The sequence below is a fragment of the Anticarsia gemmatalis genome, chromosome W, assembly GCF_050436995.1.
Source record: "Anticarsia gemmatalis isolate Benzon Research Colony breed Stoneville strain chromosome W, ilAntGemm2 primary, whole genome shotgun sequence".
In the NCBI taxonomy this organism is placed as follows: Eukaryota; Metazoa; Arthropoda; class Insecta; order Lepidoptera; family Erebidae; genus Anticarsia; species Anticarsia gemmatalis.
The window spans coordinates 1,419,493-1,491,581 of record NC_134775.1 but is presented as its reverse complement, the minus strand read 5'-3'; the positions used below and the strand labels follow the sequence as shown (position 1 = coordinate 1,491,581).

General features: G+C 39.2%; 1 protein-coding gene, 1 long non-coding RNA gene and 1 pseudogene across 2 annotated transcripts; 1 reads left to right on the top strand and 2 right to left on the bottom strand.

The window, feature by feature from the left end:
* Nucleotides 1-18,164: 18,164 nt before the first annotated feature.
* On the bottom strand, nucleotides 18,165-19,325 carry LOC142985777 (uncharacterized). The gene has a single exon (XM_076134022.1). The coding sequence runs from the start codon at nucleotides 19,323-19,325 to the stop codon at nucleotides 18,165-18,167; it is 1,161 nt and encodes a 386-aa protein (XP_075990137.1).
* A 17,319-nt stretch (nucleotides 19,326-36,644) lies between these two features.
* On the top strand, nucleotides 36,645-37,869 carry LOC142986018 (uncharacterized). Its single transcript, XR_012960278.1, has 3 exons — nucleotides 36,645-36,781; nucleotides 37,352-37,438; nucleotides 37,774-37,869. It is a non-coding gene; the product is annotated as an uncharacterized LOC142986018 (long non-coding RNA).
* Nucleotides 37,870-61,287: 23,418 nt separating this feature from the next.
* LOC142985776 (uncharacterized) lies at nucleotides 61,288-63,322 on the bottom strand (annotated as a pseudogene).
* Nucleotides 63,323-72,089: the final 8,767 nt, after the last annotated feature.

The window sequence follows — 72,089 nt, the reverse complement described above, 5'->3', positions numbered from 1 at the left end:
TGGGCTCAGTTTTACATCCGTTTTTAAACAGAGGAATTATCTTACTGTGCTTCATTAAATTAGGAAACACACCTACATCTACACATCGATTAAAAGTTGCAGCTAAATGAGGTGCTATTTCAGCGATAATACTCTCAAGTAACTTTACAGAAATACCCCACAAGTCCGCAGTATTTTTGGAATTAAGCGACTTGAATACTCTGATTACGTCAGAGGGTTTTATATACTTAAAATAAAATGAGACATTGCACTGACTCACATTGCTCCTAAGTAATGATCCTGCTTTAGCGGTAGAGGAATTTAAGGAACTAGTCGTAATGACTGGTATGTCAGAAAAATAATTATTAAATGTTTGAGCTACGCCTAGGCTATCTGTAATAACCCGATTGTTAACATTTAACTCGAAGTCGTGATCGGGTGGTGTTGATCGTCCTGTTTCATTATTGATAATATTCCAAGTTGTTTTTATTGTGTTGTTGGAATTTTTAATCTTGTTGCTTAAATACAAAGACTTAGCAGCGGCACAAGATTTTTTAAAGATTTTTGAATAATTCCTAACATATTCAAGAAAACCTGGATTTAAATTGTATTGTTTCATGGCATACAGCTCATACATCCTAGCTCTACTTTTCCTACAGTCGCCCAATCGCAAAATTTCAGTTTTGTATTTTCCTTAGCGATCGTTTTTTCTTTAAAAATCGTATTAAACTGAGATTCAATAATGCTAAACAAAGATTTATAGAGATCATCTGGGTCATTCTGAGTAATATCAATGTTGGAAATCTTGGCGGCTACCTCATGATTAAACAATGTCAAGCGGTTGTGTGTAATAGGTCTAAAAGTTATCGTGTTAGATTTGATAACGTTCTTCCTAGAGAAGACGGCGTTCAGCCCACAGTGGTCTGACGTTAAATCGTTAACTATGACCCTGTCTAGACAAACGCAGTTGCTAAACATATTATCCAAGCATGTGGCCGAATGTTCGGTAATTCTAGTTGGATTATTAAAAAGATGTTTAAGATCAAATGATTTAAAAAGAGTAATCAGTCTGGTGGTAGTGATGGACTGCTCCAATATGTTAACATTAAAATCACCACAGACAACCACATACTTGCTACTAACACTTAAACGCTTTAATATATCTTCCACTATAGTTTCAAACAAACTGAAGTCACTCATTGGTGGACGGTATATGCATACTATAACATGCTGCTCGAGTTCTACACAAGATACTTCGGCAATGCGTTCTACTGACAAGCTAACTATATCCTTACGTTCTTTGCATAGTGTTGTAAAAAAGCTCGAGTCGGCGCTTAAACGCTTGAGTCGACGCTTAAGCAGATTGCTAATGCTCAAGTCGGGACTCGACTGAAGCGCTCGACGCTCAAGCAGTGGCTTGAGCGTTATAGCTCGGGTTTGAGCGCGCGCTTAGATTACATAGCTAGGTAAAATGTAAGAAAAATAGTATAATTGAAATAATATAATTTTTTGTGATATTTTCTATATTAATAGAAAAATATTTAAACAATACCATGAAGAAAGACCCATACTGGTCCGTATATTTTTGTTACTAAGTCTGTTCCTTCTTTTAGTTATGATAAGGCCAGTTTTCGAAAATGCCACTTCGCTTGGCACACTCGTGCTTGGAACAGATAAAATTTCGAATGCCAGGATAGTTAAGTTTAGCAATGTAGATTGCTTATTTTTCCACCACAACATCACATCTGTGTTGTTGGATTGTTGTTTATACATTGAAGAAAATAATGAATTTCTGGTCTGAATTTCAGGTTCTTGATTTTCTATCCTATCTTCATCTATCAATATTTATTTTGATACATTTGTTTTAATTTTCTTAATGGTATCGCATTGCTTTTATTCATAAAATTATTATTATTAAAACGTGGATCTAATATAGTAGCTATTTCTGTAAGATCCGTTTTTATCAGTGAAGAGTATTCATTTAATTTCGTAATTATACATCATTTACGGATTTGTTTAATTTATTTACAATTCGAAAATGTTGCATGTGATCCAACAACGAGTCCATGAAGGGAATAACATTACCGTGACTTCATAGAATTATGAATTTAAACATTACAACGCTTGAACGCTTGAGCGCATAACTCGAGCCTGAAAGTCTAAACTCTCAACGCTCGCAAGCCTTAAGCGCTCAAGCGTTTAACGCTCAAGTCTAAAACGCTCAACAGCGTCGACTCAGCGCTTAACGCTCGACGCTCAGCGCTCATTTTTACAACACTATCTTTGCATTTTATGTCGTTGCTAACTAAGATCATTGACCCTCCATGTATTGCCTTCTTCCTACTGAATGCACTTGTCATAGAATAACATGTTTTAATAAATAGTAATTTCCAATGTTATGATGATAATAAGAGAAAAATCGAACCAAGTTTATTAATACCGATAACTCTACATTTATTAATCTATGCTGCAATTTAAAAGGGTAAATGAAGTCCAACGCTGCTTCCATTACAAATTTTAGACATTTAAAAAAAAACATTCTGAAAAAGCTATTTTTCGTAATAATTTTTAGTAAGTTATGCAAGTGTGCGTTCGCGCAGCGGAATGTTGTTGAATTTAAAGATATTAATTATGCAGATATTTAGTGTATGACGTCGTATAATTGTGTATGGTAAAAAAAAAATTGTGTACGCAGCCATTGTGGAGAAATTCACCAAAAACTGATTCCGCTGGGCGAACGTTGTCCTGGCGGAACTTATTTTAATCCATAGACTTTAGAAGAAAAGAGGTGTGTCCAAAAATTAGTGTGTATTTGTGTGTAATTGTGTATGTATGAATAAATGAGTGCATGCATAAACTTCGGAGAAATTCAAGTTTCCGCCACGCGAACGTTTGGCCATTAGCTAGTTTTCATATAAAGCGCTTACATAGAGAGCTGTAGATTTTTACATACGTTGTTTTGAATTTGTTTATATTTGTTTAAAAAACAGATTTAGAAAAAATCGTAGGGCTTAAAAGATAAAAATATAAACGTAAAATACACTTAATAGGTCTTAGTTCTTAAAGTATGCACTTTGGGGTCTAGATTTTCACGTTTATACAAACCTTGTAAGTATCTGAAACATGTTGCCAAGTATCAATGATGTTCCGTTAGTAATTGAAGAGTTAAAGGACAATTTTACCATGAATAGATCACTGTTTACAAAACAGTCTAATATCACGACGTTCTAAAGGAATTGCATGGTAAAATGTATGCCAAAAATTAGTTTATTCATTCAACTATTCACATGCAAAATTTCATGTCATTAAATTTAGTAATTAAAGAAATCAATTAAAATACTGACGAAGCATCGAAAACCTACATAACCCGACCAAGTTCGGATAGCTACAAAAAAGCGTCCATGCAATATATTTAGGTAACATCCCAAAATTTACCGTATAATACCGGTATTGAATTGGTATAGGTGATAACACAATTGTTGTTTCGATATAATTTAAAGGTCATTTTTTTTGTCCACAAAATTTTTGTTCAATTGTTCTGATTTTTCAGCTCCAGAATTGACTGGAATAATTCCGGAGTTCCGATAGGTATTCACATTTTTTAAAAGTTAATATTTTGATTTAATTATATTCTTGTGAACGCACGTAATTTAACGTCTGTGGAATATTCCACAAACTGCTAGTCGAACAGGACGCGCGCGGCTTCCCGCTTGAAACGGTACTTCCATCCTTGAAGAAAAGAGAGGGCAATAATATGTTTTCATTGGCCGCGGCCCGCGCGTATTCGTTTTTGCTGTTGAACTTGAACCTGATTTTGTTTTTTATCCCCAGTCACAAACAAATGTGCAGTCAAGGACAATGTGCGTATGCGCTGTTGTTTTGCTATGCATCGCCAATTCTCGATAATAATAATATTGACAAAGTGTGTTATTAATGTTATAGTGTAACAGTGAAGCTTAACATAATTATGTAGTAGGAATATTGAGTCAGTGATAGTGAGAAGCTGATCACAGATATAAGGTAAGATTTTATAATAAATTAATAACTATACACTTATTCATTTACGTAGTTTATGAGGCATATAAATTATAATAATTGTGTTACGTTAACATTGGACAGACACCATAAACCCAAGTTAATATCTACAGATTGATCTAATTCTATTTAGAATTTAAATTCATAATAATAAATTATACTAGACATATTATAATGGCTTTTTCACTGTTCGTGCTGTGCGTCTGTGGAACTCACTCATTCGTTACGCGATAGCCCTTCGTTGGTAGTTTTGGAACATTTTTTGTCAATATAAACTGTAGTTTAAGTATATATTTATAAGTATGTATCATTTGAGTATATATTATGTTTATGTATTTGTTATTTGTTTAGTTTCTATCTGTAGTTTATTTTATGTAGGTACCTATAATATTATAATTAGAGTAGTTTATCTTCCCCCCCCCCCCCCCCTTTCTTACTATGTACACTTGTTTTCTGTCCTGTTAAGAACTATCTCTTTTTCGCTCTAGGTTTGCTGTCAGAGAACTCATTAATGAGTTAAGCTCGCCTTTGTACATTATATTTTTTTATTGTAAAATTTATGTATTATTTTGGTGTGTACCTTAAAGTATAATAGTAATAGTAGTAATATATTATAATAAAATCGTAACCAAGTAGATGTTTTTCCTGGTTAAAGACAAACTACTGAATAGAAAATTACAGAATAACTACTGAATTAACTAAACGACCGACTAGATTGTAACGAAATGTTGAAAATAAATATTGTTATTGAATAATCACCTTATATTTATTACCAATATGCAAAATACATATACGTATAAGGCAGATGTTTATTATTGACTTTCTTTTTGTGGGGTTATGTGTAGAGATGGCAATAACGGCTGTTTTTCAATAATTAATTATGCATATGATTCTATATCACTAAGACATACTCCCCTTAAAAGGAAAGCAACTAATAAAGTATCACAATTTTTCATTATCTTTATGTAGTAATCCATGTACCTATGTAAATGTATACTTTTTATTAATGTTTCAGATTATAATGGCGTCTTCATCTCACTAGAAGCGAACACCTCAACGACCTAATTCTACAAACCAAACCAATTGATCCAACGCATCGCGCGGCGCTACCGACGCCGACGGGAGGAAAAATTTAAAATGGCCGGCAGAAAAAGTACTATACCGTTAAATAATATGAAAGTAGTAGTACGAATACATAAAGACACGTTTGTTAAATCTGTTCCTCCTGTTAGCCATGAAGTGTATGACAGTATACAAAAGCAGTTAGCTGAATTATTTAATTACCACATGAAGAAACCTGCCATACAATTGTCAATTAAACGCCATTATAATTATTTTTTTGACCACTGTGAAAACATACCCACCAGTAAACATTATTTTGATGATTCTGATGAAAATATTACAGACGAATCTGATGAAGTTCAAGTAAAATTTCTAATGGATTATTATGAGTACAGAAATATAGAACCAACAAATCACAAGTTGTTAAAAAATAATTGGACGAATGAGCTACAAGACCACATATGGGCAAAAACGGATATTCAATGCACTTTTTCATTTAAAAGCAATTACGTTCCTTCAAATTTAAAGCTAAATAATATCAAATGTGATGGCAAATGTACCCAATGTGGAGCAAATATTTTAGTCACTATTGATCCAATAACTAGTAATTTCATAGATGTTACTTGTTTGCTAAGCCGATATAAAAAAGATTTTGTCCATGATTCGACTATAAAGAATAAACTTAATTCTGTAAGAAAACAAAAATTAGCAGTAATGTTAAAACATAATAAGGCATTAGCAGTTAGAGCCAAGATGGCAGACAAAATTATAGGCATAAATGATCCATGTGAACCTCCAACATTTCCGAAATTAAGTACTTTGAGGCGTATACGACACGAAGTTAAAAGGGCACTCCAATTCGATAAGAATACAATTCTCTCCATTTATGCTATGTCACAAAGTCCACCTTTTGATTCTTTTGTTCAAAAATTTAGTTTAGTCCCGTTTTTTTTATATTTTTGGACCCAAGAACAAGGTAAATATTATGATGAAGTATTAAAAATACACATATCGTTTTATCCATCGATGCAACCGGTTCGATTTTTCAAGTAATTGCACCGCCAAATGTTAACGATAATTTAAGAACTAAAGAACCCAAACATACCTTTTTGTATGCCGTTGTGGCATACACTGCAAACACAAGTATACCTTTATGTTATATGGCGTCCCAGTCCCATACTACTGAAACCATAGCCACGTGGTTAAGCACATGGGCGCGTAACCGTAATACGCCGAATGAAATTATCAGTGATGATTCGTCTGCCCTATTAGGAGCAATATGTCGCAGTTTTTTAAACACCGACACAAACAAATATTTAGCGCAGTGCTTTTCGATATTAGAAGGTGAACATAATTCTATACCAGCATGTTACATTAGATTGGATAAGTCTCATTTTTTCAAAAAATTATACAAACAAAGCTGTTTCGATAAAGCGACAGAAAAATGTAAATACTTCCATATAAATTGTATAAAAAAAAATCACTTGCTTAAGTCCTATGACGAAGTCAAATCAGTAATCAAAGATATCGTTACTGTATCTTTACATGAATATGTAACCCTAGATTTAGATGGGCATTCATGCAAGAAATATGATCAAGCTGTAGCGTGTTTAGCGAATATAAGCGAGTATAAGGTTGACATCCAAGATTTAGATAACTGTAACGATGATGAGGCATTATGTTCTGTATTAGCCGATGAAAAGAATGACACCAACAATGCAGGTACAAACCCACTCATTCAATATTACGACAATATTCTAGAAACCGAAAAATTGTATTTAATGTTAATTGACTCGAACGAACATAAAAACGAATATTATCTACCAGAAATAAATGATACATTAAAAAGACTATTGAGAAAGTTGCCAATGTGGAGTGGCGTTATGGATAAGTATTTTCGTAATATTAGAAATGTTGGGAGTAGCTCAAATGTTGAAAATCATTTCAAAGATATAAAGACCATATATTTCAATACAAAGCAGGAGCGAATACGTTTAGACGAATTTTTAATACAACATTACACTTACATTAATGGAATGATCAAATTAAATAAAGCTAAATATTCTGAAACTGCTACTAAGATAATTAAGAATAAGAATGAACATATGATTTTAAATCAAGTTAAACAGACGAAAATTATAGGTGATTTCGAGGAGCAATCTATTTTTCAAGACAATCCTGTTGAAATAGAAAACTGGAGAGGTCTAGTTATTCCCAACACAAAAACTATCTCGTCGAAGCCTCTTTACATCTTACAAAATGGTAACGTATCAATATCGAAAGACATCAAAAATGTAGTGACTAATACCTGTGCATTTGACGCAGTGGCTCAAGCTTTCGCAGTCGCATACACTGACCGTATCTCTTTCCGTAATTTTATAGATTCCTTGATTAGCAAAGATTCATTCACTCGTTTTTTTATCCTATTATCTAATACGAAAAAGGATTGCAAAACGTTATACGCAAAACGAGAAATTTTACTAAATCCATTGTTTAATGTTAATGACAATACACTTGATGCAAGACAGTGCCAAATTATAGATTGTGCATGCAATGTAACAAAAATAATTGAAGACATCTTTTTGCCATACTTTTCTGGAAACAGAAAGAAATGTTGTTCAAATAAAGAATGCCTTGTTTCCATAAATGACAGCAATTTTAAATGTAAATACCTACCTTTAAACATTGATATCATTAAGTGTAAAGGCATTGCCAAATTGCAAGAGTCTGTAGAATCTGGTATAAGGAGTGACAATCCTCCTATTTGTAATTTTTGTGGAATAGGCACTGTCGATTTTAAATATGATTTAAATGATTTAATTATCTTTGAACTACATAATTTGTACATAAATCTAGAGGACATACCTCGTAATATTGAAATAAATAATAAGCTATTTTTAATATTGGCTATTATTGAATATGTTCCACCTTTACAAATGCCAGGTATTGGTCATTACAAGGCGCATGGCGCATTGTTCGAGACCCCCGTACACTAATAAATCATTTCAGTGTTACGACGATTTATGTAGCAAAATTCAAAATAGTTCCAAAAACATAATGCCTCATGCAATAATTTATACAACTGAATAGTCTAGTTATGTGATCTGTGATTTTATTATTGAAACTAGAAAATATGAGGTACACTTAGAAATGTTGAGGTTATTTACTGTATTTGCTACTCATTTAAGAATATTTTCTTGAAAATACCTTTTTTATACCAATGTTTTAGTTTATAAGCACTTTCTTAATGTTGATCAAATCTAAACAACTGAATAGTCTAGTTATGTGATCTGTGATTGTTAATCTGTGATTTTTTTTTAAGCTAGTGTACATTATACTTAGAAATGTTGAGGTTATTTACTGTATTTGCTACTCATTTAAGAATATTTTCTTGAAAATACCTTTTTTATACCAATGTTTTAGTTTATAAGCACTTTCTTAATGTTGATCAAATCTAAACAACTGAATAGTCTAGTTATGTGATCTGTGATTGTTAATCAGTGATTTTTTTTTAAGCTAGTGTACATTATACTTAAAAATGTTGAGGTCTTTTTCTGTATTTGCTACTCATTTAATAATTGGTATTGAGTTGTAAATACCTTTTTTATTTTATAAGTACTTTTTAAATGTTGATTTATTTTTATATTAGGCAGACTCTCAAACCTAAACAACTGAATAGTCTAGTTATGTGATCTGAGATTGTTAATCTGTGATTTTATTATTGAAGCTCTAAATATTTTACTTACCCTTATATTCATAATCGTTTATTAAACCTATGTTAGTTAAAACAAATTTAAGTTTATTGCTGTCGTTGCAAGCGTTTGTTAACGTTATTATAATTACTTATTTAAGTGTGTAATGAAACATAATTAAGTATGTACTTAATAAAAAAAATTTTTGTACACGGATATTTAAATAGAAAAGTACTTGTTAATTGAAGATTTGTTTTTATCGTAGATAGTTGGGTTATTATTAAAAAAATATTTTTAATTCAAGAAATGCAATTGTTTTATTTTTTCCTAACGCTTGTGTACGGAACTGTACCATATTAGTAAATACTATATTGGAAGGTTAAGAACGTCTCTTAGATATATGGCTGGGCCGCTTTTTTGTAGCTATCCGAACTTGGTCGGGTTATGTAGGTTTTCGATGCTTCGTCAGTATTTTAATTGATTTCTTTAATTACTAAATTTAATGACATTAAATTTTGCATGTGAATAGTTGAATGAATAAACTAATTTTTGGCATACATTTTACCATGCAATTCCTTTAGAACGTCGTGATATTTGACTGTTTTGTAAACAGTGATCTATTCATGGTAAAATTGTCCTTTAACTCTTTAATTACTAACGGAACATCATTGATACTTGGCAACATGTTTCAGATACTTACAAGGTTTGTATAAACGTGAAAATCTAGACCCCAAAGTGCATACTTTAAGAACTAAGACCTATTAAGTGTATTTTACGTTTATATTTTTATCTTTTAAGCCCTACGATTTTTTCTAAATCTGTTTTTTAAACAAATATAAACAAATTCAAAACAACGTATGTAAAAATCTACAGCTCTCTATGTAAGCGCTTTATATGAAAACTAGGTAATGGCCAAACGTTCGCGTAGCGGAAACTTGAATTTCTCCGAAGTTTATGCATGCACTCATTTTATTCATACATACACAATTACACACAAATACACACTAATTTTTGGACACACCTCTTTTCTTCTAAAGTCTATGGATTAAAATAAGTTCCGCCAGGACAACGTTCGCCCAGCGGAATCAGTTTTTGGTGAATTTCTCCACAATGGCTGCGTACACAATTTTTTTTTTACCATACACAATTATACGACGTCATACACTAAATATCTGCATAATTAATATCTTCAAATTCAACAACATTCCGCTGCGCGAACGCACACAAACATTCATCAGATTGCTGCTTTTGATTCAACATGAAACTTTCTAGTCAAAATAAAACACTGTAAATCCTTCTGGCTTGCTAAAGTGTCTTTGTAAAAAATCAAATCTGGTAAATTCTCCCATTATTTTCCAAAATGTTTGATTAGTAATTTATTTACGTCATTCAATTTTACCTTATTAACTGCAACTGTATTCGGTATAGCGACTTGGCTGATCATTTTAATATTTTTTCTTTGTTTACAAATATTTTGAGGCTTGGCAATATCACTCTTGTAAAAAACTTCTCCCCTCACTAAAACGTTATCTCGCTGCTTAGAGCGACGTAAAATAAATCGTTTACATTGATTGAACTGTATGCTCCAACTTGTAGTTGGTTTCAAGACATCTTTGACTGCCGTTTTCCAGTCATGTCCTGGGCAATCAGTGCCAATTTTTGTTAATGTTGCGTTTTCACCTAAAATGTCTGTAATTTCTTTTGGTTCCAGTATTACTTCCTTCCGGCGCAACTTTTTTTCAATTATTCCAAAAAAACGGTCGGCAGGCATAAACGAATGCCCAATGACGGGAAATATAATTTCCATAACCTTGATGTTAATATTTTCCAGCAGCCATTTGCAGGACATGCCAATGAGAATACTGTTCTTATTTTGCCCGCCGCAGCCGTCGGCAACTAAACGTATTCTACTAACACCTTCTTTGTCAGTTTTACAAAGTCGGTCATACACGCAAGATGCTACCAAGTTCGCATTTTTAGCGAATTCATTTTCTGTACAATAGTACGCAAAAACACGATCTTTATTTAAAGGTAAATCAGAAGATCCTTCCACAATGGCTAAATTGTAGAAGTAGAGCTGACGACTGTAATAACAGGATTGATCAGGTACCTTAGGCAATGGAAGGTTTTTCTGAAAGTCGAATGATAAAATTTTTAAACCTGGTGTAATTTCTCACAAATTTTCAAAAAATTATTTAGCCCGTAATGTGTGGACTCTCTTCTCTGCTATTAATGTTGATTTTTTAGACTCGTCTTGCTCTCTTTTTGGTTTTTCTGTTAATTTCAAACATTTCGAGCATACGTCTGTCTGCGGTGTGCCAAATCCTATATTATATTCCGTATTGAATATGTATCGAAAATATGACAGCTTTACCCGCAATTGTGAATGTTGCTGATCCATATTATACATAAGAAAAAAACTTTTTTAAATTTCAATTCTGAAGGTAGATATTTTCTTTCAGCATGTTTGGTTTTTCTGCAATAATGTGCCTCAACGCATTTGAGACTTTCAATGAAACGGTGAATCGAGTCTTTTTTATCAGCAAATTTCATAGCCTTGCGATCTCCTCCGCGACCTTCGCGAGGAAACTCACCGGTTTCAAAATATTTTGTCGTTAAATACTGTACTCTATACTTCTTTATGCCAAATATACTAAGAATTTTTTTTTGACAAATTGGCACTTTAGTTTTGTTGACAAATACAGAGTAAAGAGTTGTAAATTTTTGTAGAACATAATTTGAACAGTATAATATCTTGATCAAGCTTTGTAGTCTTTTTGTAAAATTTCTGTTGTATTGATTGTATATCACGCATTGTGAGAGTTGCACATTTTAGAGCATTTGTGTTATGTTCACATACACGCTCTGGCAAACCTTTCAATGAATACCTGGAAAAAATGAATTGTTAGACCAATGAAAATAACCTTAAAATAAATAATCTTTTTCCTGCAAAAAAACTGCTTAACCGACTTCAAAATCACTATAACTTTGGAACACATCATCAGATGATGATGAATATTAAATGACACCATTCAACAACCATTACCTTTCAAAAAAAAATTATCAAAATCGGTTGGTTCACCCAGTAAAAAGTTCTGAGGTAACAAACAGAAAAAACATAAAGTCGACTTGAGACCTCCTTTTATTGAAGTCGGTTAAAAACCACTATTCTAAGAAGTGGGGTTTTACCCCACTTTTAGGATAACACTTACAATGAGATCTCAATTTTGTTAAAGTCGGCCCAGTAGTTAAGGAGATACCTACAAAAGAACATCGGAATTTCGTCGAAGAACGAAGATCAATAATATCATTATTAAACACTACATACGTTGTAAATTAAATTGGACGTAATAGAACGTAATAACTCAATACAGTTTAAGATTTTTTATTTAGGATAACCTAATTTTATATATAAATTTAAACATCAGAATTGACACTACTGTGAGACAGCCCTAGGGCAGGCCCCCGTCACTCGGCCGTACCTACAGCTGTAAGTGCCTACAAATTCGCGTGGAGTCGGCGCCACTCCAAGAGTCGAGTGTCGACGCTCACGCGTAGAGATCGTGCGTGCGTTTATTACAAGTTTTATGAGTAATATTATTATAAAAACGTTTAAAATAGAATGGCAGGTTTAAAGCATTGCTTATTTGATGGATGTTTGTCGAAAAAGAAGGACGAGGGATAGTCATTTTTTTCATTACCTACAGATGAGGAAAGAGAAGTTCAAATTCATTTAAAAACTATAAAACTTTACAGTAGGTACCTACCTACCACAAAATAATAGTACTAACTATAATTAGTTACTTTGTTGATACTAACAATAATATGGACTCATGTCTGAATTATTAAGGAATTTGATACTTTATAATTACGAGAGCAACTTGCAAATGTGACTTTTTGTTTATGGAGATATTTCAACGAATTTGGTATCAAATGAAAGGTCTAAGACTAAAACTATTTTATCCGTTTGAATGATATAAATCGGTTCACAGGTTTAGGACATATGAAGAATATAAAATAGTAAAAATGTAAACAAACCAAAACAGGTAGCAACGATGCGGCGAGCCGACAACCCTAGCGTCATAGGTAACGCGTTACTCTACGCCAGACAGTGACAGAGTTACGCGTTAAAAGAGAGCGGGAATACTTAGGTGAATATGTCGTTAGGTACGGAGCGCTTATACGAGCTGAATTAGACTTTATTGCTTAGCAGCAAGAGTCGTTATTTCTATAAATTGTTACGGGGAGTGCGTGTTCTGTACTATAGTACTTATTATTCTGTGCCTAGGGTCAAAAACGGCATAAACTTACCTTGCACGTTTGGCAACATTAACTTTCCATTTTTCGGGATCTCTTTTCTTTTTTCTTGCATATCTATTGTTTACACGTGTGGGATGTACATCCATGTTTTGTTTTTTTACTTCCAAACTAATTATTTAACACTATTTTAATAATAAAACAATGAAATTACGCACACAGATCTGTATGACAACATCAACATTGACGCCATCTTGTCATTATCAAATGAACGCCTGTGATTGGTCGAGACTAACAGATGGCTGTTTTTGAAACTCATTGAATGCAGATTGCTGGATTTGATCCTAACATGGGGTTTGAGTTTGGTTTTTATGTGGAATATTGCTGTTTTTGATACCATGTGACTAAATAGTATAAAACTATTTTAAAGGCACAGTGTTACCACATACATAACTTGATTTGTGTAAAAATGCCAGATTGCTATTTTGATTCTATACGACTCATATAGCCTATAGCCTTCCTCAATAAATGGGATAACTAACACTGAAATAATTTTTCAAATCGGACCAGTAGTTACTGAGATTAGCGCGTTCAAACAAACAAACTCTTCAGCTTTATAATATTGGTATATAAGTATATAATATAATCTCTTTATTGTACACAATGTACCAGGAATATATAAAAATAAATAAAAGCAGTATAAACTTAAACTAAATACAATTTCAATGCACAATCGGCGGCCTTATCGCACAAGGCAATCTCTTACAGGCAACCATAGGATGGAAAGAGATGTTTAGATAAAAAGAGGTAGTACTGCGTACATGTCACATTAACCTAGGGTTGCCGTCTCTAAAATTTGGAAAACCGGACAAGACGCGTGAAAACCCCGGATTTTAAAGTCCGAAAGCCGGACATGTCAACATTAAGAGCAACCGCGACGGGGGGAGTGGAGGAGCGGTGAATATATTTGGTTCGTCGGTTGATCGTGGTGTGCGAGCGTAGTGCGTGTCTCGCGGGCGGCCCAATTTTTTTTTATTTATTAATTTTTTAAAACCCGGTCTACAAATTAAACCTTCCCCGGACGCTCCTCGGATGCCTTCTAAACTAGGACAAATCCGGGGAAACCCGGACGGATGGCAACCCTACATTAACCTAATTATATGAGTTATATAAAATAAAGAATAAATAAAAATGTGTTTTTTGACAGCTGTCAAATGGGAAACAAGTGCTCTCCGTATAATAATTCTTTAAAAATATATTTCTACCTATTTTAACTGTAAATAGTGATCAAAAACAAAGTAAAAGTGATAATTAACCACAATTAGTGTTAGTTTTGCGTTAGGTTTAAAATTTTGTGGAAAATCTAAGCGCTAAACCATCAACAGTGATAAACAAAAATAAAGATATTTATGAAGGACAAGCAGCATAAAAACTATAAATAGTCTAAAGAAAACAGTTCTTACTTAAGTGAAATACTAATCTACAGTGTAAAAAACGAAGTGTAGTCTTTGTAAAATTGAAAAGTGCTAAAACAGAACGTTCATCAAAATTTGAATAAACATCAAAACAATAATCTGTCAGTCACAACAGCGACATCTATTATTTTAAACAGTGTGTCGATAAAACAGTGTGTAAAAGTGTCACAGATTAAATAACATACTAGAGACAACTCTATGTGTCAACATTAAATTACAAGATTACAACGCCATCTAGTGAGGAATATCTGAACTTTTCTACGGATGTCGATCAGACTCGCAACTTTTGGAAATAGCCAATAGATGATAAGTAATGGATCTTGAAAATAACATTACGCATCTTGACGTTAACATTACGCAACGTAAAAAAATGCATAAGCAGTCCAACTCGCTTGATGAGTCACTTGCAGATACTTCCCTATTTGACACGACAATGATGAGCGTGACCTCAATATGTGATGATCAAACATTACTAGACCTCCACGCTAAAATACAGGCACTCTCTGAAGAATTAGCGAGTGCCCATCAAGAAATTGAAAATTTTAACAGCGAAAAACACGATCTTGAAAAAAGCATAAAAACCAATGAAGCATATAAAAAAGTAACATCAGACAGCATTATCCGCGTGACCCCGAGAAGTACCAGGAAGCCTAAAAGACACCATCATACACCCTCCAGAACAACTACCACACAAGATAATCGCGGAATACTGGATACAAATCAATTTCCGATAAACAAAAGCCCCTCAAAAATGGAGCAAACAACTTACAGTAGCCAAATAACTAAAAAATGCTCAACTGCAAATCAGGAACCCCAAGACGACACTGAACCTACACACATTAAGGAAAATACCTCTAATACTATGCCCACACGGTACAACGAAACAAGAAATAAAGTTTTTGTCATCGCTGATGACCAAGGACGCCACATACAACACACGTTGCAACACATGCTTAGAGAAAAGTACCAAGTAACTTGCTTTTGGAAGCCGGGAGCACCCTACAAGACGTCCTTCCTGAGCACTGAACGGACACAGATAAGTTCCTTGACAAAAAAGGATTATGTTATTGTTATGGGAGGTACGCATGATAGATCTCCTTCTATCTATACTTCTATACAAACAAACAAACAAACAAACTCTTCAGCTTTATAATATTAGTATAGATTATATATTATATTATATATTTATATTTATATTAATTATTAATAATATCATAAAGCTGAAGAGTTTGTTTGTTTGTTTGTACGACCATTAGGAGCGGAGTAGTAACGAAAAATGTTACAAAAACGGGGAAAATTATGACTCATTCTCTCTTACGTGACGCAAGCGAAGTTGCGCGGGTCATTTTTAATATCTGTCTTAGTAATTTTTTGTACTTAACCAGAAATACTAATGTCCTCATAAGTGAAATACCTTATCTATACTAATCTATACTATCTATACTAATATTATAAAGCTAAAGAGTTTGTTTGTTTGAACGCGCTAATCTCGGAAACTACTGGTCCGATTTGAAAAATTCTTTCAGTGTTAGATAGCCCATTTATCGAGGAAGGCTATAGGCTATATATCATCACGCTACGACCAATAGGAGCAGATTACCAGTGAAAAATGTTACAAAAACGGGAAAAATTATGATTCTCTTATGTGACGCAAGCGAAGTTGCGCGGGTCAGCTAGTACCTTATAATAAGTCTCTAAGAGAGAAAAAATTAAATTATGAAATGAGATTAATATGCTCTAAATTTGCAAATGTCAAATATCTATACTTAATATTATATCTATACTTAATTAATATTATAAAGCTGAAGAGTTTGTTTGTTTGTTTGAACGCGCTAATCTCAGGAACTACCGGTACGATTTGAAAAATTCTTTCACTGTTAGATAGCCCATTTATCGAGGAAGGTTATAGGCTATATATCATCATGCTACGACCAATAGGAGCAGAGTACCAGTAAAAAATGTTACAAAAACGGGGAACATTTTTGACCCATTCTCTCTTATGTGACGCAAGCGAAGTTGCGCGGGTCAGCTATCTATACTAATATTATAAAGCTGAAGAGTTTGTTTGTTTGTTTGATTGTTTGTTTGTTTGTTTGAACGCGCTAATCTCAGGAACTACTGGTCCGATTTGAAAAATTATTTTTGTGTTAGATAGCCCATTTATCGAGGAAGGCTTTAAGCTATATATCATCACGCTACGACCAATAGGAGCAGAGTAACAGTAAAAAGTGTTACAAAAACGGGGAAAATTCTGATCCATTCTCTCTTATGTGACGCAAGCGAAGTTGCGCGGGTCAGCTAGTGTCAGATAAAGCCACCCAAACCAATTTCATAGCCACTCCATGTAATAGAGATACGGTAATAAATAAAAATACGCACACCTCACCCGACAATAACACTAGCGAGGCACCTGAAGAGGACTCGCTTTTTCGTCACTAAACATCTAAGTATATATATTGCACCAAAACATTGCTGGCCTATTAAGTAAAGCCGACTTGCTCTCGGTTTCTTTGGCCTCACTAGCTGATGAGAAGAAAAAAGTAGGTATACTCTGTATAACGGAACACTTTATGATGTTAGGTCAAGAAACCCATCTTAATATCCCAAATTACTGCTTAGCTGCTTGCTATAGCAGAGCAAATAGTAAAAGAGGTGGTTCTTGCATACTGGTCAAAAAGGGCTATGCATGGAAAGAGCTGCTAGACATTTCACATATGTCTGTTAGTGGAACGTTTGAATGTTGTGCCATTGAACTAGTAGACTATAAATTAGCTGTAATATGCCTATATAGGGTACCAAAATCACAACAAATAAATATATTCCTACAGAAATTGGAAAAGGTTCTGACTAAAATAAACAAATGTAAATACTCGAATATAATTGTAGCCGGTGACTTTAACATTGACGTAATGAAAAATAACAATATAACTCTTGAACTTAAATGCCTATTACTTAATTTTAACTTACATTTAGCATTAGACAAACCTACGCGACTTCTAAGCCAGACGTGTATTGACAACTTTGCTCATAACTTTAGAAAAAAAAGCACAGCTGAGATTGTAGACTTGGCTCTATCTGACCATACCGCACAGATATTAGAATGTTCCCTTAAAAAGACATGCATATTAAAGCTTTGGCGCAAAGAGCAACGGGACTATTCACCATAGAACATCATACAATTTAATGAATGTATAAAAAACTTGACATTCTCTGATATTTATAACACATCTGACCCCAATGAAGCCAGCAATTCATTCTTTAATACATTTAGATTATTCTATGACCTATTCTTCCCAATAAAACATCAAACAATCAGAGCTGCTAAAAGGGTGGTATGGATATCAAAGGCATAAAAAAGTGTAGCAAAAGAAAAAGAGACCTCTTATGGGCTTATCGAAAAAAACCCTCGAGTGCCTCTAAAACAATGTATTTAAACTATTCCAAACTATTAAAAAAAAAACATTAATCAAACAAAGAGAGCCCAAAACGTTTACAAAATCAATACATCAGAAATAAAACAGAAATTAGAGTGCTACGGTATTTATTTTTTTTATTTTTTTATTTATTTATTCCTTTATTTCAGGCAACTGTGGCCCATAGTAATACAATAAACAAAATACAACTTATAAATAGACTAATACATACAAAATACATATAACTTATTCTAAGTGACACGTGATCCAGGTGTCGCCTGACGCGTGGTGTCGGGTAGCCGTCCTCTGTACCGCCGGAACACAACACCTCTCGGCCAAAATTCCTCCTTCATGAAGGTCGACAGATGCTCAGTCGGCACTCTCACCACAAATGAGTTGAAATTCACATTGTGACAAGACTGCAACTGGTCGACCCTCAGTTTGAAATTGCTTTTCAGTTGGACGTACTCTACAATGTTTTCGGCCTTTGTTGAGTAGTGCAGGCGGGACACGTACAACAGCGTCGCAGGCACGGCTGGACGCAGCAGATGGTTCGGTCCGGTCGGTGCAGTACCGCACTGATTGCGACGAGCTGGCTTCCTCTTTTTCTTCTCCACCTTGATGAAGCCATCCTTTTCGCACGTAGCCTCGTTCTTTTTACCCTGATGCGGATTGACGTCTGATCTCATAGTGATCTTCTTATCCCCTTTCTGTCGCCACTGTGGTGGTTGTCCAGCTGGTTGGTTGGCGGCAACTACCGCGCAGGCACGTGTCGGTGTTGACGTAGCGGCACGTGTCACTACCGATGTTGTTGGGGGGACGAGGCCGGCGGCGGGGCGCGGTGCGACGCAAGCAGTTTCGGCAGCTAGCGACGACTTAGGACTCGCCGCTTCCAAATTGCCGACGGATGCGTTTTGCGCCCCGCGACGTGTGTTGACGTTGGAGGTGTCGGGTGACTTACATGACGAAACAGCGCCACGTAACTGCGCCACCTCCTCACGCAATTCACCGATGGTGTTATTGGACACCTCCAGCATCGACTGCATCTCAGCCAGACTCGACTTTAAGAACGTGATGTCTTTTAACAGCCTGGTAACGTCGACGTGGTCGAATGTGACAGGTGGGAGTTTATGCAGCTCCTTCGCCACAAAGGTCGGCACGTCGTCCGGATCCATTACCTTCAGCAAAGCGATGATGTCTTGCACGCTCTTCTCCGTCCTATCTCTTCTGCGGGACGGCATCTGGTCCAGCTTGCCAAGGGACTGGTATAACAATCTCTTACCGCTGCTGATGTCCTCTTCTTTGAAATTGGACTTGCAGATCTGCATCACGCTGACCTCGTCCATAGTGTCAATGGCATTTTGAATAAATGCCAACAGCTCATTAGCTATAAGTTGAGTACTCATAGCCATGATCACGTGCAACGGCTACGGCCGCGCAACACCGAAAGTAAATAATATTCAGAGCCTACTAATGCACGTCCGTATTTGAGCGCGCATCGAACAAGAGGTAACGTCCTTTAACTAATATCATCCTACCTCACGAAAAGAAAACAGATCATGTCAATAACCAAAGTAAACATACAAACAAAAAGAGAAATAAACTACTTATCTAACGAACGTATAGTAACGTACGGGGTGCCCCAAGGTGGGGTGTTAGCTCCGTTGTTATTTATTGTTTACATTAATGACTTGCCTAAAGCAATTAATCAACCCATGACTCTCTTTGCTGACGATAGCACAATTATAATTCCATGCACAAATACACAATTATACGAAATTGAAATAAACAAATATATTAGGCAGATTATAAATTGGTTAAATAATAATAATCTTAAAATAAACATTAGCAAAACCCAAATTATGATTTTTTCACAACGAACACATCCAAAAATAGAATTTGATATCAAATATGACGACTACCAAATAGTAAAAACAGCTGATACAAAGTTTCTTGGTTTACACATAGATATATAGATAGGCTTAATTGGAAAACTCACTCAGAACTACACAGTTACAACTCTTCTACACAGTTGGTGTAGAAGAGTTAGCAGCAGCTCATTTGCCCTCTACAAACTAGCACCTACAGTAAACACAGCTACACTTCTTACGGCTTACTATGGCTTAGTGGCATCTGTGTTAAGATATGGAATAATCTTTTGGGGAAACTCAGTCAATAAAGAAGCTGTTTTCAAACAACAAAAACAAACAAACTGATAGTTGCGTACTATATTTTAAAAAACATAAAATATTAACCTTACCGTCTCTATATATACTGGAATTAGCTCTCTTTGTAAAAAACAATCCTGATCTCTTCCCACGACTATCAGACAGAACTGTAAGAAATAGACGGGACGAAACAAGATTATGTATGCATACAGCAAAAACAGCTCTACTGTCGAAAAGTATGATTTGTATGGCGCCTAGGATTTTTAATAAAATCCCTAGCACATTGAAAAACCTAGACATTAAATTATTTAAAACTCAACTTGTAAGGGCTTTTTGTGTGAAATAATACCAAACTCACAATCAGCAAATAAACAAAGATTTTTATTTGGTTTGCAAAAAATTATATAAACAATAAGTATGATCTTACTAACAAAATAACAATAAATATCTTAGGAAAAAACGATCTGGTATAACGGCTAGATATATTAACCCTGCGGGTGTCGTATACTGCAAATATGTTGTGAGGACCGCTAGCGATACCAACACACCATACCTACAATACCCGACTGGAGTCTCAAACACGGCAAGAAGCGGAGTAGGCTTGACCGACCTAAGTCGATGCAGAGCGTACAACCGGAGCGTGCCGTCCCTGAGTCCGGCACTCCTCAGTCGAAGTCTTCACAGTAGTCACATTTGCAAGTTGCTCTCGTAATTATAAAGTATCAAATTCCTTAATAATTCAGACATGAGTCCATATTATTGTTAGTATCAACAAAGTAACTAATTATAGTTAGTACTATTATTTTGTGGTAGGTAGGTACCTACTGTAAAGTTTTATAGTTTTTAAATGAATTTGAACTTCTCTTTCCTCATCTGTAGGTAATGAAAAAAATTACAATTCCTCGTCCTTCTTTTTCGACAAACATCCATCAAATGAGTAATGCTTTAAACCTGCCATTCTATTTTAAACGTTTTTATAATAATATTACTCATAAAACTTGTAATAAACGCACGCACGAGCTCTACGCGTGAGCGTCGACACTCGACTCCCGGAGTGGCTGTCGAAGTCTTCACAGTGCCCCTTACGGGACACGTGGAGCCAACATCGGGACCTGGTAGGTCCCCTTGTTGGGGTGTTTTGTTCGCCGCCCCTAAACTTAGGGGCGGGTGTTTGGGTGTGGGGGGAATTTCCCCCATGGCGGACGAGTGCCTACGGCCCTGGTCGCAAGGTTTGGGGATCGAGCTTCACTCCTCCCGGCGGTCGCCCCCGTGTCGGGTGAGACCTATGGTTGCCCCATAGGAGGCCCAACGAGGGGGCGCCAGCCAGGGGGGAGGCTTTATCGATCCTTACTCCCTGCGTTTAGGGCCGAGGCGGTGATGTGCGGCTGCGTACGGGATGCGGGGCGAGATCGCCCCGACGTGATGAGAGCTCCCGTCTCCTGCGAACGAGGCGTGTATCGCAGCATATACGCGGTCGTCTTCGCAGGCGGAGAGGGGCAACTGCGGCGAGGCGTGGCTTCCGCATCGCGCAGCGAGGGCGCCGGGCTTGCCGCCTTGATGGCGGAGGGCCCAGCGCAGGTCGTTATGTGGGCGCCGCGCTCGACCTGAAGGGAGCGCGGCGCGTCCTGTCGGTGTTGCACCGGGCTCTACCGCCGAGGCAGGCGGCGGGAGCCCGGTGCGCGGTGAGTCAGTCCGGTGGGGCTGTCGCGCTCGACCCAACGGGAGCGCGACGAGCGGGTGGTGATGGCTCCGCTGCGTGCGACGCACTCGGTCGTGAGTGCGGCGCAGCGGAAGCGGCGGGCGTTGTGTTGTCCGGGGTGCGGGCCACCTGGGCCGCACCTGGGGCTTGGCCGCCGGCCTCTGGTCGCGGAGGGACGTCCTCCGCCTGCGTGGTCGCGAGCAGGTCGCGTGGTAGCCTCTTGCGGTCGGGTGGCCGCGCGTGCCATGGCGCTATGTCCCGGATATGGGCCAGGTTTGACGCGTCGGCACGCGCGAACATGGAGGCGGCGAGGCGGCGCACGAAGTCGTCCAGGCTCTCGACGCGGAGATCGCGTGAGATGGTGGTATTCCTCACGTACCTTGGGGCGCCGGCGATGGTGCGCAGCGCAAGAGATTGTTGCACGCGCAAAGCTCGCCGGCTCTTCTCGTACGTGAGGGCATACCACGCAGGTGCTGCGTAGGTGAGCCGGAGCCAGTACCGCTGCGTAGGTGAGCCATCTTTAAACGAAGAAGCAGCAGAAGAAAAGGTGCCTGAGCAAACTAGGAAGAGAAGAACAACAACGACAAATAGTTTCTTATCACTAGCAATATCGTTCATTTTATTTATGTCTCTAATTGGTAACTCGTTTTCTTCATATAACATAACAAAACTAAACATTTCTCAGGGATTATATTTCGATAAAATTGGCAATATGAAACTAACGCGTGATCAATGGAAATTAGTAGTTTATTACAACATGAACCCATATTGGGAAGGCATGACAGCATTACAAAAATATCAATCATATCTTGAAACTATGTGTACGTCTATAAGTACGACGTCACATTGTGACGTTGTTTTATCGCAACTACGTCACAGTTTCTCAGAAGTAGAGTTCACTAACCGTATTCTACTTGGTCATCAAAATACCACAAGTACTCGCGAACGGCGCGGCATTGTTAATGGAATAGGATACCTTGCTAATACATTGTTCGGAGTACTAGACGATCGCTTTGCCGAACAATATCAAAAAGATATATCACTTATACGAACTAACCAGCAGCATTTAGTTAATTTGTATAAAAATCAAACATCTGTAATTGAAGGAAAATACAATGTTCTTCAAAGAATTGAAAATACTATAAATAAACAGCACAAAGTAATCAATCAACGTTTAAATGAATTAAACAAGGCTACGAACACATTGACTCAAGAAGTTAAAAGCATTGGTGTCATGAACGAATTTACTTTATCGGCCATGACAGCAAATAATTTAATCTCGAACATACAAAATGTTCAAGAAAAACTAGTGGATATGCTCACGGATATTCATTTTGCCGATGGTCCGGCAAGGAGATGTAGTGAAACACTTGATGGTTTTTAAGTAATTTATTTTACATATACTGAGTGCTTATATACTAATAAAGGACGTGCGTTTTTGCTATCTAACTTAATCTCTACTTTATCTTATGGTGTGCCTTATCTGGTTACGTCGATTATATTATGTACGATGATGTCGCTACATATACTCCCCCCTTAATTAAAAAATATATAATTAAAAAAATGTTTGTTGTCACCCGTTGCACTTATGTTGATTACTTCCTGTTATTGATCGTATTCTTTTGTCCACCGTCTTCATTATTCCGTATAAGAGGGCAATTCCTAAGGAGACTATGATTTGTCCGATGGCGATGTTCCTCGTCCATCGTAGTTCTTCTAAGACGAGGTTCTTGAGCTGGTCTGCCTCGTTTTGGTTGAGGCAGTTGTCCATGTTGTAAGTGATCTGGTCCTTGGAACTTTGGTTGCCCATTCTTGAGATTTTGACGGTGAATGATGTTTTCCTTCTAATTGCCGTGGGTATTTATACAGGTGATTGGCTTGAATCAGCTATATTTAAATCGTACCACTGGCTTGACGGCTCGTCCTGTTCTCGTGATGTACGTGCTTGAATTGCTTTGTGTGTTCTCTGAGATTGGCACGTACATAGTTTCACTATTCATCGTAAATGCAGGATTTAATCGGTCTATGGATATTGTATTGTCTTTATTTCCTCTTTTAATGATAAATGCTTTGTCTGTTCTGCTAATCACTGGGAATGGCCCTTCATAGGGCGGAGTCAGACTTTTTCTTAACCTATCGCATCGCACAAATACGTGCGAGCATTTGTTCAATTCAGGGTGAATAAAAATGGTTGCACTATGTTTTTTGCGTTTTGGAATTGACGTCATGTGTGTAATGTCCCGTTGGATACTTTTGATGAATTCTTCGTACGTTGAATTTTGGTGTGATGGTTCAAAAAATTCTCCAGGGAGAGTGATGGGTGTTCCGTAAATCATTTCCGCCGCACTGTATCCTGTGTCTTCTCGTACACAGCTGCGCAAACCGAGTAAGACGGATGGAATTTCATTCACCCAGTTAGCGTTGGATTCCCTGGTTGTGAGTGCTGCTTTTAAAGTTCTATGGAACCTTTCTATCATTCCATTAGATTGTGGGTGATAAGGCGTTGTCCTAATTCTATGTACTCCCAAAAATTGTGAAAGTGATTCGAATATTCTTGATTCGAATTGTCGTCCTTGGTCTATAGTGATACGTACGGGACATCCGAATCTTGAAATCCATCCCTCATATAGTGTGCGAGCCACCGTTTCGGCTGTAATGTCTTCCACGGGAAATACTTCCGGCCATGAGGTACAGCGATCTATAATTGTGATTAGATATCGTTTTCCTTGAGAAATAGGTAACGGTCCGACGATATCTATGTGTAAATGTTCGAAACGCTGCGATGGCATGAAATTTCCGACCGGTGATATTGTGTGGCGTTGCACTTTTGACTTTTGACAAGCTATGCATGATCTACACCAGTTGTTAATGTCTTTGTTCATAGATGGCCATAAATATCTTTGCGTTATCATCTTTCTTGTAGTTTTTTTCCCAGGATGGCTTAGTCCGTGGATGACGTCAAAAACTTGTCTTCGGAATTTTTCCGGTAAATAAGGGCGATTTTTTCCAGTAGATACGTCGCAACTGATGTTTTTTGTAGAACCCGGAAGTTTGATGTTTCTGAATAACAATTTCTTATTGTCACGAAGTCTTATTAATTCTTGGTCGCTGAGTTGACATTTTGCTAATTCAGCGTAATTGATTGGTGATGGCATATCTATTTTTTCTATACGTGATAGTGCGTCTGCGACAATATTGTCACGTCCGCTTATGTGTTGAATATTGGTAGAATATTGTGAAATAAAATCTAATTGACGTATTCTTCGTGGTGTATCGTTGGGTGACGATTTTTGAGAAAATACGTAAGTCAAAGGTCGATGATCCGTAAAAATCGTGAATTCTCTTCCTTCGATTAATCTTTGAAAATGTTTGACTGCCATATATATCCCGAGTAATTCTCTATCGAATGTTGAGTATTTCTGTTGTGTATCACTTAGTTTTCTTGAAAAAAATCCTAATGGTTCCCAAATGCGTCCATTTTTTTGTTGTAGAACTGCGCCAACACAGGTAGAGCTGGCGTCCGTCATGAGTGCCAGTGTGGCCGTGCGTGAAGGGTGCACTGTCAATGCTGCGTTCATAATGTTTTCCTTGCATTTTTCAAAAGCTTTTTCGGCGTCTGTTGTCCAAGGAATAGGAGAGTTATCGTTCTTTTTTGAGATATGCAGGTAGTCGTTTAGGATGTTTTGATATTGAGCGGCGTGTGGAAGGTTGTTTCTGTAGAAATTAATCATGCCTAAAAATGTTCTTAATTCTTTGATTGTCTTCGGTTTAGGGAATTCCACTATTGCCTTGTATTTCTCTTCTGTTGGACGTATTCCTTGGCTAGTTATGTGATAGCCTAAAAAGTCCATTTCGTTTTTGAGAAAATCACATTTTTCGAGATTAATAGTAATACCGTTTTCCTGTAAACGCCTGAAAACTGTATCCAGTTGCTGAATATGTGTTATTTCATTTTCCGAGGCGATTAAACAATCGTCGATAAAAACGAATACAAAATCCAAATCTCTAAATAGCGAATCCATGAATCGTTGGAAAGTTTGAGCTGCATTGCGTAAACCAAAGGGCATTCTAGGGAATTCAAAAAGTCCAAAAGGAGTGATTATAGCGGTTTTCTCCACGTCTTCTACGGGAATACAATGGTAAGCCTTCCGGATATCGATTTTGATGAATATTTTCTTATTTTCTAATATGTAAGTGAAATCTGTTAATCGTGAAAGGGGGTATTTATCCGGTACTGTCGTGCTATTGAGCCTTCGATAATCTCCACATGGTCTCCATTCACCATTCTTGGCTGTCCGAGGGGCGACAAATTCCCAGCTCCATCATATTTTGAAATTCCTTTTTTGCTATGTGGTATTTATCCGGGGGTAGTGGTCTTGCGCGTGCTGATACTGGCGGTCCTTTTGTTACAATGTGATGCTTAATCTTGTGTTTTGGAGTAGAGCTGGGTGAGGACGGTTTCGTAATATCTTCGTATTTTTTTAATATTTGGGTGATGCGTGTGTCGATTCCAACGTCAATAGTGCGTATTGTTTGCTGCGTCGATGTGATTAGGGTTGCCGGCGTTGTCAGCTCAGTTACCCTATCTATTAGTTTCCGACCAGCTATGTCGACTAATAATTTAAAATGCTCTAAAAAGTCGGCTCCGATAATTGATTGTGTTACGTCGGCAATAACGAAGTTCCATTTAAAACTTCTTCGTAGTCCCAAGTTCAATGTAAGTGTTTTTTCGCCGTATGTCTTGATTTTTGTTCCGTTTGCGGCATAGAGTGTATAACGTTCGTTTTGTGCGATTATGCGACTCTGTGGCTTGCTTATAACTGATATGTTTGCTCCCGTGGCAATCAAATATCTAATACCACTTTTTCGGTCGGTAATAGTGAGGCGGTTGGACGGGTGGATAGCACAGAGTTCCGCCGTAGTCTGTGCTTGGATTAGTTTCCCTGATTTCCTGAGTTTGTTTCCTGTTTCCAATCACAAGGTTTTACGCATTTCTTCGCGTATTTTCTGAATTTATCGTGATAAAAACAAAGGTGTCTTCTTTCCCGGCTGTTTGCTCTTGATCTTGACCTTAATGGATAATGCTGACGATTGTAATAATCTTGACCGCTGCGTCGATAGTCTTTGTGACCTTTCTGAATTGCATTTAGTTCCACTCGCATATTTGCTAACTGCGCTAATATGCACGTCATTGTGTCGTCATTTGTTTTGTTTTGATTCACAGCTGACACTTCTGTAAGTTTTGAGTTTGCTAATATTTTGTCGGCGATTTCGCTCATTTTGTTGACGTCCATATTTTCTGTGACAGCCAGGACCGTGGTTACGGATGGAGGTAAAAGCCTCAACCATAGGAGTTTGATGGTGTCGTCGCCGATTTTTTCCTTACTCAGCACTCGCATTTTGCGTAGAAGGTGTGAAGGTTTTTGATCGCCGAGCTCCATTTCTGATAGTAATTTCTGGAGTTGACGGTCGTCTGATTCTTCGTAGCAACCGATTAGACGTTCCTTGATGGCCTTGTATTTTTCGGTTGCCGGTGGGCTGGTGATGATATCGCTAACCTGTATTATTTTGAAAGCTTGGCTGTCACAGTGTAGTATTTGTAGTCATCTCCTTGTGGTGCTACTATTGCTTCAAACTTTCAATCTTGCTGTGCACCACATTCATGGCAAACCGGTGATGGTTCCCGGCCCGCAATCTGGTGCAGGTACTTACCGAAACAACCGTGTCCGGTAAGTACCTGCACCAGCCGGAAGGACAGAACCCCCCACTTCCTATTCAACCAACGGGACAGGTGTGGCTGAATCGCCTCCACCGTGTCCCGGCCAGCGACTGGGGACCGCAGTTGTTCGTCCCATCTTCTGACCAGGTCCGTTTGCGCCTCTGACCTGATCCTCCGTACTTCATCATAGTCTGGGCGTTCGCCCCGCGTACGCGCCTCCGCTCTGCAGGAATATACCCGCGACAAGACCCCTGCCTGTAGTTCCCAGGGGGGATCGCCCGCCAGTAGGGTGGCCGCCGTCCACGAGATGGTACGGTACCCCCTGATCGTTCTCACCGCTATCACCCTCTGGGGTCTCCTCAACAATACTAAGTTTTTAGCGGTGAGAGCATCCGCCCACACGGGGGCACCGTACAGCGCCATGCTCCGGACAATTCCGGTGTAAAGGCGCCGGCAGGCCGAGCCCGGGCCCCCCAGGTTTGGTAGCAGCCGGCCTAGAGCGGCCGCTGCGGCAATTAGCTTCGGGGCCATTTGTGTGAAGTGGGCCCCGAAGTTCCACCTTCCGTCCAAGGTGAGGCCCAGATATTTCAGTTGGGCCTTCACCGGCACTTCCACTCCTTGGACAACTATGCGCGCGTTCTGTGGGGGTCCCCTCCGCGGTCCGTGAAATAGGAGGGCCTCCGTTTTCGTCAAGGAGACCCTCAGACCTAAGAGCGCGAGCCGGTCCACCACCAGTGACACGGCGATTGTGGCCAGTCGCGCCGCCTCCTCATAAGTCCCACCCCGGGCTGCTACGAAGGTGTCGTCCGCATATCCGATTATTTTTGCACCGGGGGGGACTGGCCCCCGAAGGAGCCAATCATATCCGATGTTCCACAGGGTCGGACCCAGAACCGACCCCTGTGGAACACCGCACGTCATTTGCCGCGCATACCGCCTTCCGTCTCGGCCTTCCCATACAATTTGTCTGTCCTGGAGGTACGCCCCCAACAGCTTCCGGAGGTAGGGGGGCACCCCATGGTACCGGAGTGCCTCCATTATGGTCTCAAACGGAATGCTGTTGAAGGCATTCGCCACATCCAGCGATACCCCCAGGACGACGTCTCCATCCGCAACCGCTCCTTTGCTGATCTCTTTCAGGGTGGTCAGGGCGTCTATAGTGGACCGCCCTGCCCTGAATCCGTACTGGGCCTCTAAGAGTTGGGGCCCAACCACATCCAAGTGCTGGACGAGACGAGATGCGATTATTTTCTCCAGCATCTTGCCCGTCTCATCCAGCAAAACAATCGGCCTGTATGCCGAGGGGGAGTCAGGGGACCGATCTCCCCCTTTCGGGAGCAAGCACAACCGCCCGACCTTCCACTGCTTCGGGAACTCTCCTCTGCTAATGCATGCATTGAAGAGTCCCCGAAGCTGTTCTTCAAGATGTTTTAGCGCTACCGCCAGCACTCGTCCCGGAACGCCGTCAGGCCCCGGAGCCGTTTTCCTGCCACGAAGTCGGTCCAGGGCCAGCTCCATCTCTTCCTCCGAAATTGAGGGGGGAGCCTCTTCCTCTGCGGGCTCCAGCGCAGGAGGAGCCATCACCGGGGGCATGTGTCCCGGCGAATTGGGGAACAGTTCGCCCACCACCCTGCCGAGAAGATCCGGCTGAAGGGTCTCCGTTAACGGGGCGCCGAGATTCCGTAATTTCTTCCGGGCTGTACGGTAGGGACGCCCCCACGGGTCCCTATCTAGGTCCGCCAGGATCTCTTCAAAGGCGGCCGATTTGGCCTGACTTATGGCCAGTTGTAAGGTTCGCTTGGCAGCTCCGTACTGTTCCCACAATTCCGCAAGTTCAATATCGGCTCCCTCCCGGTCCGGAGCTCGCCGGTTGCGCGTCCGACATCGTGCGTGCGCTCTTCGGGCTCTGTTGGCCGATTGTCTCAGCTCGGCTATCTCTGGAGTCCACCAGTAGACGGACTTGCGTGGTGGTCGACGTCGCGCCCTCGGCATGGCCGAATCACACACCTCAGTGAGGATGGTGTGCATCCGACCGGCCAACACCTCCGTGCCGGCTCCCTCCTCCGGCCTGGGGGCGAACCATCGGTGAACGATGGCCGCCTCCTCCGCCAGCTCCTTGTCGAGCCGGCTTAAGTTCGGGACAGCCCGGAGAGGAGTCCCCATACCTGGACCGCCTCCCCCCTCCCGTCCGTGGCGGGGCAGCCCCACGCCCGGGACTTCGCGTTGAAGTCGCCGAGAACCAAGATAGACCCCGGCGACCTACGAAATACGGCTGCCCTGACAGAGTCCAGGAATGTCTCGAACTCTGCCAGGGAGCGGTTGGGGGAGAAGTACACCCCAACGATGGTGTACTCCCCCCAGCTCACCACGACGTAACCTGCCCCCCTTTCGATGACAACAAGAGGGGGGCCAACACCCATCCGGGCCACCACCGCCACTGAACCGTCGAGGTCCCCGGCCCAGTTAGAATGGGGGGGGATGAAATACGGCTCGCAAGCTACCGCCACATGTACCTGCCACTGCGCGAGGGATTGAAGGAGGAGATCCTGTGCCCTCGCACAGTGGTTGAGATTCGCCTGTAGGAAGCTAGCATGTCGACTACAATCCATTATTATTCTGACATGCTAGCCTCCCTGTCTGCCCTCGCTGGTCGAGTCGAGGCGGTGGGAGCTCTCCACGCCCCCACGCCCGACCTTCCTTTTACCGTGGGGGGAGCGCAGAGCCTCCCCCCCATTAAATGTCCGGCCGGCTTTCCGGCCGCAGCGCAAACGCTGCACCGCATGGTTGCGGATTTGCAGGCCGCAGTTTTATGGCCCTCCTCGCCGCACCGGAAGCATATTTTGCTGCGGTCGACTGGGGAGGGACATGTCGGCCTTGTATGGCCAACGCCCAAACACTTGTAGCAGCGGAGAGGCCGCTGCTCTAGTAATCGGACCGTTGCGGAGGTCCATCCCACTATTAATTTGGCCGCCTTAGATATAGTCTTGGTGGCCGCCACCGGGCACTCGACAATGCACGAGCCCATTCCATCGGGGCCTGTGGTGATTGGGTGGACCTTGACCTGGTCCACCAGACACCCCCCGGCACGAGACACCGCGATGGCCACCTTTTCAACGGTGGCCGTATCCCCAAGCCCCAGCACCCGCAGATCGGCGCATTTGACGGGGACCGCTACCTCGGCAACCCCGTCGAGGGCAACCTTCAACTTGTCCTGGCTTTGGGCGCCTGGGATCTCTATGATCCGGGCCCCTGTGGCGGATCGGCGGAAGTGGACAGACTCAATGCCCAGGTCCGCCGGGTTCACCGCCTCTTCCGCCCCCTCCATAAGCTGAGCATAGGTGACTCCCTTGGTGGCAGCCTCCGTGTTGAGGGTGACCAGTACCGCGGCCGTCTTTGGGGCGGTCAGTTTAGGCTTGGCCCGCTGGTTCTTTTTAGCCGCCTGGGAGGCCGATTTCTGTGCCGCCGTGGAGGGGGAAGACTTTTTCCCCTTACCCTTTCCCTTCTTGACCACCTCCGTCCAAGTTGTAGCTGGGTTCGAGGGACCCGCAACAGGTGTGGTCTCCATCGCCTCCGGAGTTGGAGGAACCGCCGGCAGTTCGGGGACCGGGGGATGGTTTACCCCCTTTTTATTTCCCTTTTTCCCCGACTTTTTCCCCGCCTTTTTCGCAGCGGGAGTAGACTCCGCCGCAACAGGAGCCGAGACCGGCACCGGCACCGACGCCGGGGTGCCAACTGGCCCCACCGGAGCCCTGTCCGCCCTTAGAGGTGGGCGAATCCTCGTCTCCGGGAGGAGGCGCTCTTCGATGCCCTCGAAGCGGGCATTAATCATTGTCCCCACCGAGGCTATAATTGATCGCCTAAACTCCTCCAGCAGCTCCCCCATCTGAGGCATAGCACTCGAGACTGCTGGGGCAGGCGGTGGGCAAACCGACTAAAAACCTGACGGTGTTCCTTCTACAGTCACCATAACGTGGCCAGGACGCGGTACCTCCAACCGGATACTCCGCGTCCCAGCCGGTGACGGCCCGCTTTGGATGCGGGCCCTACTTCGAGCGGGGGCGGGCATGATGGTTGCCCCCCCCTAACTCTCCACTTCACGGGGGTGCGCCAGGAACACACAGCGCACTCCCCACCTCTCGGACCTGTTCCCTGTCCAGGCGACGGAGCGTTCCGCCTCCGCCGCCCACAGGTCCGCGTCACGGGGGCCGGAGATCGTCCCGGCGCCTACGACGCCCAGTGCGTCTTGCGCGGGAAGGGAGGGGAGCGTTGACTTCTCGCTCCCGTTCCGCCGCCTCTTTGAGGGAAATGACCTCTTCACAGAATGAGGCGACGGCCGACCACGCTGCCTCGCTCCCGACCATGGACAGAACCACAGCCGAGAGCGAGAGGTCGCTCCCGACCACCCCGGTCAATTGACGGCGCTGCGACGACCACGCCTGGCAGTGTGCCAGCGTATGCAGCGCCGTGTCGGGGCAGTCACCACAATGATGGCACGGCGTCTGCTCACGGCCTATACGACACAGGTACTTGCCGAAACAACCATGTCCGGTCAAGACCTGTGTCAGCCGATATGTGAGCGCGCCGTGCCCTCTCTTCAGCCACTCCGTGACCGCCGGCCGCACGGCCTCGATAGTGACGAGGCCGGCGCTGGGGTCTTCTAGTCGCCGCTTCCACGCCGCCAGGACATCTTGGCGGAGCTCTGCTCTCCGCGCCTCGATTTCTTGAGGCGCTGGCAGTGAGCCTCCGCCTCGGGCCTCCTCACGCCATGTATAGAGTGACGCAAGGGCCTTCGCGTCCAAGTCCCACGGCGGCGTTCCGGCCAGTAGGCACGCCACTTCGAAGGAGATCGTGCGGTAGCCTCTCACGGCCCTGACGGCCATCACGCGCTGCGGACGTCGCAGGGCGGCGATGTTTTTGGCCGACAGGGCATTGGCCCAGATGGGAGAGCCATATAGGGCCATTGACCGCACGATCCCGGCGTACAGCCGTCGGCAGGTGTTGTTTGGCCCCCCGAGGTTCGGCAGCAGGCGAGATAGTGCGCCCGCTGCACCTACGAGTTTGGGGGCCAGCCGACTGAAATGGGCTGTGAAGTCCCATCGGCCGTCGAGAGTCAATCCAAGGTACTTCATCGGTGTTGAAGGCGTTGGCGATGTCGAGTGACACCGCCAAGACGACCTCTCCCTGGGCTACTGCGTCCTCCGCCAGGGCCCTGACGCGTGCGATCGCATCAATCGTGGAGCGCCCTTTGCGGAACCCAAATTGTTGTTCCGCTAGGTCTGGCCCAACACAACTTAGGTGTGCGACGAGGCGGTCTGCAAGAATGCGGTCGAAGAGCTTGCCCACCTCGTCCAGCAACACGATGGGCCGGTACGCGGACGGCGAGTCCGCGGGGCGCCCCTCCTTCTTCAACAGGACGAGCTTCCCGGTCTTCCACGGTGCCGGGAACTCGCCCCTCTCGATGCACGCGTTGTAGAGCCCCAGTAGTCGGGGCTCGAGGGCCACTCGAGCCAGGACCCACGCTCGGCCTGGAATGCCGTCGGGCCCTGGGGCGGTGTTCTTAGCCGCGAGGCGTTGCACCGCCACCCTCAGGTCTACCCGGGTCACCGGGGGGATTTCCTCCTCCTCCTCTTCCGTCGTCGTCGGCGTCTCGCCCGGCGGAGCCATGGGCGGCGGGATGTGTGCCGTCCTGAGAGGGAACAGAGCGGACACCACGTTCTCGACCACCTGGGGCTGGAGACTCTGCGTAAGTGGGGGGGCCCAGGGGCGAAGTTTGCCCCTGACCCAGCGATACGGGCGTCCCCATGGATCCGTATCCAGTGTCTCCAGAAGAGTGCCCCAGGCGGCGGTTTTGGCCCTGCAGATTTCTGTGGACAGGGCCTTCTTCGCCGCTCTGTACCTCTCGTACAGCTCCGCCTCTTGTGACTCCGCGTCTGGGGGTCGGCGACGCCTCCTGCGGAGGCGTTGGTAGCGGCGGCGTGCCGCAGTACAATTTTTGCGCAACTGCGCGATTTCCGCCGACCACCAATATACCCTCCGCCGTCCGGGACAGAACCGGACGCGGGGCATCGCAATATCGCAGACGCGGGTCATGTCTGCCCGGAGCCTGTCCGCTTCCGCCTCCACGTCGACGGGTCGATCTTCTGACGCCTGTGAAATCCAGGCGTCGACGATGGAGGCTTCGACTAGCGCCTCTTTGTCGAGGCGTTTCAGGGACCAGCGCGGTCCGACTTCGACCGGGGCATCCTGGTTAGGCAAGGCCCTCGAGGTGACCGGGGAGATGCTGAACCGAATGTATCTGTGGTCAGATAGTGTCTCAACCCCCTCGAGGACTCTCCAGGACTGGACACGGGGCGCAAGTGCGGGGGTGGCAAATGTAAGGTCCACTATGGACCCACCCCGCTGGCGCACGCACGTGTCCACGGCACCCCGGTTCAAGACAACAAGGCCCGTGGCCGCCAACCAATCTTCGACTTCCTCGCCCCGCGCGTCCGTAGAGGGGGAACCCCAAGCCGTGGATTTGGCATTGAAGTCCCCCAGGACCAAGGCGGGGCGAGACCTATCACGGCCGACCACGGTGCCGATCCGCGCGAGAAACGCCTCGAATTCGGCCAGGCTCCGGTTTGGCGAGAAATATATGCCGACGACGACTATGTCTCCCCATGTGACCGCCACATAACCATGGCCCCTCGCTGTGGGCACGAGGGGCGGAACTCCGACGGCGGCCGGGGAGACTACGGCTACTGAGCCGTCTAAATCACCCGCCCAGTCATCCCTGGGCGGAACAAAGTACGGCTCTGCCGCCACTGCCAACTTTATCGACCACTGTGCCAGGCTTTGGGAGAAGAGATCCTGGGCCCTGGCACAGTGGTTCAAGTTCGTTTGGAGGAGATGGAGAGCCATTACTGTTGGGTCTCCATCTCCACCACGTCTGCCGGCACTTCGGCGGCGTCAGAAGCCGCGGGCCGGTCTGACGACTGCGAAGCGGCCTTGGCCTTCTTCGCAGTCTTCTTGCTCTTCTTCTTCTTATTTTTCTTTTTGGGGTTTTCCCCCATATTCCCCTTCTTCTTTGCCTTTGGTGGGGCGCAGGCTTTGCTCCCCACCACGTGCGCCGCCGGCTTGCCTGCCGCGGCGCAGACGGCACAGTTCGGAAATCGGAAGCACGTGCCGCTCCTATCGACCTCAGATGTGCACCGCGCACAGACGTGGCCGCCTTCAAGGCAGCGATAGCAACGGCGCTCGCGTGGGGGGAGAAGTTCCACCCGCGCCGACACCCAACCGATCAAAAGGCGGCGGCCATCTACGATCTTCTTGGCCGCCGCGACTGGGCAGCAGGCCCAAATAGATCCGCCGCCGTGAGGGCCGAGGCGGATCTGGCCCAGCCGGACTGAGTCCGCTGGGCACTCGCCGGCCCTAGAGAGGGCGGCTTTTACTTCCTCCGGGGATGCAGAGTCGTCCAGGCCCGTAATCCTTAGTTCGGCGGTTTTAGTGGGCTTGGACACGCGGACGATGTCCTCCCCGAGGACCGCGCGCAGTTTTAGCGCGAAGGCGTCCGCCTTCTCGGCTCCGGACGCTCCTGGGAGCTCAAACATGCGAGCCCCCGTGGCGGCAACCTTGAACCGGACGTCATTGGGGCCAATGCCCAAGTCGGCCAGGTTGATTTTGGCCTTTGCGTCCCCAATGACGTCCTTGTAGGAGGCGCCGTTCTTCACCGCCTCCGGCTGCAGTGTTATGACGACTGCAGCCGACTTAGGAGTCCGGAGCTTCGCCGCCTTCTTCTTGGACGCCTTCTTTGCGGTCTTAGGCGCCTTCTCCTTGGGCGCCTTGGCCACTTTCCCGTTCTTCCCGACGAGCTGCCACTCGTTGGCAGTCGCCGGGATTGCGGGAGCCTCTTTGGCGGGCATGGCCGCCACTGCGCTGTATGACGGCTTGCCCTTTTTGCCCCCCTTTCCATTTTTGGTCGAGGGAGCCGGTGGATTTGGCGCAGTGGCGGGTTCTGCTGCCGGCGCTGGTGGCGCTGTCGCCTTGCCCTTTCTGGCGGCGGGAGTAGGTGCCACCGTCTTTGTCGCTCTAGCGGCGGGCACAGGAGGTGCCCCTGCCGCTTTCTTGTCCGCCGCCAGGGGCGGACGGATGCGGGGCTCCGGCGGAAGCCGGGCCTCTATGGCCCCAAAACGGGCGTCCACCATGAGGCGGAGGTCGGCGATGGCGGATTCCACGGATGGAGACGCCTGCCCAATTATAACGGGCTGGGCGCCGGTGGTGGTGGTGTGGATGTTCTCCACGACGGATTTCAGCGCCGCCATCTCCTTTTTCAGGTGGTCGACCTCCGCCTTTAGCCGACTATTTTGCGCTTGTAGCGCCAAGTTTTCATTGGTCGCGGACCGCCGACTTAACTCGGACACCGCCAACCTGATGTTCCGGGCGGCGTCCTTCAGGGACTTGACAAAGGTCCCTTTGAGGTGCCCGGACTTGTCGGCGACCGCGACAACTGCCTCCAAATTATTTTGGATAGTGTCTGCCAATTGCTTGGCAGACTTGTCCTCCGGGTCCTCCGACTCTGGCGCCCTTGTCGCCGGCGCCTTCTTCTTCTTCCGCGCCCCATCCGACTCCTCGGACTCAGGGCGCGGACGTCTCTTTCGCCAAAGGCGACCACTCACTGACGGCTGAGTGCCGTCAGAAATAACGCTCATGTCGGAGCCAGTGTCAGAGTCGACACTGGACTCCTGAGCAACGCGGGACCTCGTCCTTCCGCTGGGGCTCCCAAGATGAATGGGGAGCCGCTCCAGCACTACAACGGGGGACAGGGGCCTAGAACCCCCTCCTCCTCCGACCACCGACGAGGGGCGCACAAAACTGGGCGTGCGCCGCCCCTCCTCCACTGCGCAGTTAACGCTGCCGGGCTTTTTGCCCCCGATCTCCTCACTGTTGGGCTTCTCGCCCCTCCCACTGTTTTCTTCAATTTGGTTTGGTTTAGTATAAGAGAATTCCATTAGAGTCCCACGAGTATGGGGGAAATAAACCGTCCACCCAGGCAGAGCCCCCTGTACCTGGGTAACCCTACTACACGGTGAGGTCGGGCAGGTATCACCGGATCTTAAAAACTAAATTTTTTATTGAGGTTAAGTCCTCTTGGCCCGGCCAATTAAGGCAAGGCCCTCGGTCCCAGCAGTGGCCGCGAGACGTGACCACGACACCTCCGCTGGGATAACGAGTTTGAGGGCGGTGACCGAAGTCAGCCCTCCCGGAGACGTTCGATGTATGTACGAAACAGTGTCAGGTGTATAGGTAATTTGATGAAAAATATGTAATATCTACCAATTTTGATGATGAAGCGATCATGTTTAAAGTACACAATCAAAATATTATATCATAAATTATATAAATTATTATATCATAAGTTAAGATATAATTATATTATATACTGTTTGAAAAGACACAAACTTGTAGGTATATTACCTAACTATTTATATTTTTACAACATTGGTAGGGTAGCGGTTAAACATTTAGCCACTATATCAGGAGGTCATGGGTTCGATTCCCGCTCAGAGCTATTTTTTTTATGCACGAATCTATTTCCAAGATATACGATAACATATTATAGGTAGGTAGTATAAATTCGATTAGGTACCATTTCTAAAATTATTTTATACTAGCTGTTCCCCGCAGTTTCACCCGCGTTCCCGTGGGAATATCGGGATGAAAAGTAGCCTATGTCCTTTCTCAAGTTCCAAACTATGTCTGTACCAAATTTCACACAAATCGGTTCAGTAGTTTAGACGTGAAGAAAAGACAGACAGACAGAGTTACTTTCGCATTTATAATATTAGTTTGGATTAATTCTGATTGTTATTTCAGCCTCTGATGAACGTGAAAATTTAAAAAGTACCATTTTACATAGCAGAGCTGCAGAACCAATGTCTTGTGTGACAAATGAAATACAAGGTGAGGTTTTTTAATACAACATCTTTATTTGTTCGTTATTTACCTACCTACTGTCACTTAACTAACTGTTACTGTTGTTTAATATACCTAATGAATACTATATTTTTTTCGTTAAAGATTATGCATATATCTCTGAACTTTTATGTCTAAGTAGATTAAAAGGTCCTGTTTAATAGTACCATTATAGGGCAATTATTTTGTTATGATTAACCTCTAAAATTACTGATTTTATTATTCAAGCATTCTTAATTTTTTTACAAAACACAGTACTTTATTTCAGTAACTGCAATAAACAAACAAATGTTTTAAAGAAATAAACATTGTTTTTTTTTCAGGCCTGCAGGAATTATCAAATATAACAAACTATCACAATATAGAAGAAATTTTACCTGTTGAACCGTCTACTAGTTCAGCGTGTTATAATTTACGAGGTAAGTACGGACAAAGAAGTAGGTGTGATGTCTATTTACTTTTAAGTATATAAATATGCATACAAAATGTGCATCGTACATGTAAAAACACACAAGATGATGATTTTCATTATTTTCATTTCAGAATTACCGAAAAAAACAGTTAATATTGAAAATTATCCCGAATCTGATGACGCTATTTTTTCATCAGATCATTCAGAGTACATTCCAAGTCCAGAAAGAATTAAACGCTATGATACACCAAGTTCTATTTCAGGTTTAAGTGTAAACTCCGAATGTTTTGGTAAATTAGATACAATAAATACTCCAGGTACCATTTCTAATCTGTCAATGATTTTGGCTAACAGTGATTTCATTGCTTCTTCTACGGTTATTTATAAAAATAATAACGAACATAGCTTAGATAGTGGAACAACTTTATTGCCTTTACTTTCTTTAACAAATAACTCAATAAATATGGACTTAGATGAAACAATGCAACCTCAAACTTCTATAGAAATCGGCAGTTCAAACAATTTTCTAAACGCCACATTAACTGAAAATACTCAAGATAAAAGTATTGATATAAGACCAGGTCAAGAACAACAAAAAACGATATTATCACCGCCAAATCATTCTGAATCGGATAATGACGGAGTCGCATGTTTAAGGAATATGAATAACACTCCGGCAAACATAATTGATAATGAACCTTCTACTTCCAAAGTCGACAAGGTGCTAACTAGAAAGCGTCAACGTAATGAAAGTGAGTGGCGTAGAAATAAAAATAAATTGCTCAAAAACTCTGGAAATGCCTATGAAGGATATAATTCGAAAAAAAAATATTCTGAAAAGTCTGTTGGTCCTGTTTGTGAATGTAAGATGAACTGTGGTGGTAGATTTAGTTTGACCCAGCGACAGGTCTTGTTTGACACATTTTATAGACTCTCTAATCGAGAGAACCAGTGGCTTTAGATAACAAGACACGTTAAAATAGAAAATATCAAAAGAATGACCTTAGAACGCAAAAATAATCTTACTCAAACCATCAGATATTTTTTTCCTTTGGACGGTGAAGAAGTGGCAGTCTGTAAAAAGTTTTTCGTAAATACTTTAAATATTGGAGAAACCATGATCTATACTGCTATTGAAAAGGCTAAATCAGATGAATATTTAGATGATAAAAGAGGGAAACACACAAACAGACCTCGCAAAATGAGCAGTGAGACAGAATTCAGTATCATAGCACATATTAAACTATTCCCTGCAGTAGAGTCACATTTTACCAGAAAAAGTTCTAATCGTCAATACCTTTCAGAAAATCTAAACATATCAAAATTATACCGTTTGTACACTCATTGGTTTGTACAACAAAATTACACGAATGTTACCGTAGCAACTAAACGCCAATATGAAACCGTTTTTAACACACAATTCAACTACTCTTTTTTCAAACCAAAAAAGACCAGTGTGCAACCTGCGCTTCATATGAACAAGCTTCTCCCTCGGAAAAAGAACTATTAGAAGAGAATCATTTGCGTCACTTACATAGAAAAGAAAGGATTAGGCAAATTAAAAACGAGGAAAAAGATATATTTGACCCAAATGAAAGCACAGTAGCAGTATTTGATCTACAAAAAGTCTTAAACATTCCTCAATCGAATGTAGGGATTTTTCATTATAAACGGAAGTACCCTGTTTACAATTTTACAATATATGACGCTTTACGTAAAAAAGGTTACTGCTATGTGTGGCATTTTCATGTAGCCAAAAGAGGCTGTACGGAAATTGGTAGTTGTTTGTTGAACTTCTTAAAATCTGAACGTGAAAAAGGAATAAATACAATATCATTCTACTCTGATGGGTGTTATGGCCAAAACAAAAATAGATACATTTTCGCCTTATATGTCTATGCTGCAAAAACTTTACAACTATCCATAACGCACAGATTTTTTGAAACAGGACACAGCCAAAATGAAGGTGATTCGATACACGCCTGTATTGAACGCAATATAAAAAATAAAGTTATTTACACTCCGGAACAAATTTATAATTTAATTTTAAATTCCAAAGTGACCGGAGAAAAGTATAACATAACAGAAATTGAGCAGTCTGATGTTTTAAATATTAAAAAACTAGTAAGTCCTGCGCATTGGCGTCGAGATACAAATGGAAATATTATCCGTTGGTCTGATGTCATGGATGTTCACGTAACGCCCCTACAACCAGGGAAAGTTTATTTTAAATACGATTTTGACGGGCAATATTTGGAGTTAGACACCTTACACTCAACCCAAATTAGACGACGTGGACGAAAAACTAAACCGTGCTCACCGACTGAGGATATCGCTCTAGAGCCGGCTTATCATCAGCCTATTCCAATAAGCAAGGCACTCCACACAGACTTACTATCTTTGTGCCATAGTGGAGCAATTCCAAGATACTACCACAATTTTTACGAATCACTGGTATGTTCTCAGGATAATATTAACATTGTTACTGAAGAATCCTCTGATAATGACGATTGATAACATTTAGTTTTAATATTATCATATTTTTATGCTACGAGTACCATTATTATAATTTTTTTATTTGATTTTAATAATTCAGAAGTCTGATTATATTGTTGTTTTGATGCGTATTTGTTTTTTTTTAACCTTTTCACCGCCACGGACGTTAAGAGACGTAAAATTGAAAATCGCTCACGACGCCATCGACGTGATAGCACGTCAAAAATATCACTTTTTTATAGTTCAAAATAAACATACAACAATACGTTTCAAGTGTTTTCTTTCTCCTGTTATTATTACCTAAACATATTTATTACATTATTACACAAAGACATATAATAATTAGACAGTTGTACCTGAAAAAAAAACAAAGTAAATCATCATGCAAAATGTATAAATTTAGCCCGCAAATCCACGCCACAGACGTGAAGACGCGTCAACTAGTGATGTGCAAGGAAAAGGACTACAATCTAAACACTTTATGCAATATTTCGAAAACAAATTGAAATACTTCACTCCTTTCTGAAAAAAAAATTTTTTGTCTGATATGTTTTAAATTAGATTCAATACAAACCTAAATATGTAATAAAACTACCATATCTAGTGATAAACTCATGACTAAATAAGTGCAAATCGATCATTTTGTGGCAACTCTCGCGCATCTCTATTAGCGGAATCCCTTACAGTGCTTCGTACGCCACTGACGGAATCAGACGGCGCGCTCTGACGTCACCCGCGCTGCTGGACACTCGTAGTGTTGTTGCAATACGTTATTAATAATAGGTACATAAATTCTTGTGTATAATAAATTTTTCGTACACCATCTGCGCCACAAAAATGTCTTCAAGTCAAATGACGACAGAAGAGCTGTTGAGAGTGTTAGAAGGTGTAGAAGATGATGTTACATATTCTGAAGCAGAATCTTTAAGGAGTGACGATTTAGAGGTAAGTTATTGTTTGAATACATTAAACAAACAATAAAGGTATTATTAATGTTGTAGGACTAACAAAAAAACACAGTTATCATGCCAATACGTACTATCTATGTTTATTGTACCTTTTAGGTATAGTTACTACTTTTGTCGTTATTCAATATTAGAAATATGTTATCACTACATAGTATATTTGTATGCTTAAATCTTTAAAACTACGCAACAGATATTGATGCGTTTTTATACGAGTACGAAACAATTGTGCAAAATTGAGTATTGATTATAATTTAACGTATTCAGATGAATGATTAAACGTAACGATATATTATACTTCACTCCGACTTGCCACACTGGTACATCTCTAATATAAGGCGGCAAAATTTGAAATCGCAGCGCTGACCACGCCAGTGGCGTTTCTTAACGTCAAAAGGTGTCGTCACAACTGGGATTAGTGCTGTGACTTTTTGAATAAAATATTTGAATTAAGTACTTTTTTTATGCAAATTGTTCGTGTATATCATTGTTATTTTTGGGTAATGAGTACTGAGTAGTGTAAAGTTGACACATGGGAGAAATTCAATAAAATTTTGTGGTACTTTTATGCAATTTTTACTCATAATATAAGAACACGTAAAATTAATCGAAGTTTTATCGATATACACTTTTCCCGTGACTATTATTTTGTAGGTATAAACGAAGGAATTTATTGCTTGGCGTGGGGAACACCGATTTTCAATATTACTCTGGCGGTGAAAAGGTTAATAAATGTCATTTTTATGTTTGTAGTTATGTGTAGTTTTGTTTCATAATCCTCTTGACAATACTTTCAGAAAATATCAACATACGATGAATACATTCATGTACATAAAAGTACATTGTGGTACTCGGATTTTACTATTTAGAGACGGTTTAGATTACACGGCAATAATCCAGTTACATAACTTTACTGTTACTCTCTTCTTTGAAAAAATTGCATAAATGACCAAGTAAATAATCATTACTGCATTAGTCAATATAAAAAAATACCGCAATAATCTTGTAAGTTGATATTACAGAATTCATCTTTATAATTCATACCTAATTTAATTCCGTTACTATAAGGTTACTCTATAAAAGAATACCTTTCATTTGGTGTATCTATCATGGCATAACATTGATTCACTGATAAGATATAGCCAAAAAACACTAAATAATTTCTCCTGAAAAATTTGAGATTTGCGATTACTGGGTTATTGCTTGAGGGCGTCGAATGTACGTCAGGCTGGCCCGGCCCCATGGAATTTAATAATGAGATTGTTATCAATCCAATGTACCCGGGTATACTAATATATGTAACACCTTCATTTTCAATGTAACTCTTTTTAAAAGAAATTACGTGCACTTCTTAGTGGCCGGGCCAGCCTGACGTTTTCAGCCCGGCCACCTTGTTTCCCACTAATCTACAAAAAATACTGGCAATATTGTGCTACAGATGAAATGTACCCTATAATTTATGCATATGTAACACAAAATCGAATCCTAAAATGCAATAGCATACGAAATATTAGCGGTTGCAGGTGGCCGGGCTGAAATTATTTCGTTAATATAAAACAGTAAAACTGCAACACCTACCAAAAACTAATACCAGTACATAATGAGATATAGAGATATAGAATACATGTAACGCTTTCATTTTAAATTATAATACATATTTAGAAAGAATAATCACTTGAAATTATATTTCAGCCCGGCCACCTAAAAGCGGTAATATTCCCTAAAATCTTATGCCAATTTGTACAGTAAAACCTGATACAGCTATGAAATGAAAGTTACATTCGTTTCGTTTTAGTCGTATACCTTTAAGCCTTCTGTTTGACTAGATTATCAAAATCTGAGAAACTTGCCGAAGAGTGACTATCATTTATTAACTAATTTCAGGACATTTGGTTTGTTGAGTGAAACAAAATGCGTTACTATGATATTTTTATTAATAAACTAAGTAGTATAAATCACACATAATAATTGTTGGATACATAATACCTAAACCTATATATATTTTCTCCGTTTTTGGCTTCACAACATAACCATACAAAGATAATAGTTCACAGACGCTACCACCGATTTTTAGACGGCGCCTGTGTCGCGTCCCAACCTAAGTCGTAAGATATTTAATAACTAAATTAGAAATAGATCAGACTGAAAATAATAATAATATGTTATGTAATTATATACAATTTATAGGTAACAAAAACATATCTGAAGCCGCAGTATACGAACTAAGAAATACCATATGTAAAAAGTACTACAAACTATCCTCGAAAAATACAATAGATATAAATTGTGAATGCAATGTCGCAAATTTGTTTGAACAAATGATTTTAGAATTATTTTATAGCGCTCTATTTACAAAAATATGTACCGAAGAAAAATGTGCATTTCAACTTCAAAGAACAGTACCTACCATTTTTACCCATTAATATGAACGTAATTAAAACATTTGGAATATCAGCCCTAGAAGACTTAATTTGTATAGACGTTATTTCGAAGGATTGTGAACACGATTGCCCGGGCACTGTTTTGTCCAGCTATAATGTAAAGAATATTATATCTTTTGATTTAAATGGAACAGATCAAATAATATTGAACGATATACCTTTATCTATCAAAGTTAGAACTAATATTTATGTGATTGTAGGTGCTATTGAATATGTAGTATTGGGGGAAAATCTAGGACATTATAAATGCCATTTATTTAATCAAGATCTGTGGATGTGTTATGACAATTTACAGTCTAGTGTTAAAAAAAGTAATTTGGATTTAATATTTTTACATTCCTTGACGTACATTTTAGCTTGATTAAATAACATAATCAAGTGATTAGTACGTTTTTAACGATTCTAATAAGCAATATATTTAAATTTGAATTAGTCAAAATACTTATAGTACAAATGCCAGATATAGGCTAGCAATGATTATTATATTAGCATACGTTTAATTATACAAGTTAACATTGTGATTTTTAGCTGTGATTTTAATATTATGTTAAATTACATATACTACATAGCTATATTTCCATTAGCTGCCACTGAAAGAACTATGGTTCTCACTTTATTTAAGAATTGTTGTAATAATTATATTAGCATAATTTTAATTGAAAGTTTTCAAAACTTTAAATTCAAAGTTGATGTAAAAATCATTATGAAAATCTGTGATTTTTTTACCAAGGTATAATAAGTATTTAACCAAAAATTATCTTCTAATATTCTGAATGAATGAATGTTCGATGTTAAGGTAATATTGATATTACTATAATTTTTTGATAACTGTGTTATTATCAATGTGTAACCTTTTTTTACATTATTTATAATTAACAATTGTTATAGTACCTAATTAATATAAGTACAAATGTTGTCTAACTAATTTCAAAAATGATTATTAAAAAAATATGACAATTACCAATTTTGTTTCACTCAACAAACCAAATGTCCTGAAATTAGTTAATAAATGATAGTCACTCTTCGGCAAGTTTCTCAGATTTTGATAATCTAGTCAAACAGAAGGCTTAAAGGTATACGACTAAAACGAAACGAATGTAACTTTCATTTCATAGCTGTATCAGGTTTTACTGTACAAATTGGCATAAGATTTTAGGGAATATTACCGCTTTTAGGTGGCCGGGCTGAAATATAATTTCAAGTGATTATTCTTTCTAAATATGTATTATAATTTAAAATGAAAGCGTTACATGTATTCTATATCTCTATATCTCATTATGTACTGGTATTAGTTTTTGGTAGGTGTTGCAGTTTTACTGTTTTATATTAACGAAATAATTTCAGCCCGGCCACCTGCAACCGCTAATATTTCGTATGCTATTGCATTTTAGGATTCGATTTTGTGTTACATATGCATAAATTATAGGGTACATTTCATCTGTAGCACAATATTGCCAGTATTTTTTGTAGATTAGTGGGAAACAAGGTGGCCGGGCTGAAAACGTCAGGCTGGCCCGGCCACTAAGAAGTGCACGTAATTTCTTTTAAAAAGAGTTACATTGAAAATGAAGGTGTTACATATATTAGTATACCCGGGTACATTGGATTGATAACAATCTCATTATTAAATTCCATGGGGCCGGGCCAGCCTGACGTACATGGGCGTCGATATACAAATGAATGATCTTGTATTATTGTATACATTTCTGCTCGAATATTAAGAGATTTTTGAGTACCCGTTTAAAGCCTAATTTGTTGTTTTTAGATCGAACCGGCGGCGGGTTGTTGTTCCAGCAGTGGGTGGCAGCATACTTGAAGCTTCCTCTAAAGGCAGCGGTACTATGCTGAGGCACAGACAGCGGGTTCGTCGTGGAGCGGGCGGGGTATAAGAGATGGTCTTGCCTCCAATTTAGTTTGCCGTAGAGGTAATTAGGTTTATGTGTACCCATTAAATTAAACACAAGCGTTGCCAGATGTAACTTCCGTCTGGCCGCCATCTTCAGTACGTTAGCTTCATTGAGGTAGGGAGTTACATGGTTGCGACGTGGGATATGGAAACAGAACCTAGCGCAAGCGTTTTGTACCCTTTGAATCAATTTAGCGGTCCTTGATAGCAAACACGGTCCATAGACCGTGTCGCAATAATTAAGTTTTGCCAGCACTAGACTATCTACTAGTCTTTGTCTTAGTGGAATGCTTAGATATTCCCGGAATTTATATAATACTTTTAATCTATAAAAACAGGTTTTGATCACGTTGTTAATATGGGGTTCAAAGCGAAGCTCGGAATCAAAAGTCAGGCCCAGATTATAAGCTGTATCTACCTTGGCTATTCTTTCCCCATTAATTTTAATATCAGGACTAGCGGTCAGAATTTTGTTCACCTGTCTCTTGCTCCCCAATACCAAATGCTTGGACTTAGCCGGATTAAGTACCAAACTATTGTTTTCAGACCATGACGCAATTCTACTCAATGCTCCGTTTATTGTGTCCACTGAAGCAGTTGTTGTACAAGGGTTAAGGAGAGGTAAAGTTGAATATCATCTGCATACATGTGGTACATGCATTCTCTCATATACTGGGTGATGTCTGCACTGTATATGATGTACAGTAACGGTCCCAGGATCGAACCCTGTGGGATTCCCCGGGATACGGGATGAGGTGATGAGGAGACCGTAGAACCATCCCCTTTTTGTATTTCAACATGTTGTGTACGACTCGAGAGATAGCTACTGAACCATTTAATTGTTTCTGCACCGAACCCATAGTAGGACAGTTTGGATAGCAATAAGGATATATTTATAGCATCAAATGCCCGGGAAAAATCCAGCAGTGTCAGGATAGTACCCTCCTCTCGGTCTCGCGCCTCCAGAATGTTACTGACAACATCCGCTAGGGCAGTTGCTGTACCTCGACCCTGTCTAAATCCCGATTGTAATTCAGGGAGTATTAGTTCATGCTCTAAATACTCCATAACCTGTTTGTATACGACTCGTTCTAGTATTTTGGATAGACAGGGAAGTATACTTATAGGTCGCAAATCTTTATAGGATTGTGGGTTTGTGTTTTTAGGTATGGGCCGTACGATCGCATGACGCCAAAGGCCAGGAAATGTGTTTGAACATATCGACTTGTTCACAATAGCAGTTATAGCCGGAAGGCTGTACGGCAACGTGAGTCGTATCATTTCCCTGCTGATGCCGTCAATACCCTGTGCATTCGTCACTATACTATTAAACATTTTGAGGATAGTGGTTTGATCAACAGTATTTAGGGCGAATGCAAGCGGCCCATACCTATTAAATTCCCAGAACGTAAGTTGGGAGATAGTGACTTTGTTTCTACCCGGTACATCCAAGAATGCCCTATTAATCTCGTCCGGATTTTCCAAGTGTTCCGGGAGCGTACCATCCTGACCCACTGCATGCACGTGATTCTTAAGGTTCCTCCACAGAGTTCGGGAGTTATTCATCTGGCTATTAATCTCACTACTAAAGTAAGCTTTCTTTTCAGAATGTATTGAGTGTACCACCAGACGTTTCAGTTGTAAATAATAGTCCTTATGACTCGATAACTTGGTCTGACGGTACCGGACACGCGCTTCATCTCGGAGTCTACACATACATTTTATGTTGTCTGTAATCCACGAGGTGGGCAGACTTTTAAAAGTTCTTCGCTTAACAGGGGCATGGGCATCGAACAATTGGGTCATGTAGTAGTTAAATGTTGAGACCATTTCATCAACCGTTTGTAGATCACCAATGGATTCCCAAGGGATCGATCCCAGGTCACTCTCAAATAGCTCAGGAACAATATCTTTGATAGGACGGTATATCACCATTCTCTTTGCCGGGTGGTCTTTTTTAATTATAAGTTGGCACGTTACGAAGGAATGATGTCCAAGGTCGGTTATGTGATCAACAGATACGTTCCTATAGCGCGAATCAGTGCAGACTACATCAATAAGTGAACAACTATCGTTTATAAAATGTGTTGGAAGGTTCACAATTTGCTCAAGGCCACACTACTTTAAAAAATCCGCGAGTTTTTTCGACTTTGAGCTTGATTCGTCTAGCATGTTGACATTGAAGTCACCAAGAAGGATAACATTATCGTGGGGGGCGAGGGAGTGAATGCTGTCAGTGATTGCGTCCAGAAATCGATCAAGGTTTAACCATGGTGGCCGATATGCTGTACCAAAGAGTAATCTTTTCTTGTTGATAGTAAGGCTCATCCATAATTGTTCAACTTCCGGGTGCACAGGGTGCGGTCGAATTTGCGCACTTATACCAGTCTTAATATAAAAAGCAACCCCTCCCCCGCGTCCCCCCCGAACAGTCACCGGTCGTGTTATATGACGCAAACGATAACCGGGCACCCTGGGTGCACGCCCTTCCTCCCCAGGTCGCAACCACGTCTCATTTATCGCCATTATATCGACAGAGTGTTTATCCATTGCGATTAAAAACTCGTCTTGGCCAGTAGCAAGAGAGCCAGCATTAAAAAGACCAAACTTTAGGAATTTATTGTTAGCCATTTATGTTTAAAAAAAAAATATAATAATATGTCTATAACAAATTCTTGATATTTAAGTAAAATAGTTATTTTAATAAAAAATACAAAATGCCCTTTTATTTCGTTGACATAATAAAACATAGCTATATTTTTATCTGTGTAATATAATGTAATTATAATAAGTAAAAATAATATAAAGTTGTAGTTGATGTAAATATACTCGTAATATTGTTTTGTGTCGTTGTGTTTATGTACTTGAAAGATGTATGTTAATGAGGCGGCTAGTGTTGATGTTATTTTAATTTCTGGGAACCGGTTCTTATCTGTTTTACATTGTTGATGGGACGAGTTATATTGCATAAGTTGACATGAGTGATTAAGTTTAGTAACTATCAATGAAGCATAATATATAAACAAACAATACAATATACAAAGCCATACTTTACATTGGTTCCTATCCAAAGATACGCTGTATATCGTCTTCAGACCGAATGGAGCGGTGTTCATCGCCGGGTCTGAATCTAGCAAGGATGCGGCCATGGTGGGTCCAAATGAACTTCCAGCCTTGTTGACGTCCTGTCTCCCTTGCCTGACGAAATAAACTCCTGTTGTGTTTCGTCAGGCGCTCATTAATATAAAACGTCCTAGGTTATCCAGGCAGGTTCAGGTCACTCGTAGTGGCACCACGGCGTACTCGCGCATTTTTTATAAGTCTGTCCCGCATCTCGCGCCGGATAAATCGCACCACTATAGGGCGAGGCCTAGTTTCAGATGGGCCGCTCGAGTTTGTGGCATTTATATGGCGACGACCCGCTCGATCCACGTTAACTATGTCGTTCTCGGACATTTGGACGCCAAGCTTATTTGCGAGTAGCAGTACAGTGTGAGTAAGGTTTTCACCACTGTTTTCTGGCAGGTTGGAGATCTCAATATCATTTTCGAGCATCCTTTGATCCCTAGCTATCATTTAGATCGCATTTTAATTGAGAGATCACCGCTTCCATACTCTGCCCTGTATTTTCAGCCCTCTCTTTATTAACTTGCTCGAGGGCGTCTATCCGCTGCTCGAGACTGTCGACGCGGCCGTTGAGAGCCCTTAGCTCGGCAACTTCCTCGCGCAAAGCAGAGAAGTCGCTCCGCACCGCACGTAACTCCTCCCTAATGCGCCGCAGCTCCTCATCAATATTAGCCACAACCTCTCGAGCCGATGGAGTGCTGTACGCGGAATTTGCATTTGTGGAGTTTTCCCCTGGGTGTAGTTGATAGTTCCCCTTTTTCCGGTTTTCTCCTGCATCCAGAGCAGCGCCAGGAAGGGGATACCAGACCCGTAAGTGGCAATGCCATACACGCCCGGTGGTATGTTTGGCTACACACACTACACCTAGCGCCATCTGCCTGTGACATATATTTACTACAGTGGCCGCATCTAACGCTCGGCATGACTGCGCTTGGACCACCCGTTGATCTATAGATCTAGTAGTTTGTTAAGTGACCAAGAGATGTCACTATACTAATATTTAGTGTTTAAAAGAGCTTAAGTACTTAGAACGTTCGAAGTACCGCCCAAAAAAAAAATGATAACAGCTGACTCAATTTACTGACTGACACTCACATATCGGGATCAAGCACTTGGTTTTACGACACCACCAACACGCACAATAAATTCTTACCAACTGGTTAATTTAAATGTAGTATCCATTTTAAAAAATAAAAACATGGCATATTAAATCATGCCGACAAAGGGCGAAATTCAACAGCATAAACACCGACAAAGAGAGCCGATCGTTTGGCGGCGTCGCACGGTGCGCTTTGTAGTTGTCTTGTCGTGCCGCGCTAGTGATGTTTGTTTCTATTGCTTACATTCAAATGTGGAAATATCAGTAAAAAACATTACTTTATTATCAAATCAGTAGAAACCAACTGAATGTATTATTTGTACCTACCTGAGATTATCTTTAACATTTACACGCTGCACGCAAATCAAGAGGACACAGATTTATTGTTGTAATAATAGGTACTAGGTATAAAATATTCGAGGATTTCGATACTGAACCAACGTTTGCTATTTGTTATCTTTATTAAAATAGAAACTAATTGTTTTTATACTTGACAAATTGATATTAACATTGCATTATTAATATCTTCTGATTCAATGTTAGTCTCCAGATAGTTTAATTTGAAGTTTTTAATGAAAAATAAATATCAATATTAAATGTTATTATGTCTATTTATTTTATTTTGCTTCATACGTTTGTCACAACTTAGTACTTAGTACCTATTAAGGATCGCTTTCGTTCGGACGTCCGCGCGTCCGGTGGGACTTTCAATAGTCATAGTCAATGCGTGAGCTTGTTATTACTGTTATTTCCTAAACCTTTCTGAACTGTGATTTGTTACTGTCGCGCGTGATCATGAGCGTGCGCGGTGTGATACGGTAATTGGTCAATGAGCCATGTTTTTGTTTTTTTTTTGTTAATAATTCGTGTGTTCGTGAAAGTGAATCAGAACGAGGAAGCAAAAAGTGTCGTAAAACGTTAGAAAGATAAAATTAGGTATGTAGTGCCTGATGCCCCTGCGTAATTAACTGTTATCAGTGTGTAAATAAGATTCCCAGTTATGCTTTCGTTAATTTAGATTTAAGTGTTACACGTTGTGTAGGTAAGTAATTTAACAATTACCTACTTTAATTAGACAGTTACGTTAATCACGTAGTTGTTCAGTCAATGTTAGTCTTTTTTGGTATTATTTCGTTAATACTACACAATGCAACATGAATATGAAAAAAAATCCGTCATATTACTGTTTTTCACAAAAAACAGCAATGGATTAAAACAACGTATAAATTCGCTATCAGCTGTGCGCGGCCAACGACACCGCGCCGGCCGCGACGGTCGACGTCACGCCGCGTACCTACGCGCGCCACACAGACACACGATTACGCACACAGCTGTCAGCCTCACACTCACTAGTATGCAGCGTTACTTAGTATTTGTTCTATGTTAAAAATGAAAATTACATAATTATCCCGCTCTCCGATAAAAGGTAAATTCATAAGATTTAAAATGTGTGATATCTTATTATTACACGTACAAATACATACAGAACGACAAAAAATCCTATTGATATTCTTTAGCGCTATAAAAATCTCTAATAAACAATTTAACATGTATTGTCGCTTTGTGCCATTTGTTCTTGCAAATTTCTATTTGATATTTACACGCTCATTCATACTTCATACAAGCGCGGTGCGACTCGAAAAGAAGATGGCCGTAGTGACGCGTGACGCCGCGACCGCGCGTGGATGTTACATAGATGGGATGCGACAAAATGGATGCTAAGTAATTCTCCGGGGATTATGAATTATGATAAGTTAGTTTCTCTGATAAGAATATTAATGGATATTGATTGTTATCATTGTTATGTACCTACATTTTTTATGGTTTAATTAAATAAACGTTTCGTGTTTATTTTATTTACTTTAAGCTGATTTTATGTTATAAATATCAAAGTTTTTTAAACTTACATCAATAATGTTTGTAATGTTATTTGGTATTTGAATAAAACTACAATGCAACCAGTAACAACTGTGACAAGTAAAAATAGTTATGCCACATCAATATTTTATTGAATCTAATCTCTCGCTGGGATCCTAACTCGTCGCCGTCGCTCGTCACCAAATCGGCGGCGCGCGCGCGGACGGCGCGGAGGGAGCGGGTGGCGCGGGCGAGGGGCGGCGCGAGTGAGCGGAGATGCGCCGGCGGCTCTCTTTGAATTGAATGATAGTTCGAGCAATTCGCTCGCGGAAGACGGAAGCTCTTCACCGGTGTCGTTCGTTATGTCCTATTCGTCGTGTCGTGTGTGAACTGTTGTTTTTATTACTTGTTATTGTTTCGGTTTTGAGTTGTTAGTGTTTTTATTGTTATTATTTTTGTTGTTATTGTTTTCGAAGTGCAGTTGTGTTCGTAAATAGGAAGAAATGTTGATGTGTTATGTATGGTGAAGCACGTGGAAGTGCACGGCGTGCTCTGCACCTGTACGTCCGGATCCAAAGGTTCTCAAACTCTCGCCATACACCAGGTATTTGCGTGTTGATAGACATTGATAACAATTTGTTTTAGCACTTTCTTATTATTGGTTACATTTTGCTATTATTGTTTGATTTCACGTAAGCCAAGTAGGTACCTACCTACTTACAATTTTACTATGAGCTATTGTAACATACGGGCCTACTTACGATACCATAAACGATACATAAGATTGTTATCTAATGATAGGGTTGCATACTAGTGAGCGCATAGACGTGGTGGTACGCGTACGTACCTACGACGCGTCGCGACATGTCGTCGCTCAGCGCGCCGCCGCCGCCAGAAGTCTCGTAGGCATGCGCGGAGATACATCGCGTTGTTCACTATACATTGAACGCTCAAAAATGACTAACTCGGGAACCAATCATTTCCGAGAAATATCGTTGGAGTAAATTTCGCGCATACAGTGTCACAAACTTACCAGTAAAGTTTTCGGTTAGCTGTCATTTACACCCTGTATATAAAAATGAATGTTTGTCTGTGTGTCACCGATGAACTCAAAACCTATTGGACCAATTATTATGAAAATTGGTATATATACAAGGTGTTTCATAAGTCCGAAATAATACTTTGATGGATTGATTGGTACTTTATAAGGAATCACTTGGCAAAATATCAAATCAAAATAACAACTATTATTTTACACTAGCTGACCCGCGCAACTTCGCTTGCGTCATATAAGAGAGAATGGGTCAAAATTTTTTTAACATTTTTCTCTGATACTCTGCTCCTATTGTTAGTAGCGTGATGATATTATAGCCTATAACCTTCCTTGATAAATGGACTATCTAACACTGAAAGAATTTTTCAAATCGGACCAGTAGTTCCTGAGATTAGCGCGTTCAAACAAACAAACAAACAAACTCTTGAGCTTTATTATAATATAATAATAATAATAATAAAATAAAAATGTTTTATTGTCTGTTTGTCATTGTTGGCGTAGCAACGCGCGCCGGGTACAACTAGTGTATCATATTTTATTAATTAAATGAGAAATCCTATAGCTAAAAAAACACTTGTGTATGACATGAAATATAAGTTTTCTAAATACTTCGGAAAATCTAATAAATCTTCAGGATAGGACTAATATACAATTATTGTCCATTTCAGCTGACAAGAAATACCATTCAGAGGAAAGAGTTTTATTTAATGCCATTACAAAGCTTCAGGAGCAACTTAACAAAGCGCGCAACAAATATAGGACGCAGTCTAAGAAGATACGTGCTGCGAGAAAATTATCTATGTCAAAATCATTTCTGACAGTTGTAGAAAAATTACCTGATGCAGCACAAACTTTCATAAAATTACAGTTAAAATGTAAAAAGAGACCAAGAGGCAGACGTTACACAACAAATGAAAAAATAATGGCCTTATCTATATCTTGGTGCATTCACTGTCAGACCAGGCGTTAATAAAGAAATATTAGACAATTTGAAAAAACATGTGCATCGCATGCCTGAAGACAAAAAAATAGTGAATTTATTATTTGATGAAATATCATTAGCGCCTGGTCTAGTTTTTAATACATATTTAAATTAAATAATAGGTTTCCAAGATGACGGCACAAATAAAACTTATGACGTTGCTGATCATGCCTTAGTCTTTATGATTAAAGGGATTAAAAGTAAGACAAAGCAGCCTATTTGTTTTACTTTTAGTAAGAGTGGGGCTAAACGAGAAATTTTAAAGTCGCTACTTATGAAGATAATAGAAGAAGTAAACAGTACAGGACTTAAAGTCATCGCGACAATTTGCGACCAATCCCCCCAATGTCGCCGTCATCAATCAATTAAGAGAGGAGACCAGAAATAAATATATTAGTGACGGGAATCAATTTGAGCAAGCAATGTTTTTTGAGGTGAACAACATAATTTTTTTTCCTTTATTTGATACGCCTCATTTGCTCAAAGGCGTCAGAAACAATTTATTGACCAAAGACGCAAAGTTTATGCATAACGGACAAGAGAAATTGGCAAAATGGGAACATCTCAAATTGTTGCTGGCCATTGATGTTGGTGACGATGAAATTCGCCTCGTTAATAAATTGACAGAAAGTCATATAGAAAAACAAAAAATTTTAAAAATGAAGGTGAAGTTGGCTGCACAGGTTTTTAGTCAACGTGTATCATCGGCAATGAGATTTTTAGCAAGTAGGTATTTATTTTAAACTAGATGCGCCCCGCGGTTTCACCCGCGTAAGTCCCGATCCCGTGGGAATTTTGAGATAAATAGTATCCTATGTCTCATTCTGGGTTTTCAGCTATTTACCTACAAAATTTCATCTAAATCCATTAAGTAGTTTTTACGTGAAAGAGTAACAAACATCCATCCATCCATACATCCATCCATCCTTACAAACTTTCGCATTTATAATATTAGTAAGATAGGTAAAGGATTTTACGAAAAGGATCTGTTTCTGTCATTGGATGTTTGTTACTCTTTCACATAAAAACTACTGAATAGATTTAGATGAAATTTCGTAAGTAGATAGCTGGAGACCCAGAATGAGACATGGATTACTATTAATCCCAAAATTCCCACGGGATCGAGACTTACGCGGGTGCAAGCGCGGGGCCCATCTATACTCCATTCGTGTGGGTATTTAACTAAACATAAACAAACTTGTGTGATCCTGATTGAGATTTTAATTTTTAAATTTTATATAAAGACTCGTCAAGATCACAGAAGTTTGTTTACATTGAGTATAGTAATCCATATTTTCGTGTCTCTCCCTGCAATTGTAGTATAAAATATTAAGACATATCTGAGTATTTTATATTCTTTGATTGTGAAATTATAATGATTGTATCTATATATTCGCTCATGGAAACTGCATTTCTAATTAGTAGTCGCCATAAAAGCATCACCGCAGACAAGACGAAATCTTAAACTATGCTTAACTTTTCTAATAATATAGACAGTACCTCTTGTATTAGCCGAAAAGTGATGAAGAGTTCGGTTTAATCCTGATACTTCTTTTCAAGCTTTTGAAATGAAATTGTCACTCATGCAGTTTTCACATTCTAGTTCTCATCTCTAGTCATAAATTTGTTAATATGTATTTTTTCTTTTCAGGACATGGAATATTGCCGGCAGAGTGCGAGGGAACAGCTGATTTTCTATTAATGTTTGATAAATTGTTCGATTCTTTTAACGGTCATTGCTATACTGATGATGCTAAAATGTATAAATGTTGTATAAAAAGAAATTCCCCTCACTTCCAACTGTGGGATGATTTGCTTCCAATTTTAGAGTCAATCAAATTTAAATCAGTAAAAAGTAGAAATGGTGTTGGTCAAATCAAATATGAGACAATTCCTTCTATTAAAAATTGGATTACGAATATAAAGACGTTCAAAGAAATGTTTGATTATTTATCAATTAATCATAATATAATTAATTTAGTAGCAAGAAATTTCAATCAGGACCCATTAGAAAATTTTTTTAGTTGTATTAGAAGTAATGGTGTCAGGAATATTAATCCCAATTGTAATCAATTTATGAATGCATTTAAAACGCTGATTATTAATAATTATAACTCACCCTATTCCGCAGGTGCTAATTGTGAAGCAGATTTTAATAATGTCATGCAATCATTATCATATCTGATTGTAAATAATCGTAATGATTCCCCTCATGTTGATTTTGCATGTAACATTGATTGTTTAATAAACATTATAACAGAAATTAAAAATAATGATTATTTACTGCATGTTGAATCAAAAAAATATGTGACAGGGTATGTGATTAAAAAATCGAAGACAAAAAGAACAATGGCAAGTTTTTACCTAAGTGTTATATGAAGCGTCTACAAATGGGACACGTGCAAAAGTTAGTAATTAATTTAGCCCTTTTTTATGATGAAATTAACTTTTTCGGTAAAAGCCTAGCTTAAATTATTTACAAAATAAACTTTTACTTGAATACGTCCACATCCAGTGGACATAATCTTTTAGTCAGTATTACCACTTACAAAATGTTTCAAAATTATTATTTTGTTTTTAAATATCAAAAAACGATTATTAAGTGAACGTTAAAAACAAATCACATAGGTTTTGCTAAAAAAAATAACAAATATAATTGATAGGTGTTTTAGTTACATATTTTATTATTAATGTTCTGATTAATAGTCAGGTATTATTAGATGAAAGTGTAATGGCAGCACTAAAAAAAATTTTTTTTTCCTTCCGTTGTTTAGAGTGATGTTGATAATCAATTATTTTCACAATCGATTGATCGATTATGACAAATATATAATACTAGCTGACCCGCGCAACTTCGCTTGCGCCACATAAGAGAATCATAATTCTCCCCGTTTTTGTAACATTTTTCACTGGTACTCTGCTCCTATTAGTCGTAGCGTGATGATACATAGCCTATAGCCTTCCTCAATAAATGGGCTATCTAACACTGAAAGAATTTTTCAAATCGGACCAGTAGTTCCCGAGATTAGCGCGTTCAAACAAACAAACAAACAAACTCTTCAGCTTTATAATATTAGTATAGACTCCTAATGACCGTAGCGTGATGTTATATAGCCTATAGCCTTCCTCGATAAATAGGCTATCTAACACTGAAATAATTTTTCAAATCGGACCAGTAGTTCCCGAGATTAGCGCGTTCAAACAAACAAACAAACAAACAATCAAACAAACAAACTCTTCAGCTTTATAATATTATATAGTATATATAGTATAGATAATATTAGTATAGATGAAAAGAATAATCCATTTATAATAGCTTATTATTTTAAGCAATTTTATTAGCATACTAGCTGACCCGTGCAACTTCGCTTGCGTCACATAAGAGAGAATGAGTCAAAATTTTCCCAGTTTTTGTAACATTTTTTACCGGTACTCTCAGCCTATTGGTCGTAGCGTGATGATATATAGCCTATAGCCTTCCTCGATAAATGGGCTATCTAAGACTGACAGAATTTTTCTAAATCGGACCAGTAGTTCCTGAGATTAGCGCGTTCAAACAAATAAACTCTTCAGCTTTATAATATTAGTATAGATTTGATTTGTTTGCAATAATAATATGTACTTAAATATATAAAATAAAACCTCAAATAGCATTACAGTAATCACTGACGTTATCATTACAGCATCCACAAAAACTTCCTTAATCAAAAATATTTTTAATAGTAAGTCGCAATATAACAGTAGTTTTTTTGGTTTTTAATCTTAATAATATCGTTTAAAAAATAATTAATTCGATTATATTCTATAATCGATTATGACTTCAATTATTTCAATAATCGATTAATTGATGATTGATTATCAGCATCACTAGTTGTTTACTTTGTTGTGAACTTGTTAGTTAGCTTTGCTTGCTACTGGTGTTACGATTGCTTTCTTGGTTTATCTTCAGTTTTGACTTGCATTGCCCCCGGACTCAATTCTCTGCCCCTCACGACTACTTGTGCTTTCTCATGGACTATCGACGTTCTACGCTGTAAACGACCAATAACTTTTTGCTAACCGGACTTTGATTGTGCCTCACTATTTTGAAATTGATATTGTTGTGTGAAGATGGAAAGACGTAATAGGCTTACACGCATCTTATGTGTGAATTGCAACATTTGCGTAAATACTCTTCGGCGATAATCTAAATCTGTTTTTTAGACATAAATAATGTAGAACAGCAATTTACATAAGTTTTTTCATGATATAACCTCAAAATATAAAATTGATCATATTTTTTTCTTGTGGCCCTCTCAAACCAAAAATCTTAATGATTCTGTTTAAGTTAAAGAAACTCTATAGTTTTAACATTTTTTCATTCATAGACGCTCCAAAACGATGTCAGGTAAAACTTTGTATGAAGACTTGCCATTGTTCTTTCAAAAATTGTGTTAATTGTATGAATAATTTGTGTAGATCTGGTGTTTTGTGTAGATTTTGATTCTTTTAATTATGAAATTCATTACTCTAAGAGATCATTATTTCATCCAAGTGTATTATTTATAAACTTAATGAATAATATATATTACGTAATTGTTGCATGCCTTAGGGATAATCCGAATTCCAAATTTATAAAGAATAAGATCAGATTTTTTATTGATTGTGCATGTGATTTCAGTGTAATAGATTGTGATAAACATAAAGTTGATTTGGTTGATTTTATATGTAATCTTAGTATTAAGTTGATTGTACACAGTTGGTGTTTAGGGGTGAATAGAATAATAAACGGTAAAATTTCAAAGGATTTTGCCAGCTTACGGCCCTGAGGTGCCCAAGAAATTGAATACACAAGAAATATATATTATTATTTATACCACTTCTTCCATGTATTTATTCCCCTGTACAACTCGGTAATATTTTCACAATAATAATAAAGTAGAAAACTATTAAATTATGTAGCGGAAAACAGAAGTAAGTACCTATCGTAAAAATGTTGCTATCACAGAAATACGTGGCAGGGTAATTAATCGTAATATTAATTTATGACGGCTATGTACCTTTAATATGTGTTATTTTAATAGTTAATTAAAATATAAATAAACTAATTATAATTATTGTGCTGTCTTAGCAAAAAGTTATTAATTAAAATACAAAAATGTTTATTATCCATGTATCGACTTTTGTAATTATTCTGGCAACACCGTGTCTATCTTGTCAGATACCGGAAAGAGTAAATCACATTGACAATTTGCGATTACTTGTTGTGACTGTGGGTGTTTGTTTGTTTTAAATTGAAAACTACGATCTTTAATTATGAATACTGACTCCGCCGATACTTCTACACCTGACGACCACGACCCTCTAATGGATTCCGCTTCCTCACTCATGACAATACTGGCGAGAACTTGGATTTGATATTAGATGCTTCAACTGACGACCCCGGCATTCACTCTGGACCTAGTGTTTCACAACAGTTTTCATCTACTGCTGCTGTGAGTCAAGATTTACGTTGTGTAAACTGTGGTTTGAATGGGTCTAGAATGCGAAGACACACTTTGGAAATTGCTGAAGTTCGATGTCTTGTACAACAATGGCTGGGAGTGCACCAGGTAAATAAGAAAATCTAATATAAGAAAAAGATCGTAACATAACTTATTTACTACTTAATCTGAGCTGAATATTCAATTATTACTTGCTACAAAAATAGTTAAATTATAAAAATATGTACTGCAACATACATCATATTATGTATTTCTTTTTATTTTCTTTTAGGTACAAGTTTCCAGTAATAATTTGGTGTGCCATACATGTTGGACCAATGCCTGGAACGAAATTCGACATCCAACTTGCCCTGAACCTATTGTTGGACATGTCAGCGTATGTATCAGCTGTGGCACATCACTGTTAAGGAGACGATCACATACACTGAATAATGATACGCCACGTGAAGCTGCTATTAGAAATATAATTGGCGAACAGATAGCACCTCGTCAGGTAATATAATATTATCTTTTAACACATTTGTTCTGTAATAAACATAATATGTACCTATATACTTATTTACATAAAGTAGTTATAGATGTTTATCCAGAGTCAAGTATACATAGTTTTTAAGCTTTGCTTTGTTTAGGACTGGACGGAGTTGTTGTGCCTCTATTGTCATTAACCTACCAGGCAAATCATTATGTACTAATATTTCACTAAATGAGATGTTTGTTTTATATTGTAGTTACCAAGAACAACCCTTCTTTGTCATACCTGTTGGAGAAGGACTGATAGAGCAGCATCATGTTCTACTTTGGAACGGGAACTAGAGGAAAGGGGTAGTCCTTCTCGGGAATGAGAGGAGACAGCTTCAATAGATCCACCTCAAGAAGAAGAAAGGATTCCGGATGCACCTGATAGTAATCAGATAGTGCTGCCAAATTATATCCGAGCGCCAAGTACACAACGACAATGTTTTTACCCTGGTTGCAATGGTACTCAGAGACTTTTAGTCCCATCATCTTTACGTGTAAGTTTACTTTGTGACTATAAGGCTGCGTTTCCACCAGAGATGTGCGATGGAAATGTGTCGTGCGAGGATGTCTAGCTGTGCTGTGAAAATGTGTGGGTGTTTCCACCAAAGCTGTGCGATGAAAATGTGTCTACGAGGATGTGTAGCGGAGCTGTGAAAATGCGCATTATGTGTGGTGCGAGGATGCGTTGCGAAGCTGTGAAATGTATCGACGGGGGTGCGGTGTAGTGGGAGCGGAGTAACGCGAACGCCTGCCTGCCGCTCACGTCTCACTTTGCTGTCGTTAGCGCTTGTAGTCGTACGCATGTCGTACGGTTGCGTGGCATAATGGACGAAAAATTAATTGATTCCGTTAAAAAGTTTCCGTGTTTGTGGAACACTTCTTTGTCATTTTACAAATTTAATGAAACTAAGGACGCTGCGTGGGAGGAAATAGTCAAAGAAATAAAATATAAAGATGGTAAGTAATAATCATGTATTAAAATCAGGTATATTAAAATACAAGTTACAATATTTGGGTATTTATTGTGTGCGATGAATTCGTGACGAAATACGAGTATCCTGCCATGACACTTTTCCTTGATTATTGAAATAAGAGCAGTATTTCTCTCTTACGTCATAACCATCACTTGACTCGACGACGGAAATGCTAGGAACGGATACAAGAGTACTTGTATTTGTTTTATCAATGGAATCCAAATAATTAGTTTGTCTTTCAATTAAAAAATTATGCATTACACATGTGGCTTTTACGATTTTGTCAACCGTTTCCACTCTGCATTCAAAGTCTTTACGATACACATACCACTTTCGTGCCAATACACCGAATGTAGCTTCCACAATGCGACGTGCCCTCGAAAGTCTATAGTTAAATATACGTTTCTGTTGGTCTAACTGGTCCCGCGGATACGGGCGCATGAAATTTTCCATCAAAGGAAAAGCCTCATCTCCAATGAATACAAATGGTACTGGTTCACCTCCTTCATATAATGGTTCAGGTTCAGGAAGGTTCTTGAAAATCCTTTGCTATTCGCTTCCAGTCGTCTTTAGTAGGTTTTGGAATAACAAGAGGTTGTAAAACGAGCCAAAGAGCATTACAAACTTCTACCACAATTCTCGACACACTTGCTACTCCAATCCTAAAATTTTCTGCCAATCTTGTGAACGACGAGCCCGTGGATAAATACCTGCAAAAAAGGATTGTTTATAATAATAATAAAATAATTAATTAACAAATAAAAAAGTACTCTTTACCTGTTACTGATTTTTTACGATCTGTAAGACAACATGCTTGGTATAAAAATGTTATATTCCTAATCATAATTTTCTATTATTTCAGTGAAAAGCGCAAAGTATCGTTGGAAACAACTACGGGATAGCCATCGGGACGCGCTAAAGAGGCAGAAATCTAAAAAAAGCGGACAGGCTACAACCAAAACACGTGAATGGAAATACCAAAAATTGATGGAATTTCTTTTACCGTACATGGCCAACAGAGATAGAGAGTCAAGTTATAAAGAGGATATTTCGTCACCAAATAAGAAAGATGACTCTTCGCAAAGCTCTCAATATTCATTAAACCAAGATGACTCTTCGCAGAGCACTGAACATACACCAAATCAAGTTGACAATCCCGACAATCTTTACGAAATAGCCTCAACTTCAGGCATTTCAACAGATTTGGCCACCGCGTCATCATCAAAAAAGAAAAAAGGCGATGAATTATCAATTTTAATACAAAAACATATGAAAAATCAAGAAGCTTTTCGAAAAGAAAAGCAAGAATTAAAAGAACTCTAAAACCAACGGACTACGATGATATTGATCATTTTTTTCTTTCAATGGCGAAAACATTTAAAAAATTACCAGATTACATGCAAGTTCCTTTAAAAAGGAAACTTTTTAATATGATTAACGAAGCCGAAGAATCTTACGTGCTGTCGTGGTATAATCAAAATATTGGTTATTCTTCAAGCTCTGGTACCAACGCAAGTAATATAGCAGGCCAGATGGATTTGCCGCCTCAGCTGGATCCTGAACAACTTGGTTATTCTTCAAGCTCTGGTAGGAATACAAATAAAACAGCGGGCCAGATGGATTCGTCTTTCCAACTGGAAGCCGTACAACCAGCATCTCCGGGGACTAGGAATACAAATAAAACAGCGGGCCAGATGGATTCGTCTTTCCAACTGGAAGCCGTACAACCAGCATCTCCGGGGACTAGGAATACAAATAAAACAGCGAGCCAGATGGATTCGTCTTTCCAACTGGAAGCTGTACAACCAGCATCTCCGGGGACTAGGAATACAGAGCCTAATTTACCATGAAGAAGAGGAACTTGTTGTCTACTTATTTTGCAGATTATGTTGTACTTTTCAATTAATATGTTTAATAAAGACAAAATTGATTCAAACTATTTTACTTACTTTAAACATACCGCCAATTTTTCCTTGGTGCTGATGCATTCTCTGTAGTGAGTGTCTTCCTTCTTGATAATGTTCTCAAATTGTGTAACTCATAAAAGTTACTTCTAGATACTCGATAAGAATTTTCGAATATTTCATCATCAGCCGTATAAAAAAAGGTAAAGAATTCTCCATGTAAACGATGATATTTAATATGGTTACGTATCCAAAACCTGTGTGTTCTTCTATTGTTTAAAATTATAGAACTAATAAACTCCGTATCTTCTGCTTCCATTTCTTCATCGCAAATTGTTAAATATAAAAGTATCTTCTTTTTCCAATTATCCATATCTATTTTACGCACTTCTACTTCCAACAAACTCCGTCTATGGACTGGCTGGTACAGTATGCGCAAACCTCGCAACACATCCTTCTCAACACATCCCTCGCACACATCCCTCGTACACATCCCTCGCACACATTCCTCGCTTGTTTTGTATGCGCAAAAATCTAGCTCCGCTGAGCCGTTTCCACTAGAGCTGTGCTGACCGAGGCGAGGTAAATGAAGCGATTCTATTGGTTCTTTACAAACACATCCCTCGCTACGCATCCTCGCACATCTCTGGTGGAAACGCAGCCTAATTATTGAGTATTTCTCAAAATTCATGTACATCTTTGAAAAAAAAAGTGTGCTATGAAACAGTTCAATAGTTTTATATTATAAATCATCACACAAAAAAAACACACACACACAATGTTGTAGGATGAATATTAATCTTTAAGATAACGAAGAATGAGTCACACCAGCACATCAAAATATGACTATTAAACATACTGCATTTAATTTGTGTAGTTATGCTGATAATAATAGTTTTTGTTTTATCAAAATCGGATCAAAATTACCGAAGTTACAGCGTTATAAAGTTTCACTGCTTTTTTAAATTTGCGTTGCTTCGCGCGCTATGCGCTGACGTCACGACGCAACAGACACGCTTGTTCGACTGCGGGTGATGCGGAGTTTTGATTTGAAAAGTGATTTGCATTTAATATTTAAAGAGTCTGAGTATGTGTATGTGTTATAAATTTAATCATCGTGTTTTTTGTAAAATAAGATATCCTCGATCTCGATCGCCACGCACACAGTCATCAACTAGACCCAGGTAAAGAAAGTTGAACTCGTATACTACTAATAATATTTTTGTGTGTAGTTAACAATAAAATTGAAAGTTTGTTACAACTGGCATTACAAATAATGAGTGTTACGTACCTACCAAGTGTAAATTTGGAAAACATAGTTTTAAAATAATATTATAAAAAAAAAGTTGTCACCCCTGCCTCTGACTTTAATCAGGTTGATGGCTATCATATGAACGCATGAATCTACTCTGTAGGTAGGTAGTCTTATATGATTGGGTGTGTAATGAGAACTTTTAAACTAACATTTTAATTTTGATATTATTAGATTTAATAAACATGGGTTCTTTTTTCAAAACAAAAAACCAACGCCAACTCAACCGCCGCGCTCGGCTCGCCGCCGCCTGTGAGGTCATTGAACTGCTTATTAAATAGTAATTATCAACTGTTAGGTAGAAGTTCATTGCTAGGTATGTATGAACATGATATGGCATCTTGATCTTGAGGAAGTGTTCAAAAGGCAATAAACTTCTATTTAACATTTGCGCTTGACAGTATCAGAACCGGGCTTTAAGTTTTAGATTAGGTGTCTTTTGCAAAAATATAAAACAGTTTACATGGTACAGAAAAAAAACAATTTTTGGGGTGTTTTTTCACTGGAGTTAGTACACATAGGAACAATACAATATTTTCTACCCATTTTGTTTGTCCACTATAAGCAAAACAAATTATTTAAAGCGAAACCGAGAGAGCGCAACGAGCCTATGTAGGTATCGGCAAGTACTGACGAAATAGCAGTGTCACGAGATGACGTCACACGTCCGTGCGGCCGCTTCGCCGGAGTTTGGCGCGAAGGCCATACTTTGACGCTTAATATCTCGGTCATTGAAGATACGAAAAAAATTAAAACAGGTTTTTTATCCTTGAAGTACCTAGTTTTTAAATATGCTCATAACAAAAATCATTGGTGTGACTCATTATAGCTATAATCATACTTATTACCAAATATTGAGATATTTTAAAAATAGTTTTATTTTACCTTTCATATAAAAACCTATTTGCCACTCTACCTTTTTCATGTGTTTTTGTTTCATAAAATTTGATACGTAGCTAAATTACTGTACATTTCTTTGTATCATCGTTCTACAGTAATCGCAGTTTCTGTATCAAATTGATTTTCTACGGGGTGTCATAATGAATGGCAATTTAAAGCAAAAAAACAAAATGAGTCGCTCTCATTTACTATTTAGTTATTACTCTTAAGTTACGATTTATTTCTACTTTCACATGAATTCTGAACGATTCCGTAGTTTTTTTACACGGACAACACTAGCTTCACTCTGATTGGCTGTTGGTCTGACGTCTCCGCCATTACATCTATCGCGAAAATCAGTGAGAACGTGTGTGTTTTGTGGAATTACTTTTTGAGACAGGAAGTAAAATCAGCGATTTTTCATAGAACGGTAAGTCTTCATTTACCCAATTTTTGTAATACGTATGGTACGAACATTTATTAAGCTTTTATATTTGCTGTAACAACTTTTATGCAAAAAATACTTTTTCTAACCTCACTTTGTCTGATATTTCGTAACGTTTTTTTCGAATTTCGTTACGTGACGAAAAAGTACAACATAAAGCTGAGTGTATACTGTTATAACCTGAATAAGCATAGTAATATCACTACTTAATTTATTAAAAAATATAATAGAGCGTCATTAACAAAATAATTGGATATACAGGTTATCCAGAAATTAACGATAAACCGAAAACGGGTGATAGGCCAAGTTGTGACAGTTATTAAAAAATATAAAAAAAATCTTTGTCATGTACTTTTCAAATTATAAAAAATTTACATCTTGTGATGATCTTTCAAGTCCTGAGACTACAAATATTAATTTTTCGTCATTTTTTTTTTTGTAATGTAATCATGACTAACACTTCTATAAATTACAGTTTGAAATTAAAATATACGTGCCTCAGTTTTAAATAAAATGTTGGATTTTTGTCCAACATTAAATTCAAAATAATTACATCACTCAACTTTTTTTAAAACCAAAAAAAGAAAAGTACATGACAAAGATTTTTTTTATATTTTTCTAATAACTATCACGCCTTGGCCTATCACCCGTTTTCGGTTTATCGTTGATTTCTGGTACACCCTGTATATGCTTTACAGAAGTGCCATCAGTAAAAAAATAATCAAATAATTTAGATTACGTTTTTGTGTGATTTAACAGCTTTTTACCCCTGAAATTACATACACATGTAAGTAAGAACATGAAGAGTGAAGAAGTGAAGATGTGAGAACTTCCTCTTTTTTTAAGTCGGTTCAAAAGCCTCGAGACTTTGTTTCAATTCGTTTAATAATAGAATTATACCGATTATTACAAATACTTAACTCTTGCTAATGACATTTCTGTAGAGATGGCAACTATACTTGTTGGTTATTACTTACAACTGCTTCTAAACAACTGCATTGCTTCTTTTGTTTTTTTAGGAATGCCGCCAAAACCAATGCCGAAAGGCAAAAAGCTTACAGGGAACGACTCAAAAAGGATAAGCCAAGTAAATATGAGGAAATCCGTGTCAAACATTTGGAAAAAGTTAAAGAAAATATCAAAAAGAAAAAAGAAATTCTTACAGAAGAAAAAAAACAAGAGCTACGAGCAAAATGGAGACAAGCCAATGCCAAAGAGCTGAAAGAAAAAAAAAGGCCTACTCTACGACAAAACAAAACAACACATTAGAAGTAAGAAAAAATGCTAAAAATAATACAACAATCCTAAACGAGAGACTGCAAAAGCTTACTGAAGAGAATACTCAATTAAAACGACGAAATAAGAATTTAAGACAGGCCTGTAATCGGATGAAAAAGCGAGTGGAAATTCTGAAAAAACGACTACCCCAACAAATTAGGCCTGATAATGATGCTATTTCCATTGAAACTCGTCAGTGTGACGACACACCATTAACAAAATCAAATAGTTTTTTAGAAGAAACTTTACCAAATGTGTCCGTGACGGAAAAAGAAAAGGTAAAAAAGAAGTTATTTTTGCTAAACACAATATACAGATTCTTTAAAATCAGAGTTTAATAAAGCAGATACCAAAGAGAAGAAAGTACTAAAAAAAGTTGCTACCAACGATATTGCAAATAAATACAAATTAAAAACAGCTATTTCTAATGTTTTTGGTCTGAAACGAAATGAAAAAGAAATACAAGAAAGATATACAAGATTTCTTTGAAAGAGAAGATGTAAGTAGACCTAGTGCGGGAAAAAAGGAGTGCATAACGAGAAACAAAGAGAAATTGCAAAAGAGATATTTAACCGATTCGTTGCGACTTGCGTTTTCGTAAACTTCTAGCTGTGGCGGCAAACAAATATTTCGTGACACGCGTGTCGGGCCAACCGCCATAGAAGTTGATGACACGCCTATAGTGCTATCAGCCATGTGTAAAAGAAAAAGGGTTTTATGCTTATTTTCTACTTATTCAGACGTGATTCAGTTTAGTCGACTTCTAACGTCAGTTGTGAACGGAAAGATACGTGGTTATAATTGGTATTTAAAGTGGCTAACTAGTGGTTTCAGTGAAATGGATGGTGAGTAATTTTTTCATACGCAAGTTGTAAACCTTTTGTACTATTTAAAAAAAAAAGTAAAATGGCCTAAAGCAGCTTATCGTCATAGAATTACAACGTTTTGTTGTAAATACTGTAATGTAAATGACACAGCCGACACAGGTGCCGGTTGACTCATTTATTAAAATAATATCTTAAGAAATGTAGCTGTTGCAGGTTGCAGCTATCATCTTTTAATTTAATATCACTGGACTTCTTAACAGATTATATTTAAAAATGTACAAATACACATAAACTTAATATAGCAGTAAATTTATTTATATGTATTTGTAAGAATAGTGTTAATGAAAACCAATATATTTAGTGTAAATAAAACGAAGGGGATTTTTTATTTACATTACACACTGCTGTCTTCCCTACTTCATTTATTATTTTTATAGTAACCTGTAAGTCATTTTGCCATATACCTATCGATTATATAATAATATATACCCATGTACTGCAATACTACAAAGAAAATAAAGTTTAATTATTATTACATTACCTATGTAAACTCGAATAACTTATTACATAAAGTGAATTTAAAAACATTACATCCTTAATAATTCCTATTGTATTTCTTGTCTTACATGGTTAAAACAGGTGTGGCTATTAATTATAATCCATAATCATAGCTAATCGCAGTGATCGTAATGCAACTTATCAAGGTTGTCAACTCCCGAAATTATCTGATTCGCATTATTTTCAGAAACGAAGACTATAGGAATAATCTATATTCAAAACAAATAAATCTTTAGTTTGAAAGCACCTTATGAAATCTCAATTTGAGCGAGTTATATGATATTTAAAAAAGACACGCCTCTCGTGTCATACGCCATATATAAAAGAATTGAATGGCACGCCTGTCGTGCCATCCGCAACGAATCGGTTAATGGAACCAATATACAAGCTTTATAGAAAATACAGATTTGAGGGTGGTAAAGCGTCTTTGCAAACTTTTTATCGTTTTCGACCGTTCTCCGTTGTGAAACCAAGACTTCAAGATAGGAATACTTGTGCTTGCATAAAGCATAGTAATTTATCTTTCAAGGCAACATCGTTGAAGAAGCTAGGTTTGCTTCAGACATCTGACATTGACGAACTTATGAAAAATGTCACTTGCAGTAAATGTTTTAAATGCATGTACTCTGAGTGTTCTGAATGCAAAAATAAGAAACTAGCTGTTGATTTGACAATAAATGAAGACAGCCCTGTGGAGTGGCTTCAGTGGAAAATGGGCACACACACTTATATTAAAATTGAGAAAAAGAAATGCGTAGAAAAACATACAAAAAAGTATTCAAAACAGGTAGTGAAAGGGACAGTGAATACATTGATAAAAGAATTTCAAAATGATGTTCAAAAATTTAAAACTCACTACTACAATGTTCAACATCAGTACTTGGCGTGGAAAAAGTGTATTGAAAACCTTGATGAAGACGAAGCTGCATTGATTTGCGATTTTTCAGAAAACTTTTCGTGCAAGCAGTCTGAAGAAATTCAGGCGGTACACTTTGGAGGGTCTAGAAATCAAGTCACATTGCACACTTGCGTCCTTTACAGAAAAAATGTGAAACCCCAATCTATATGCTCCATATCCCCAAATAATGAACATGGGCCTGGAGCAATTTGGGCCCATTTGGATCCAATAATGAAACTGTGCCAACACCTTACCATAAAAAAGATTCATATATTTTCTGATAGCCCTGCAACTCAGTACCGCCAAAAACATAATTTTTTCTTGTTCCAACATAATGTAAAAGAATACGGATTTGAATATGCAACTTGTAATTTTTTTGAAGCCTCTCACGGCAAAGGGCCAGCTGACGGGGTTGGTGGGGCATTAAAGCGCCAACTTGACAATCATATTTCACATGGCAATGACATAACCAACGCAAAAGAAGCATATGACTATTTAATGGTTAACAGTAAAGTAAAAATGTTTTATGTAAATGACAACGACATTCAGAAGATGACCAAAAATATCCCTGAAAATATTATTCCTATAAAAGGAACAATGAAGCTGCATCAGATTGTAACGGATGGCAACACGACAATTAAATATAAAATGCTGAGCTGCTTTGATTGCCAGAAAAACATCTGCTGTGATTGTTACTACACTAAAGAACATGAACTTCTATCCAACACCCTGTCAGAACCAAAAGCATCATACAGTAACAAACCACAAGTCTTGAAAAAACAAAAACCAGTAGCGAAAAGATTCAAAAGAATAAATAGTTCTACTACGACGGAGAGTAATGTCAGTATGAGTTGTCATAGTGATTCAGATCTGATAGATGCGGATTTTTGGAACGAGGACAATGATTTGTATAGATGACAAAGAGAGTGATCAAGACTTAGAGGTGAATGTCCATTTGAGAGCAAATATAAAACTATATATAATTATATATATATATCAGTGGCGAAGGCTCCCTATAACCCGATTCCTACCGGCTTTACCTTCGGAACACTCCTAAAAATGCGTCACATAAATGTGTATTATTCTCAAAAAAATATCGTTTATTTAAATTAAATTCTATGTTTATTACGACATTCATCAATTCATCAATATTTTCAATACGACTAATTTAACATAAATAAATGAATAAACGCCTGTTCTATTTGTCATAGCAAAAGTTGCATTACCCAAAATTGCCGTCGAACAACTCGACGGCGCGCGCAGGAATCGCGTAAAGGGAAAAAGATGTCGATGACGTCACGCGGGCGTACTTTTCTATGGCGCGTTTTACCGGCGAGGTAACCCGGAATTCATCGGCTTATTGGGCGACTAGTAGGTACAACAGGCGCAGCGGCGCGGCAACAAGCGAATGTGTGAGTGAGATGCAATGATATTTAATGAGAGAGAGACAACTAATGCATTTGTTGTGATGACATTTATGATTTTAGATTTAGTTTTGTTTTCATTTTGCGCGCCTATTTTAGGTTATTTTGGATTATTATGTTTATTATATTTGGACGAGTTAAATTGTGTTAAATTATCTATGAATGTTATTATTTTGTGTAATATCGTGGTGATTGTGTGAATGTACTGGTCGTATCTTACGCGTATTTGTAAGTATTACTTTCATTGTTATTGTTTGTGTATTGCGATCATGGACAACAAGTAGGTAGAAGTAGAAGCAATAAATATTGTTAAATTAGTTATTCAGTAAATAAATGTTGTAGAGTGTAGACATTGTTTTCAAAATGCTCCTGGTGCCAACATGTACCTATTTACCAAAATAAATAATACAGAATGCAAAGGACATGATAAGTATTTTAAATTAACATTCCCTTAGGTTATTCTCTACGATATAACTTTTTAAATTTATCAATGGCTTATTGGTAGGTACCTAGCTGTAAAGTGTTTGTGTATTATTTCTCCGATTGTTTCTAGTAGATAGCATTTGGAATCAATCAAAGTTGTATTTAAATAATAAGACACTTATTTTAACATAAAATTTGAAGTCGTAGGATAGAATCATTCCTCATCAATAATTTCGTTCATAGGTAGGTTAGGTTACCTACTTAGTTCTTACCTACTATGAAAGTAGTTTGGTATGGTTAGTGGTCAACCTAGTGTCAAATTTGTTCAAGCCGCCATCGCGTCGGTCACCCATCTATGGAATGACCGCACCAAGAGTTGCTTAACGTTAGCTTAAGCAGTTTTAGCTCCGGCTTGCCTTTTAACAAAACTCACCCTTCGCCACTATATAAACTAGTCCCAAAAATTAAGGGATATAAAAAAAGAATCCAAATTTTTGGGTGATTTTCAACAAGCTGTAACTCCGAGGAAAATGGTCGTTCAGAAAAAATAAAAAAAACAAATTGTAGCTTCAAGTGTCTAGTTTTTAGATATGACCATGAAAATTTTTTGTCATGGCCAGGTCTGGAGAAATCCTACGAAAACTACAAAAAAAAATTTATTCCAAATTTTTTCCCTCCTAAAAAAGGTCCACGGGCTTCAAAAAAATTTTTTTGATTCTTTCGTTCTAAAGTTCTTTTAGAAAATTTAATCTTCTTTAATTTGCCGTATTCAAAAAGCCTGTACGACGATTTGCCACGGAGTTATCGTCAATCAAGGCAAAAAAGTAATTTTCGACTTTGATATTCAATAACTCCGGAAATAATGATCGTACAGGAAATCAAAGGAGGGTTTTGAAAACTGCACAATATTCCCTATAAGAAAATGTAAACATCTTCTAAGAAAATTTTTTTTTGAATTGAAAACTCGGACTGAAAAAAAGACAAAAATTCGCGAAATTAAGGATATTTGGATAACTTGGTATAACTTTGGATAAAATGGATGAACGAAGGATGTCGTCGGTAATTTTTCAACCTCAAAGTGTCCCCTAAAATCCCTCAAAAATTCAAAGCGCTGCGATTTTTTTTTCATTGTGCCCCGAAGCTTCAAATTCTTTGTTGTTGCAATAATCACCATTGTGAGCAATTTTGTGATTTTAATTAATTTTTTTAAAAAACATTTTTTTTTCTCTCTAAAATCTTTATTTTTTTCGATTAAAAAGCAAATCGCGTGCCTATGCTCACTCCATGACATCGTCGAGCCCGATTGGCTTATGTGCATGACCATCACGAGTGGGGTCGTAGACAGTGGACCAGTGTCTTATGGACTGACGAATCTCG

Coding starts and splice junctions, on each gene's coding strand:
- LOC142985777 (XM_076134022.1), bottom strand. CDS start 19,325: ATGGCTATGAGTACTCAACTTATAGCTAATGAGCTGTTGGCATTTATT.